This window comes from Brachypodium distachyon, chromosome 1 (genome assembly GCF_000005505.3).
Source record: "Brachypodium distachyon strain Bd21 chromosome 1, Brachypodium_distachyon_v3.0, whole genome shotgun sequence".
NCBI classification, from domain to species: domain Eukaryota; kingdom Viridiplantae; phylum Streptophyta; class Magnoliopsida; order Poales; family Poaceae; genus Brachypodium; species Brachypodium distachyon.
In genome coordinates, this window is record NC_016131.3 from 41,651,579 (window position 1) to 41,707,724 (window position 56,146).

Here is a 56,146-nt window from a genome sequence, read left to right on the forward strand (position 1 = left end):
AAACAAATACACATAAGTGTTGTTGTTATTTGCATGTTTCTACGTTTGCCAGGGGTCGATTTATCGTAATCCTAAGGCACGTGCCCCGGCCCTCAAGTGATGTCGTAATAGTGTTATGCATACAAAAATGATGATATGGAGGAGAAGACTTGCTAATTTGCCAAAGAAAAGAGAAGGCTTGCTTTTTTTTTTAAGCATAACATGTAAATTTATTCAAACGTAAGAACTATTACATGTACTACAATGTTTGGATCATAGACTGTAGAAACTACGAAGTACTCGTACAAAGTAACTCATACAATTAAGAATTACAATGAAATCTATTAAAACCATCTTCCCCGTGATATCATACTTTGCAACATGAAATACTACTGACGCTTCAACGCAGAGACCGCAATCAGACTGGAGCAGCAACATCACCACTGGTACCCTACACGAACTTGACTATTTTTAAAGGTTTCGAAAAGCCCCTTGAGTCGCTCATCCAAAAAGATGAGGAGCCGTGAGCGTTGAACGTACTTGGGCCGGGGATGATCCCCTGAAGGTGCGGGTCATCGAACTGCAAAATCTTCACCAGAATGCTAGAGAAGGATTCCAAAATTACAAAAGATAAACTTAACAAAAGCAGCATGCCATACTAACAAAAACTCAGCAGCTACAAATAAATGAATCTGCGGGTACACAAACCCAAAATCCGCATGATCGCGTACACTAAACCTATGAGAACTAAAAATCTCTGTATCGGCAGCAATGCATGTTGAGGCACCGCCACGAGGAATAACCAGACTACCTTTATTCGCGACGACATTGCAACCTCCATCATTCCGTTGCCGATCTGAACCAAACAATTGATGTAAGCAAACACACTTGTGGATACTCTTAGGAGGAACCAAGATTGCACCACCTCGCAGAGCCAAGATGGCGGGCCGGAGGCGAGTGGAACGGAAAATTCAGCAATGGTGGATAGGGTAGTAAAAGAGAAGACTTGCTAAAAAAATCCTAAGGCTGAATCTGCCTCCTGGGCCGAGCTGCACAGCCTCTCCTAATCCTTACCACTCACCAGGTCCTTTTTCTTTCTGAACTGGATCCTTCTCCACATTCTCATGGGCTTAGGCCCAGGGCCAATTGATGAAAGTGTTGCTATTTCTTTAAAGAAAAAGGCGAAAGAAAAACTCACTCGTGCTCCAAATCTCCATTCGTCTTCCCGGCCGCCAAAGAAAAAAAAAACTTGTCTCCTCCTATAAAAACCCTAGCATAAAACCCCCCAATCCCCCGCCGTTCTTCCCACCAGCCCCCGCCTCTAACCCTCTACCGGCGCGATTCCAGTCAAAACCAAATCGATTCCGGGGAACCAAAAGGCGCTCCATACGGAGGTCCAACCCTAGGCAAAGTGTGCGGCGGCTGCGGTTGGTCGATTGCTTTGCAATGGCGGCGGCTGTTGCGGCGGACGGGGACCAGCGGTGGCTGGTGGAGTGCCTGACGGCCACCCTCGACACCGCCCGCGACGTCCGCGCCTTCGCCGAAGAGTCCCTCCGCCAGGCCTCCCTCCAACCCGGTTCGGCCCCCCTCGCTCAGTTTACTGTCTGCGTGCGTGCCTGTCATGATTGGATCGTGGCGACTTCTGATAGTGGCCACGCTATGTTGACGATTTAGGAGAGCGAAAGTATCTGAATGCAAATGCTTCGGAGTCCTAGTCTGGCGGTGCGGTTTGGGGCTTTGGGCGTGTGGCCCTTCATTCGTCATAAAGTTCAATTTTCATGTGTTCTACATCTACGGGTTACCTGATGTAAATACCTGCAAACACACCATAGAACTGTAAAACAGCCCTCCTGTTACTGCATCAGCTTTGTGCTGTACACCATGGTGGTAGTGGGTCCGGTGTTGATTGCCCTTGTGAGATATTTGAATGCTGTTTTGTTGGCAAACAATGTGAGTGGATGCTTACTTTTTCGGCGCTGACTACTGATGCCTAGCACCTCATTTTTTCTTCCTGTGGATGGGTCATGGGTGCTCTTTAGTTAGATCACGGCCAGAACCAACCATGACAATCTTTGGTCATGACCAAAATTTTGGCTCTTGCTTGGGTAGTAGCCATTATTTTGGCATGCCCATGCTCCCTAGCCAGTGGCAGTTCATTTTTCTTGCCAACATTGGCCAAAACATGGGCAACCAAAACCTTAGCCAAAATATTGGTTAGCCAAATTTTGGTGGCGTTTTCTTGGGCTCAAAAAAAAACACAGGTTAATTCATTCTGTTGTGGTTTCCCATTTCATCACAAATGAAACCCCATTTGCTATTGTGTTGTAACGCACTTCATTTTTCTACCTGTACTATATGCTAGTAGTTGAAAACATCTTTCTTGGGGCATCAACAGCAAAATATTACTGATCATCTGCAAATTGACCCTAGTCCGTGATGTCAATTTTCGCACTCATGCCTTTTAATCACATGAGAAGCGATCGATCTGAGCATGATTTATACCCTGTTCTTCTGCCATTATCCTAGACAATGATATTTCATGTGTTGCAAAACTGAACCAAATTTGTAGCACCCTGACCTACACCCACATGTTCAAATGTTGAGAGTGTTTGAGTTATGGTTTTTGAATTGGTCATTATTCTTTAATAGATGGTGTGCATTTTCACTCCAACAAATCTTCTGTAAGCTGAGCAGTGCTTGGTTTTGCTGTAATGTTTTCTCAGGATATGGAGCTGCCCTCACAAAGGTCACAATCAACAAGGAGGTCCTGTTTGGGCTACGTCAGATATCCTCAGTCATTTATTTGCAGTTGTTTCTATATCTGAACTTTGTTGTGCATACTATATTTTTGTCAGACTTGCCTTTCACATGTTGGCCTATCTTGTTGTTTGTTGGTCCTTTACTTCCTGGCACCTTGCTGCTGTCTTGTTAAAGCAGTTCATCAAGCAGCACTGGGAGGAAGACGAAGACAATTTTGTGCCTCCTGTTGTTTCTGCCTCAGAAAAGGTTAGTAGGTACCTCGGTTTCCATTGAATGACGTGAATTAGGACTCAGGTCAGAACTGCCATGATGTCATTTTCATTATTTCTTTGGCTAGTTGAGACAAACGGATATCATTGCCATTTTGTTCTCATCTCACAAAAACTCATTAAGAACAAGGTATGATATCTGCAGTAGTAAAATAAATAAATACTCAAAACAAGTGTAGTCTGATTCGATCGCCATTTTGTTCTGACATATGGTGGCAAGGTATGCTATTTGCAGTAGTAAAATAAATAAATACTCAAAACATGTGTAGTCTGATCCGATCCCCATTTTGTTCTGACATATGGTGGCACTTGTCTGTGCCTGCTACTCTTGTTAGTAAGACCTAAATTTCTGTTAGCCAAATCACAGGAACCTCATGCTTACTCTATAAATTCTTATAGTTCTATTGTGATTAAGTTCTTATATTACATTGTTATCACTCTTATATCTCATCAGGTTGTTATACGTCAACTCCTTCTTACCTCACTTGATGATTCTCATGGGAAAATTCGTACTGCTATTGGCATGGCTATAGCTGCTATTGGGCAGCATGATTGGCCCGAAGACTGGGCTGAGTTGCTTCCTTTTCTCTTAAAGTTAATTGGTGACCAAAGCAATGGGAATGGAGGTATAGAAGTACATTTTTTTTTTGCTTTCAAGTATTTTCAAATCAGGGTATGCAAGTTTGTGTGCAAGCATTGAACTTAGACTTGGAGCTGTCAATTTCTGACCAGCATTGGCTCCTCCAAATGGGTTGTCTTTATAGCAATATAGCTTCTTTCAATATTATTGTATGAGAAGGTTGCGGACGCTTGTTAATACGAAAAGGGGAACCCTAGGATTCCCGGCAAAGCTCCAGAGGCTGCACCTTTTGGGAGGTCTTGAGCTTCTAATTTTTTTAAACTGAAGTCAAGTTATGGCAAATTGGGACACAGTCATTTGTCTAAAGAAGTTCAAAATACCTCCTATCTGCTTTCTCATGCTAATCCGAAGCCTCTTGAAACATGCCTTACATTCTATATTGTGTGGGTACAGACATCAGTTTTTATATCAACCAAAAGGCATCTACAACATCAGTTTTTAAAGTTACTCCTGTTTTAGGCTTCACTATGTCGGTAATTGTGTGTTTGTCATTGTTCTGTGGGCATGTGTCAATGTTCAACAGTATCTAACATTTGTAATGTTGGTTTGGTGCTACATTGCCTAAATTTGCATTTCTCTGTCCCTGGATATTTACATATCCTAAACATTTTGAATAGAATGATGATGAAAACTATGGTTATTTTAAGTTTGGAATTATCTTTATCCTGAAAGCAATGGCCTACTTTTTGTGGCAGTTCGCGGAGCGTTAAGATGCCTAGCCCTTCTATCAGATGATTTGGATGATACATGTATTCCAAAATTAGTGCCGGAGCTATTCCCATCATTGTACAGAATAATATCATCTCCGCATGTAAGTTTGTACTTGTTACTCCTTCTGTTTTAGCAAATATTTCTGGAGATAATGTTATATCTTCCTACTCATTTTGGAAAAACAGCTGTATGAAAATTCTCTTCGTGCAAAGGCTCTTGGAATTGTCCATTCATGTATTTCCATGCTTGGATCGATGAGTGGTGTTTATAAGGTACTTTTTATTGTTTAATGCTATACTATTTTTTGTCGTTTCTTCACATTATGGAAACCAATTGAGTTGATTTGCTGGTGCAGAGAGAGACAGTCAGTTTGATTACTTCAATGCTTGATCCACTTATGGAGCAATTCTCAATAATTTTAAATTCACCGGTGCTGACCCAAAATCCCGATGACTGGAGCATGCAGATGGAGGTATATATCATATGGTCTGTCTTCTGAGATTTAAGGCATGCATTGTTGATAGTTGTTGAATCCTATGCTTGTCTGGTGATCAGGTGCTGAAATGTTTACTCCAGCTTATCCAGAACTTTCCAAGACTACCTGAAGCCAAAATTTCTGGCAAGAATAATATATTATTTATTATGAATTATGATTTCAATGTCTGAGGCACAGATAATTTTGCTCTTAGTCTTTTGCCTTTCTGATAGGTGGGATAATTTTGTACAGCTGTTCTTGCGCCATTGTGGCAAACCTTTGTTTCATCCTTCAAGGTCTATCACCTGTCAATGATTCAAGCGTCAGAGGATGTAGATTCTGTTGGCTATGATTCTGATGGTAGTGAAAGAAGTCTTGAGTCCTTCGAGATTCAGGTAATTTCTTGCATCTATTCCACTGGTACGTTTTTCTAGTTGTTCTTCTCTTTTATTGTACTGTAGTCCATTTGGTTCCACTGCTTGCGTGTCTTTGGTGTGTTACAATGTTGTCACATCTTCCAGTTATTTGAGCTATGGACAACAATTGTGGGGAATTCTCTGTTAGCAAAGGTATGCATTTTAGCGACTATACATTTTGTGCATCTTTTTTGTGTAATGATTCTCTGTGCTGTTACACTAGGTTATTGCAGGAAACATTAAAGAGCTGGCATACTACACTATCTCCTTTCAACAGATAACTGAAGAACAGGTATATGAAGTTATGTGAACTGGTTGATCCATGGCTAGTCCATATGCTTGTTAGTTCTTTTTTTTTTGCTTGGAAATGCTTATGTATTTATTTGTTTTGTTACTATAGGTGCAAAACTGGTCACGTGATGCTAACCAGTATGTTGCTGATGAGGATGATGTAACTTATAGCTGTCGTGTGTCTGGTATGAGCTACAATTTGGCTTCTTTTGGTAACTTCATTGGTCTATATTAACAGTGAATGTTTCTAACATTTTTTTTTCCTCACATTATACGGCCGAAACTACAATTTAATAGTAGACTAAAATATTATAACCATCTCTAGCATATATTGACAATCAACAATGTAGACTCAAAATGTCTTTGCTTGCCCGCTATACCACCATTCTTATTACTAGGTCATTACAAGAGATTAATTTAAAATCTCTTCTTAAATAGGAATTTGTCAAATGCAACACATTTTCCTGACATCTTCATTGTTTCAGGATCTCTTTTGCTCGAAGAGATAGTCACTGCTTACGAGGATTATGGAATGGACTCTATTTTGGAAGCTTCACAAATGCGTTTTCGTGAATCACATGAATTAAAACAAGCTGGTTCTGCCGACTGGTGGAGAGTGAGCTATTAGCTTTTGAAAAAATTATAAAGGAAATCAGCACTTGAGATCTCACCTCTATCAACAATTCTACTCTGATTATTGTTTCCCTCAATACCTTTTCGGTGATGTACCATGACTTTAGGCTAGTTCACTTCAGAAAATCTTTTCCTGACCTGCAAAAAATTCGAAGTTAGTGTTGCTTTAAGTCTGTCCTGAGCATATTTTAAGCTGTTCTCTACTAATATTTTACTTGACCTGGCAAATTTTGTGCTCATAATGTCTTTATGCAGTTGACTTTATCTAATATACACCATTTGTTTTTGTGCTAGCTGCATGAAGCATCACTTTTTGCTCTAGGTTCACTTTCAGAACATCTGTGTGAAGCACAGGTTGGTTTATAATTTTGTTGTTGTTGTGCTGAGTAGTTTCGTTAACTCTCTGATCTTTTCTGGTTGCAAATTTGTACCATAGATCCCTCTACTTTGCTTATAGGAACAATCTTTTGCTTTCATTTGGATAGGTATTGGTATTACATGCCTCTTTGGTACCTTATATCCATCATGCCTATAACTTAGTATCTTATAGCTGATCCCTTCCATTGGTAGGGTCGTAGGGACGATGTGGCTTGTTTGTATTGCCTGCCACTATGGGTTGCCTGTAGTATTAGGGTGTGGTATCACTCCGGAACTGTACAAAACTAAAAATGAAGAGGAACAACACCTTGAATCAGAGGGAAATACATCAGAATGTTTACTCATGTTGACCCCACATTATACTCACATAGATACTTAACTTCTCATGAGTACTTAATTTAAGAGTGCCTTATTGCTTGAAAGTGCAAAGTGGAGGGCCTCAGAAGCAATTTTGCCTTTTTCCAGTTATTAAAGTCAAAAATAGACTTTAAGAGTTCCTTATTCATTCATCATGTGCTTTCTGATTGTTTAGGATTCTGGTTACAATGTGAGAGATTTACTTGAGCCGATGATTGTTGACATTATGGGGACAGGTACCTTTCCTTCCATTGGAAAATTGTATATCTCCTTGTGCTATTTACTAATATATTGTGGTTTTTAGGGGTGCAGCAGTACCCATTTCTTCATGCCCGTGCATTTTCTGTTGTGGCCAAGTTCTCTTCAGTGGTGAACACCATTGCACTTTATTTTCTTGTTTTTGTTGCTATATGATGAATGAGCTGATTTGGGAAAACCTGTCAGATAAGCAAGGGAATCTGTGAACAATATCTATGCAATGCTGCTCATTCAATTGCCTCAGATGTGTAAGGCCATGAGTTCATTTGTCGTACAATCCCTGACACAATGGAGAATGTTACATTTATCTTAGGTAATTTGGCAGGCCGCCCCCAGTTAAAGTAGGTGCCTGTAGGACACTGGCTCAGCTTTTACCGGAATCTAATCAGAATTCGGTTCAGCCAAACATTATGGGCATACTCTCGTCTCTTGTTGATCTTCTGAGGCAGGTGATTTTGTATGTAAAATTGTAACTTGCTTGCCTTGACTTATTAAAGGAAATGAGTACATGGGAGTTTTATGACAGGCATCTGAAGAAACACTGCATCTTGTTCTAGATACCCTGCAATCAGCCATTAGATCTGGTATGTGAGCTTGTATGGCATATTGATGCTTTTGAGTTTTGGTTTCCCTGATATTTTTCCATTTGGTATGTAGGTGGTGAACAATCAACATCAATTGAACCGGTCATTTCTCCTATCATACTAGATGTTTGGGCCCAGCACATCGCTGACCCGTTCATCAGTATGGATGCTGTAGAAGTTCTAGAGGTAGGTTCTCGTCAGAATTGGGTGGTCCTATCCATGACTTCTTTTGTTTAATTTATTATTTCCTGTATGCATGAAGAGGTGATTATAGTCCATGTCAAAATGATGCACCAATCCAACTTGATGTTTTGTACACATGAACAATTATAGCCGAATAAAAATGGATCATGATACGATCATGAGACTTCACAAATCGAGATTCGCCTATTCTATATATCTAGAATATATAAAGGTATAATAAATAAATACAAATCAAATATAAATACAAATCAAATATACTATTATCATATGATAATAGAATCAAATACACAGTATTTACAGAAAAAAGTCTTCTATAAAAAATATTTATTTTGCAAACTAAAAAATACAATAGTCAATATTCCTCATAATAGATATACTTAATTATATCATAAGAATCTTAAGACATTTTTCGAATAGATAGAAATAGTTAATTTGAATTGAGACACCTATTCTATGACGGATTTAAACTTACCTTCGATTTTCGTGCCTTTAGTAGGCTTAGTATTTCCGGCAATTGCAATGGCTTCTTTATTTCTTTATGTGCAGAAAAATAAGATTGTCTAGTATTTTTTAGTGTAAGTAATAGAATATGGTAGGGTATGTGGCTCTTTCTACACACAAATGAAAAACGGTTATGGATGCGGATATAGGCTACAAGCATAAATGCATGAATATGCGGAGCCGGGTATAGCTATTTTTATTTTAATTGAATCAACGAATATTTTTTGAATAGATGTCCATTGAGAAACTTTAAACTTTTATTATTGCAAATTGACATTGGCCTGACACATATAATGTGTTTCTGGCAATTGAACTATCATGTCCAAATATCTTTAAGATTGGGAATGTGAGTCGACCAAAATGAGATTTGTTGGATGGATTAGTGTGTTCCTTATGTTTGGTTGTTATATTTCTTCTAAATATTGATTAATTTTGACGACCGATGAGCATGCAACTGTTACCTGTCTGTTCTGCACGGTTTTTCTTTATCATTGCTGATCTTGTGTAGTATTTAGGTCAGTCACAACTCACAAGTGCTTTGCCTGTGCATCTTTTATCATTTGCTGGTGGGAATTTTGTACAGGATCCTTTTTGTTGTTGCACTCCTGCAATTTGCAGCCTACTTAACAGGGTCCCTTAGTTTTTAGGCCATCAAGAATGCTCCTGGATGCTTAGAACCACTTGTATGTCGGATTCTTCCAACAATTGGATCCATTTTATCCACAGTAAGATACTAAGATGTTGCATCTTTTCATGTTTTTTCTGCATTTAGCTGTACTGTGCAAATCTTATTTGTGGTTCATTTGCTAGTCGAAGATTCAGCCAGATGGACTTGTCGCAGGTTCACTGGACCTCTTGACTATGATTCTCAAAGTATGTATTCAGATCTCCCGCATTCTATGGAGTTCAAGGCGAATTAGTTTCTTCGAAAAATGCCATATCGCTTGCATTTTCATAAACTTATCAGTGCTAAGCTTAACTTTGCTGTGTAATTTCAGAATGCTCCAGCTGCTGTTGTTAAGGCAGTGTTTGACTCATGCTTTACATCTATCATTCAAATTGTTCTTGAAAGTGATGACCATGCAGAAATGCAGGTAATGCTTAAATTTGATTCAATCATTCAAGTATAGTTGACCAATTTTCTTTGGATTTATAGTGTTAATATGCCAATCTTTTGCCAATTTAGAATGCAACAGAATGTTTGGCGGCATTTATATCAGGTGGCCGGCAGGAGTTGCTTGTTTGGGGTGGTGAAGGAGGAGGTACATTGAAGATGCTACTTAGTGCAGCTTCAAGGTGACTCATATTTTGTATATCTAACCCTCATTGTTCCTAAATAAATTTGCCATCTGTCCATTTCTGAATATGGAAAAATCAGTTACATGTTTCTTTAATTAATTTGGCAAACATCACCAGCAATCAGAAGGAATTTGTAAAAAAGTGAATAATGCACCAGCACCATTAGTCTTTAAGCTAGGGGCTCAGATTTGCTTCATTCTTTAATGTTATTCTCATTTTGACAACCATACATATGATTTTAGCTGCATGCTTACATCATAGTTCTTAATTATCTTGACAGGCTTTTGGATCCAGAGCTAGAAAGTTCAGTATCACTATTCGTTGGGAGTTATATTTTGCAACTTATTTTACATCTGCCTTTGCACCTATCTCCCCACATTCCGGAGCTCATTGCTGCTATAGTGAGACGTATGCAATCAAGCAACATTGTAGTATTGAAGAGCTCTCTTGTTGTTATAATAGCCAGACTAGTGAGTTGCAACTCCTCCCCTCCGTTCTTCCCTTCCCCCCTAATACAGACAAACTTTCTGGTTATGTTAGACAGTTAATTTGAATTGTGATTTGGTTCACTGTTATTATTATACACTTCTTCTTTGACTAGTCTCCATTTAGGTTGTGTATGCAGTAATTTGTTTGGTTCTTGAGCCATCTTATATGGCAACAATTCATGGTATGGCGCATCAGGTCTACATGTTTTTATTTATTAATATTTAGCGCCTGCTGCAGGTACATCTAAGTGCACCAAATGTTGATCAGTTTATCAACCTTTTGCTTGCGATGCCTGCCCAGGGCTATGGGAATTCATTCGCTTATGTTATGTCCGAATGGTCACAACTACAAGGCAAGTGCTTATGCAACACAATACCTTATAGGGAATAATGTCTTTTTTCTTCGTTTCTCTTAAATAAGAGTTTTGCTGGTCAATATCTTTTATAGGTGAAATCCAGGGAGCCTACCAGATAAAGGTAACAACTACTGCATTATCTCTTCTCATATGTACTCGTCATCCTGAGCTATCTAGGATTGAAGTTGATGGACATCTTGTTAAGGTACTACCATTTTAAGAGTCTACTTGGTGTTCAACTGTGCATACCTTGTCTCATGGTCTCATTAGTCTTACCCAGAAAAATTCAGACTAGTGCAGGTATAACCACCCGGTCGAAAGCTCGGGTCGCTCCTGATCACTGGACCAAGATTCCACTCCCAACTAAGGTATCCAATGATTTCACCATCATACGGAGTAGTTAATTACTGTGAAAATTATCAAATCCATAAATGAAATGAATCTGTCACAAAGATCAGTTATTTCATAGCTGTTGTTAAATGTCGGGTGGGACATAAATTTATATTTCTGTTTTGTCATGATATTTACTCTTAGCATCTCCAAATACATATGCAGATCTTCTCACTGCTAGCAGATACTTTAGCTGAAATCCAGGAACAAGTTGGTGCAGATGATGACAATGTTTGTGAAGAGGTTTCTACACTTTGCTCATCAGTTATAATTATAAACTAGGATGATTTTTAGAGTATTTGTCAATCCAGGATAGCGATTGGGAAGAGGTTCAGAATGGGGATGCTATTCCACATGATATGATATATTCAGCATCAGTTCCATCAAATGCTAATCCTTCAGTTGAGCATCTAAATGCAATGGCAAAAGTTTTTGATGAGGTATGGTTGTAGTTAACATTACTACTCTTGAAATATGCAAATATATCATATTATTTCTATTTGTTTTAACCCCATGTGTACAATAGGATGAAGACGATAGTTATGATGATGATCTGGTGAAAACTGACTCTCTTAACCAGGTTTGCTTTTGACCATTTGCTGCAAAATTCCATTATTAGAAGAAAGATGATATCAACTCATTCAGGAAATTGCCTTGATCTTACAGGTGAAGTTGTTAGATTTTCTAATGGACACCTTTATCAACTTGCGGGACAGTGACCGACCACTTTTTGAGCATCTTTGCCAGGTAAGGTGCCGTTATCAATTGAAATATAATGTGTTCCTTTTTCTCTCAACAGTTGCATCTCATATTCGTGAGGATTGTTGAACTGAATTATCATTTGCAGGGCCTAACAAATCCACAGAGGGCTTCTATAGAAAAGGTTTTGAGCCGGTGAATCATTTACATGAGATTGTTTTTTGGGCTTTATATTTCGTCATCTTAGCGATTTGTTGGGTAGGTTTCATTTGATGTGTGGCATAGGTTCATTGGTTAGTTTGTATGTACAATGCTTGTCCAGTACTGAAGGCGGTGTGATGTGTTGTCAGTGTAAGTTTGTCTATCATTGTACCATGGTGTACAACAGTGCAAGATATGGTCATTCGTTTATACATTTGGTGTAACGGGCGTTGTGCGGTTTGTAATTTGTATCCATGTTCCATTCCTGAATGAAAGAGACGCATTCTTTTGATGGGTCCACCACACGCTGACCGCCACTCGTTCTGTACAGCCGTCCGCCGAGTTACATGCTCATGGGAAAATTGAAGTCCTGCTGGGCTCACAACCAAACGACTGTAGCTCTATTGACTACTGTACGAGCACTTTTAACGGTAGCCTATGTGATCTGACAGTCAAACTCATCAAAATAAACTTCTAGGTAGGGCAGCGAGGCAATTTTTAAACAATATGAACAGCTTAAGACTATGAACAGCTGAAGGTTGTGTTCTAACCGGTATTAGTTTTAACATGGACTTATCTTGACTATGATCATGCTACTTAATAAACTACTCCCTCTGATACTAATTTTTTGACTCAAATTTGTCCAAATATGAATGTATTTATTCTTAATGCGTCTAGATACATGTAATATTTCGACCACAATTTAGGATCAGAGGAAGTACTCAGAACAGCTACTGTATTTCTTTCGGAAGGGCGGGAGGGTACAGCTACTGTATTTCTGAGATGCGTACAGCCGTGCTAATAACATTGCATGACGGTCATTGCCACACCCGTTAATTACTACCTCCGATCCATATTAACTGTCAAAATATCACATGTATCTAGACTCCATGTCTGAGAAGAATTTCCTCTGGTTTGTCGAGTTGCTTGCTCACGACGAACCTCAAGTCCTCGGAATAGATAAGACTAGGAGCTCTGACGACCAAGCGAGTCAAGCAACCACTATTGTCGTCTACTGTAAAAAAAAAGACTACTATTATCATCACGCTCCGGTGCACCCATAGGACGACAGTGATGGAATCATTTCGGTAATTAACAGAGCACTCATCAAACATCATGAATCAAGTGAGAGCTCCCAGAACAGCTACTGTATTTCTGAGATGCATACAACCATGCTAATAACCGACAGACACTTTGTTAACGCCGAAGATGTTGGCATAGAATCAAAGCCTGCCATGACCTGCCTGCTTGGCTCAAGAAGAGCTGTCTGCTGCCTTCGGTTCCTCATCGTTCACCTTAGTCGGTGTCATACCGTCAGCACCAATCTCGGCCTTCAGGTCATTGATGCTCATCTCCAATTCATCAATTCTTGTACCCATTTCATCTAGTAAGTGCTTGTTAAGGATAATAATATAAGTGCACATATTTATACAATACATCAAGTTGCTCGAATCAGGAAGCTGTTGCAAAGAGCTATCACTTTGAAGGTAGAGAAATGGTGTGAATGCTGGTAACAACTATGGTTCTGTTCACACTTACTCTTGGTAGTCCCCAGTCCCACTTAAGTAAAAGAAGTTGTCCCAGACATCATTCATACTACATGTGTGCTTGCACAAAGGTTTTGGGAAGTTATGAAACTCCAAAACAAGGAGGCATTTTGCAGAGGTTTGAAAATAGTACTGTACTACATACTATACTACCTCCAGTTCACAAAAAGTGACATTTTGGACATTCCTTCAATCAAACTCTGACCACCAATATTGTTTTAAACATTTAGATCAGAAAACTGGAAAAGTATATGTATAGATTAGTCTTGGAAAGTATCTTTAAAGTATTATATTTTTGTTGGGTATTATAAATATACTACGATATAAACTAGGGGTAAAAGTTAGATCTTGAAGAACATGTCAATGTCAACGCCGAAAATGTCACATGTGTGCGCATGGATAATCCTGCCAATTTAGTTCACAAATCTGCCTTTTTAGGATTTTAAGTTACAACAGATATCAGGGTCAAGGACTTGCACTATAATATGGCATGTGACTAATGGACAAATCAGCAATCTAGTACAACATGAGTATATAGTTGTCAAATGTTCTACTCGTGAAAGAAAAACAGAATGCATGCAACAGAATAAACTGAAAGTGTAATAGTAGTTCAGAAGGATATTCTTTGAAATGATGTTCTCTGACATAGTTTGAAACCTTGTTTGCTGCAAGAGTTCAGATCTTCAGATTCAGTAAAAGAGAAGTAAGTGGACTTGCACATAATGCACTGCAAACAAAAGTAAGAACTCACCATCTGCACTAGAAGGTTTTGCACCTGCAAGGAGTGGACAAAAGCAAAAGATTAACATCTGAATAGCAATTCAAACCAGCAAGACAACTCAAATTTACTACTCCCTCCGTCCAACAAAAGATGTATCAAGTTTGTCAAAATTTGGATGTATCTAGACATGACTTAGTGTACAGATGCATTCAAATTTAGTCAAAGTTGAGACATCCTTTGTTGGACGGAGGAAGTATATATATAAACTCAAAACAAGATCTAATACATACAAAAGCGGTCATATCGGCAGTGCTCTGGGCTGATCCGTCCGAATCCTGTTCTGCCTGTAATTGAAAATGAATGTATTAATTGAAAAAACTTACAAAAACCAGGTTAACCCTATGGCCATGAAATCGGCTAGATGAATACTGCAGATTCACAGGGCACCGATCTCTACAGATTATAACTGTATTGCATGTTCCCATGAACATTACCTTGTTAAGACAGATAACTACTGCAACGGGACATTTCACCTGTTAAACAAAAGGCACCTACTCTATTGTACCAAACGGAAGCTACCCCGTAATCTCTACGAGCGCCCAGGGAGCGGAAGATCCAACAGCACCGGTAAAAATTGCACGCACTAGAGGAACCATGCAGGTATAAGCGCGGAAGAACCGGCGGAAATGGCAGCCCATCGTTTCTTCGAGCTGTTCGCAGGAACCAGGGGCCAGGGGTTGCGCGATTCGGTGTAACTCCTGAAATGGCGTTCGTGGCCTCGAGGATGACAAGACGGGGGTCGTTGGTGGGAGAGGAGGAAGGGAGAGTTGCTAACCTTGATGGGGATGCCGCCGGGATTGGGAGCAGCCATTGCCGGCGGCCGGTGGAGACGTCCGAACAGATCCGCACGTCGTCTTTCGCTGGGATTTTGGGGATTTGTGGATTCTCAATTTCTCAGGTAAGAATAAGAAAGTGGGGATTTGCGGCAGGAGCGAGCCGGTGGACCTGCTCCGTTGATCCAAAATGCTTTTGGCCCGCGTGCAAGTCTACGGATGGGCTTGGCTAAAGTAAAGGTTCGTTTGGCATTTGGGCTTGGCTAAGGTACAGGTCTGTTTCGTTTAGGGTCCAAACGAAACTAACCACGTCAAAACTTTGCTTCTAGGTGTTCGAGCAGGGTGTCAGATTGCAATAATTTTACCGAAGTCTCGGCGTACTTCGTGTTGCGAAGATTGGTACCATGAAAAATATTATTTTGATAGGTTTCAATGTAAATTCTTAGTTATATGAATTACTTTGTAGTTTTTTGGATTTTTTATCCAAATCTTCGTACCTGTAATGGATGTCAATTTTGAATAAAATTACATGTGATTCTAAAAAAGACTTCGGTGCTCATATTTTTAGCCAAATATATTAGTACGAAGAAAAAAATTAAATCGGCTAAAGAGCACAAACAAACTATTTTTTTGGCAATCAAGGAGGAGCTACTTTCTCTGTTTGTAAATGTGTGTATTTGATATTTCACAATCAATGTGCATCTCCGGCCACATAACTTCTTGAACTCGTTTTTTTGTCTAATAAATCATCTTATTAAGTGGTTTAGGTTCTTATTTGGATTTGTTCACCCACCTTTGACCGGTGACGTGGCAAGGCGATCATGCACCTGATTCACTCCTCTTCCTCCATGCAATCGCCTCTAGCTATTTTCGCCCATCCTTCTCTGTTGCAGTTGGCCACGCTTTAGACGTTGCGGTCCGGAGAGTGGGAGCTGCGGGAGGGACGTGCAACGAAGTTGCCTCGACATGGGATGGGCATATGTGTCATCTCTGGTGTCGGACTGGTCTCAACAAGTGAAGAGCTCACGGTGCGGGGTCAAGCTTGAGCTTGCGAGGAGGTGCTGCCCGGTCCCTTCGGCAGTGCTGGACTGGTTCGACGAAGAGAGCGGGCGTGGATGGGTCACAATAGGCTCGGGATTGACCTACCTTTCGACCAACACCGACGCCTCCTCCTCCCGCCGATGACAATGGCATCTCCAGTTCTCCACCACCAATGCGCGCTGCTGATGTCTCTATGGTGCAACCATTCCCATGCTCTTGGACTCGATCGTCGATCTCATTGCTCCTGCTGACTCGCCGTCACAACAGGGACAAGATGTGCATGTGTCCTCTTTGCTGGCCCACGATGACGACATGGTATGCTCGGAGATGGTGGAGGAGTGCAAGAGTGGACGCCTCTGTCACAGACTCGAACAGACGAACAGACTTCGCAAAGGCTGACTCTTATTTAAAATTTGCTTGTGTGGAGGAAAGAGAGATATGAGAGAGAAGAGAACTGACTCTTCACAAAGAGTCAGACTCTTAAGGCAAGAATCGCTAAGAGTCAGCTAAAAGTTAGCTAAGACTTGACCTTTTAACCATTGCACAACCTCTCATCGAATGTTAACAAATCATCTAGAGTCAGTTTAAAGAAAAGTCATTGCACGTATTATTTTACTATTGACTTTAGATGACGTGAAGAGTAAGTACTGACTCTAACATTGTGGATATGCGCTAACCATCCTAAATGGACCTAAAACTGATTTCGGGGTTTTATCCGGTAGTTAGGATTTAAGAGTCCAAATTAGACCAAAATGAAATTGAGGCGGTTATGTGGCTAGAGACATAGATTTGAGGATGAAATATTGACTTGTTTTGACTTTCTATATTATGACCACTACCGGCAAAAATTTATTTGGATTACTCAGGTGAAAATAATATCATCAGATTATGCATGATTTTTTTGCTATAAAACAAAATCTTAAATATACACATGCGTACAAAAAGTACCGGTCAATGATACATGCTATAAGCCTATATATCGTATCGACCAGGCTCTTTTCCGTGACAGAATTTTTTTTTATCATCGTGGCGAATTGTGTCTCCAATACTCCAAGCATTTCTCTTTTCGGTGTACCAATTTTTTCGTCAAAATACAGTTCGAGAAATAAGAAGGTTTTCGTGTTATCCCTATACAAGATAGAAGCACAAAACTGGATATACACACCCTGAACCTGTCCCTGCAGTCTCTAAGTCAAAACAGAAACTGCAGTATCTCAACATACTGATTTTTTCAGTTTTGTTAATTGCCAGCTAGCAGTTTCTCCATTTGCTTGCACTCATTTTTCTGGCGAGCACGTTGATATCAATTTTTGTCCATCTGTTTTTCCTTTCAGTTTTTAATTTTGGTGCAGGTTTTCGGCAGGTGTCGGTGGTGCTGTAGCAAATTGCTTCCGATCCGGGGTGAATGTAAAATATTTTCATCGAATTTCCAGGCTAGAAGTCTTTATGAAAAGAGAGGAAGAAAGAAGAGCACTTCATATCAACAATGTAAAGTCTCCAAGCACCAGTTTTATTTGGCCAGATGCACTGAGTATACTATCTTGGCCTCAATCAAACTCGGTGTTTTCAGTATCATCATTGTTCTATGGAGCCACTGCAGGTGTAAGGAAGGCGGCTTGATCTTTCATATTTAGATATTTGAGAAATATATTAACTTGTTATTGTTGTTGTGTTAGTAAACTAAATGAACCCACCATTAGATGCTAAGTATCAAGGAACAAGGATCTGTATTATAAGATATACCATGGAACTTCCAAAAACAATTTTTTTTTGGAAAACTAGCAGGAGAGATGCTAAGATTCGATTAAGAAGAAGGGCCGATGACCAAGTACAAAGTTATAGGAAACAAAAAGAGAAAACACGCCCCCATCACATGTAGAAAAACTCAGCCGGGGTAAAAAGGGATCAGGCCACCCGCCAATTTCCATAGGGAAGCTTCCTCTCGGATGCGTGAGAACAAACCACAGGGGGACAGCTTAGCGTCTTCAAAAGTACGTTATAGCGTATGTTATGCTCTTTACGAGCAGGGGCTGAGGCACGAACAACTTATATGGGGACCATAGCAGAAAAGATGATTATTTAAGGGGCCAAAGAACAAAATTGCAGGGACTTAAATGGATTTATGAATCTTAGGGGGCTCAAGAACAGAACTTACAAAACTGCAGGAACTTACGCTGCTAGTTCCCCTACCTCCGATAGTGTTTACGAGGATGCCAATGAACTTATCTTGTTAAGTTGATGTTTGTTTCCAATTTTCAGTAGTTTTTATCATTTATCATTCTTTTTAATCATGTCATTATCAATTACTCTTAGTAGTGTCTTTATGCATCTTCAGTAGTTTTGGATAGAACTGAAGGGGTAGAGATCGAAATGAAAAGAGCAAAGACTGTTGTAGGTACGTTCAAGCCGAGCTCGGCGAGCTGGACCGAGCCGGACCGAGCTGAGCCTACAAAAACGGCACGACAAATCTTCAGGCCGAGCCGAGCTCAGCTCGGTCCAGCTCGACGAGCTCGTGGGTTTGGTCCACGGGCGGCCTGGCGCCGCCCTTCTCGAATCGCTCGGCCCAGCGGCCCAGCCCAACAGTTGTTAGGTTTTTATCTCTGCTCGCGCACTCTACACTGTTTTTTTCCTGTTACGCCAGGTAATTTGATAACATGACTATAGATCAACCATACACTTTTCTAATGCACATTTGTCCATTTACCACTGCATAAATCAACATTATGCACATACATCACGCACAAATTTTGTACCACTAGCAATTCTTAAGTTGCCATAAAGATATATAGCTAGGATTTGTCTACGGACCCCTAGTCCTTTAAGAAAGTCTGTTAGTAGTACTAAAATTGCTAGCGCAGATGACTAGTGATATGAAGGAGCTAGTCCATTTCCAAGCACAAAACGCGCCGGCCGGGTCCCAAAGACATCCACGAGCAGAGAGCCAGAGGCAGCATGCACGGCAGTCTCCAGGCGATATACATGTAGCCGCTGTCAGCTTTTGTTCGCTTCTCTGTCGCCTTTGTCTCACGGGATCTGCTCTATCCTCCTTCTCTCGCTCTCCGTGAGTTCGTTCGTAATGGCCGGAAACATACCAATAATACTAACAATAGGGAAATATGCTTCCTCTAAAAAAGCCTCACCCACACACTGGCCTCAATAATTCGCGGAAGCGACCAAGCTGCACTTGCGCTCGCGGACAAGGCCACCCATGGAACGAATCGGGCAAATCTTCGCGAGCTTGTGGCCTCCGTGCGTCCTCCCCTGGCCCAACCTCCCCTTAATTATACTCCCCGGCCGGGCAAACATACTTGCCTTCTTAGCGGATATATACAACTCCTACTCAAAATAGCAACATTGAATCATCAGTTTAGAAGCAGAAGCCCGGTGGTGTGACCTAACATACCATTGCTTGCTCCCTTTACATTGTAGTATTTGTGATTGTTGAGATGCTCGCCGTGTCGACGCCGAGGTGCGGCGCCGATGCGGAGGATCAGCGCGCTGTGGAGCTGGAGACGGCTGGGGCTCACTTTGACATGGATCAGTTGGACTTCACGGTCGATGACATAGATTTTGGGGACTTCTTCCTAAGGCTAGAGCACGGCGATGCGCTGCCGGACCTCGAGGTCGACGACGACCCGGCCGCAGATATCTTCTCTGATTTCGAGGCGGCGGTAGCCACCGGCGGCGCCGTCGAGGAGTTGCAGGACCAGGAGGTGCCCTGTGACGAGCTGCTGCCGGGTTCTCTTCTTCATGACGACGTCGGTTCTGTCAGCCCAACCGGCGGCGGTGTCATCGGCGCCGTCGAAAACATGGCGTTTGCTGAGGCAGCTGACGATGGAGAGAAGGAAGGGTGCAATCAGGCCATGGAGGATGGGAATGTGAATTGCAACGTCGGTGGCAATGGAGCCGCCATGGAAGACGCAAAATCGCCGTGTTCAACAGCGTCGTCGTCCCAGGAGGCTGAGAGCCGGCATAAGTCGTCGAGGAAGAAGAACTCTCACGGAAAGAAGAAGGCCAAGGTACAAAACCTTTACATATATTGGCCATATGTGGATTTTGGAAGCTTAAAATGCTATATATAGGAAGTACGGAGTATCATGTTTAAGCCTAGTGGCCGGTATTAAATAAAGATGTCCTGCAGGTGGACTGGACGCCGGAGCTTCACCGGAGGTTTGTGCAGGCGGTAGAGCAGCTCGGAATCGACAAGGCAGTGCCATCAAGGATACTAGAGATCATGGGAATCGACTCCCTCACTCGGCACAACATAGCAAGCCATTTGCAGGTGCGTGCAAGGCATGGAACTTGAAAGTTGAAACCATTTAATAATACTTCTGTGCCTCTAAGCTAGTATCACACTATTTTCACTGTATTAATTTATAATGAAACATCATTAAAATTGTACCACAGTTTATTAGATGGACGGTTGGAAGTTTAGAATTTGGAGTAGTAGCACCTTCGGTTATGTAAAATATTTACAGTTTCTCTCTTTCTCCTGTTTTTTCTTATAATTCCAGTAGATTTGTTGACTCTAAATTGTACTTAAAGTTTTGTATCTTTATTTTTCTTATATTTTTTTTTGTTCGGTTAGGCACGTACTTAGGCTAAATTGAAGACTAGCCCAAAGTTTAAAAAAAAAGAATCATACGTGCAAGATATCAACAAACTAACGAAAAGCCTCTGCAGTGAAAACTAAATACTCATACGGATGTATGATAAAAAAACAATACCAAAAAAATTTAGCAACGACTGGATGAAAATCAAGGATAAAGAAGAAGTGATTTCGATTTACAAATTTTTCTACGAAATTTAGAAATTAATAGACAACGCCTAAGCCTAACTAAGTGTTGTGTACTATGTATCTTGTTGCAGAAGTACCGGTCTCACCGGAAGCACATGCTTGCCCGGGAGGCGGAGGCGGCAAGCTGGACGCAACGACGGCATGCCTACGCCGCCGGAGGACCTGCAGGAGCTGCGAAGAAGCAGGAGACGAGCATGTGGACAGTGCCAACCATCGGCTTTTCGCCGTCGCCAGCTCCTCTTCCTCCGCCGCCGCCGCCGCCGCACCCTGCGATGCAGCATTTTGCACGGCCGCTGCACGTTTGGGGCCACCCATCGACAGACCCGCACTCTCCCCGTGTGGCAGTGTGGCCGCCGAGGCACCCGGCCACGCCGCGCGGTCCTGTGCCGCCGCCGCCGCCGTCGTGGGCTGCCCCGCCCCCTACTTTCTGGCATCACCCATACATGAGGGTAAGTACACTATATGACTGCCTGGATTGGAGGCTACAAAAGTTTATGGCACTAGCTTGCTTCTTCTTACATTACGTGCTGTTTTGCTTCCTCAGGGGCCAGCACATGCATATATGCCGGCAACTCATGGGACTCCTTGCGTGGCAATGCCGATGGCACCGGCGGTGAGCGATTTTACTTTGGCATGATTATTAATCAGCTCAAGTGATATATATCAGTGGTGTGAATTTCATTATTATTCTACAACTATTAATTGGTGAGATGACTAATTTTGCCGTTCCAGAAATTTCCTGCTCCACCGGTCGCCGGTGTTATGCCGTGCCCAGTCTACACGCCCCTCTCAGCACCAGCGAGCAAGAAACAACAAGATTCCCAGCTCCAACTACAGGCACAACCGGTAAGTATATATGTCGTATATACACTTGAGCATTGCCATTTATCGCAGGAAAATCGAGCTTACATATCTAAGACAAGGGAAAAGATTAAGCTGTTGGGGATATAAGTTGACCAAGTCTTAACTAATAACTGAACCTTTTGGGGAATTTTTTTTCAGTCAAATGAGAGCATAGACGCGGCTATTGGTGATGTTTTAACCAAACCGTGGCTGCCACTGCCCCTTGGGCTGAAGCCTCCTTCTCTGGGTAGTGTCATGGGCGAGCTTCAAAGGCAAGGCGTATCCAATGTCCCTCAAGCTTGCGGGTAAATGCTGGAAAGATGCATCCGCAATCCATGACTGCGCCGTTCGATTCACTATAACGAGAAAAAAATCGCCGACATGTCCTTGTTTTTTGGGAGGTTCCGTAGGCCTCTCTCTCTTAATTAGCTACGTTTTGTGAACCCCTCTCTCTCTCCGTTTGCTTGTGCATAATTCTGTCTGAAATATCGGGTAAAGGACCGTATAATAATTCCTGGACGAATCTGGTCGATGGCTGGAACTCTCATTCCAGAGATAAATAATAAGCCAAGGGGCGAAAGTGATCCCTATTCGGTTCTGTTAAATTTAAGTCGCCTGATATTTAGTTAGAGATACTTGATTTTTAGCCATCAGATGTTATTTAGTTTTAAAATTTGGAACGAACGATGGGAAGAGGAGAATGAAATTGGGCATCCAGATACTATACATCAACTGATATTTAAGCATTTTGTTTAAAAATAGGCACCTAAAATATATCCGCACCCACGGGTAACCGTAAAGTACATTGTGTGTCCCATTCTGATTCTGATTTGTACATCTCGAATAACTTCAATATCGACGCACACATGTCACGTTTATACACCTTCACTTAATGTTGGCATTTAACATATGTCGTGCTGAGACATCTTGTACCGTTTGCTTTCCACATGCTGTGTATCCATTGATGCAGAGGCCGAGGCTTTCCCCCTTTCAAAAAAAAAACTGCTACGCGCCTACGCGTATATTCAGGGAAATGCTCATGACCCAAATAGAAATATTATGGTACCTGCCCTGGGCTCGGGTCCAACCAACCTTGATCTTGTGTGGCTGTGGAATCTTCATAAGCGCAGTGGTTTTGATGGAGGCTCAGCAAGGCTGCGTTTGGCATTGTGGTGGATTATCATAATTCCGTTTGTTTCACCCGCTTATTGCTATTTGCGTGTTTGGCTAACCAACTTTTCGCTACTTTAGTGTGTATTTTTTTCACAACTATAACATCCCAAATTTTCAAAACCTTTCATAATGCATTGCATTCCATTAGCATCATGTCACCTTTGCGTTTCACCACATTTAAAACCATGAAAATTAACTCAGGAAAATCCAATAACCAAGTTTCTTTTTATTGAATCTTGCCTTTTACTTCTCTTTTGCCAATTGGATTTTTTGACCCATTAGGGTGATGTTAATAAAGGCGGTTTAATGCATGATTATGCTACCCCATATTTTGGTATTTCATTTTGGATTCGAAACACTACAAATGTTATTAGTTATAAAGCCCTAAAGGCAATTTCATAGGAAAAAGTATTTTTATATATTTTATTTGGAGAGAATTCTTATCCCAAAAGTTGAATCATATGAAGATATGATTTTACAAATTTTCTTGCATTTTATTTGACTCAATTTGGAGTTTTGAATCAAAAGTTTAGTTCAAAACCAGTAAATCCTAGCCGCCATCTTCTGGTGCTTCCTTCTCCTCTCTAAATTGCTCGCCGGAAAGTTTCGGACACCGCCGCGTTTTGAAGTCGCTGCCGACTAACCGGTGAATCCTAGCCGCCATCTTCTGGTGTTTCCTTCTCCTCTCTTCTTTGCGCACGCCGTGACGTGCTCGCTTTTGTTTCTTGTGCACTGTAGCGCCCGACCCGACCTGACCGAAGCTCCACGCCGCCGCCGCCGGGAACCCGAGTTCCACCGCCCGTCTCCGGCCACCCTGAGGAGGAACCCGCCGCCAGGAGGACCGCCACGACACGCCGCTTCTTCCCCGCCGTTTCCCGAGCTCCGAGGATCGCCAGAACACCCGCGCCGCCGTTTCCCGCACCACCGCCGCCGCCGGAAACCTAGCACCACCGCCGGAGGTAAGGCCGACGCACCCTGACCGTCCAATCTTCTTCTACGGTTGAGATTAGATCACTTAAGTGCAGGGGTACCCGTAGATCTGAGCCGTCCATTTTATGTGGATCCGACGGCTGCCTTTTATTCCATTCCCGAACCGGTACCAACCAATTAGGAGCTGCCACGTGTCACCTTTTTAATTAAATGTTTATTCCCCGGCCGAATTAAAAAGGAAAACTTGCAGAAACACCCCTGGTTATTCAAATGTTCATAACTTTTAAACCGTTTGGCCAAAATTTATGTTCTGCACCTTTCTGGAATCCTCATGGCATGTAGATTCTTTTGGCACTGTTCAATTTTGAATTTGAATAACTGTAACAGAACCAAATTGCAGAATGGTTAACTATGGTTTATAATTCTTATGAAATGTTTTAAAACTATTTTGAACCTGTTATCATTTCGAAAAATGTCTAAAATATAATCCCTGTCCAGTAGGATCAGAGAGAGAATTATTTTGTAAATAATCTTGCAGTACCAAACTATTTTGTTCCATGCCTTCTAAAAACCCAATAAGCTATTATTAAATCTTATTTTGATTCTTGCACATTGAGTACCTTCTTAATGTTTTATAATCTGTCCAATCCTTTGAAAAGTTCTTTAAAACAGAAACTAAAATTGTTAATACTAAAATCAAGCTAGGTGTGCATCATTGTAGCTATTGCATCATGGCATACTCTTTGCATTGAATCGCATGTTTATGTGTATTTGTGCTTGTTTGTTTTAGATTGTTCGGAGTGTGAACCTTGTTGTTGCGAAGAGTGCGGAAACTACCACAGCTTTGAACAAGGCAAGTCACTTTGATCATTTCCCTAATATGTTTACTATGCACTAGATGTTTTATTAGTTGCATGATGAATATTATTTGTATCTCTTGCTAGCTATGAATCCCAGGTAGTGTAGTTTTTATCCGTGCCATTACCTTGCTACCAAATTGCTACAGTTTGTAGTTGAATGCTATGCTATGGTAGTATCGTGGGGAAAATTACTACATCATGATAATATTGTGTTATGGAGAAAAGCTGAGTTTTACTTAGAGTATGGCAAAACAACTTAATTGTTAATGAACTATCCTGGGTGGACGGCTTTGAGATTTTGGATGTTATGCGGCGTCAGGTCCATGTCTATAGGTCCATTTCTATGAGTCGTCTCGCCATGTCTATGGGAGCGCCTGCGTCGCAAAATGTGGAATGCTACCCGGGGTAAATAGAGACTGGACTAGTTTCCTGTTTAGTAGCTTCCAGTACAACCACATGGTAATATGGGCTCTGCCAACATTGAGTAAGTTGTTTCAACCTAGGCTCGAGGTGATCGTGATGATGTAGCCGTGTAGGTGGGAGCGGGTCCCTCGGTATGGGTCTGGCGGATTACTTCTGAAAGTCCTGTAATCGATGCCGTTGCTAGTCTACCCTGAGGACAGTAAGGGATTAACACGTCGATTTCTTGTGGGTAAAGTGTACAACCTCTCGAGAGTGTCAAACTAAGTACTTAGCCGTGTCCTCGGTCATGGACATTTATGAGCAGCTAGATTAGGGAGCTGCAAGGAAAGTCTCGCTCACTCTAATTTCTTAATTAAAATGAATGGTTTGAACTTGGGTTTATGAGCATTGATGTGTCTACTCAATGTCCATAGTTTAATAGGAGCATTGGTGTGTCTACCCAATGTCCAATAGTGATAAAATTATTTGGTTAAAATGAAGCTTTTATGCAAATAGCCTGAACTCCACCTTGCCATAAATATGCATGTACTTGATAGGTGCTGTTATATCAAATTGTGACCTTGCCAATGCATTCCATGTATTGACCCTAGTGGCTGCATCGTTTAATGATGCAGGAAGTTCTGACGAAGAGTAAGGGTACGTTATGGTCTTTGGGTTTCGAGCCTACATTCCAACACGCTACCACTGTGGTGTTGATGTGACTCTTGTATCTTCGTTTTCCGCTATAGTACTTTTCGTTTATTTTCAGCTAACACATGGGGTTATGCGAGTTTGTAAGCACTCTTAAATTCTGGATACCGCGTTGTAATATTTTGAGACCTTTGTTTTATGATATTACATCTTAAAATTGTGTGTGCTAGTGAGTCGATCCAGGGACTAGCACTTAAGCACAGAGATCGAATCCTTTTATGAGCGCGGTCGCTTCAGATGGTATCAGAGCATTGTGTTGCCTGTAGGAACGTGACCCTAGTATGGACAAAACCAAAAGAGACCTTAGGATTATTCTATGCATTTCATACGCCTTTGAGTTTGCATATTAAATTTTATTCATATTCATCCACACTTGCAGATCATATCATTGTATAGTACATGCATACTACATGTGTTCCTTCATACTACACTTGCAATATTATCCCTCCATATGCATCTTCAGATTATTATTCTTTGTACTTGCATGATTATTTTCAGACCATTGTTAGCATCGACTTAGAATTAGTTATTTTTTAGTCACCTTAGAAATAGCAAAACCAGTTAAAATAACATTATGAGGTAGTACCTTCTAGCATATCGGTGGTGCAGATGCTAGGAGAGAAATATAATTCTTCTTTGAGAAAGTAGGGACAATAGTTGATCGAATGGTTCAGATGACATACTGAATGGTTTCTCGACCAAACTAGGAACGCCAGGGGAGGCGCTAGTGATTTCAAGGGACCACAACTTTTCAGACAGATATTCTCAGAAAACATTCATCTAGCAAATTAAGCCATTTGACATGATCTTTGACAGCTGTGGCCCACTGTCACGTTACACATATCAATCCCTGACCCGTTTTATTTGCCACATGGGCTTTCGATCTAGCGGGCCAGGTTGGGTGGGAAGCTTACTTGACAAATATAACGGGCCAGGGTTGACATGCGGCAGTCAAAAATCGTGTTAATTGCTTAATCTGTCAAATTATAGTTTCCTGAAAAGGTTTGTCCCAAAAGTTGTAATTCCTCGAGACAGTCATAGTGGTGATTCTATGAAAAGCTTAAGCTTGACGAAAAAAGGTTTTCTGAAATTTACTACTAAATCTTTGTCCCGTGACAATCGAGTGGTCTGGCATTAGGTGACTGGCAGATGGTATTTGAACAAAGCCATCTGGGTTTCAAGTCTGAACTTAATAACAACCATTTGCTGCTCATGTTCCCTCTCTAAGTGTACAACAGCAGGACAGATGATAGAATCCGTTTTGCTATTTCTCGTGCGACTATTTCTAAGCTTGGAAAATATGCTTTAAAACCTATGTCGTATGGTGAAGAACAGAGGACCCCAGGATGTGTGCCTAACCGTCCAAGATCTGAAGCAGCAGCTCGTTCCACACATCGATCGGCCCCGGTAAGCACCAGTGCAGGCAATCGACGTCGAACCCATCGTGCTGGCCAGGGCCATGGCCGTACCGCCCTGGATGCCCGTCCGGCCGGCGCAGCATCATCCCCGTCACATCCATCAGCCTGAGCCGCACGGCACCGCCGCTCCTTCTCGCCTCCTTCGCCGCCGCTCTGAACTCCTCCACCTGAGCCCTGTAAAACCCAGCCTCTGGTTCCACCATCTCCGCCGTCCGGTCCCGGCCCAGCGGCCGCGTGCTCGGGCACTCGCCCCCGTCGAACCACCCGCCCTTCTCGTAGTGCGTCGGCGCCACCGTCCGCAGCACCGCCGTCCCCTCGAACCCGTGCTCCCCACGCGCCAGCGCCCGCAGCACGGTCCGGAACGCCACGCGCTGCGCGTGCTCCGGAGAGAGCTCGGTGCCGGTGACGTTGTCGGCATCCTTGGCGCTGCAGCCGTGGCAGCCGACGACGTGGCCGCCGCGGTAGTACACGGCCGGGCGCCGGAACCAGTGCGACGCGGAGAGGACCACGTAGTCGTGCTCCTTGGCGGCCGACATCCACCGCTCGTCGGGCTCGTCGAGGTGGAGGTCGCTCGGGCCGGCGAACACCTCCCCTTGCCGGGCCGGGCCCGGCGCCGTCGATTCCGGGCCGTCTGATGTCAGACGCCAGCGGATCTGGAACGGCGTCCAGAAGAAGGAGACGGCGAAGTCGTGCGCTTCGAACCACCACTGCTCGAATCCCGTGCTATGCCGTTTCGTCGGGGTCTCCAGCTCCGAGAGGGTGCACACGAGGGAGAGCACGTGGCTGCTGGCCAGCGAGTCCCCGACGAAGAGGATCGACCTCCCCCGCACGGCCCGGAAGAACCGCGCCGCGTCGAAACGCTCCATGAGCTCGCCGCAGCCGGCGTCGGCGGCGTCGGGTCGCCATTTCCACTGGAGGAACTCGAGGCTGGGCTTGCCGTGCTTCATGCAGTTCTGGTAGTCCTGGATGAAGCCGCACGTCGCGTTCGTGTAGTGCGGCCGCAAGCTTGGGTCGTGGACCCACTCGCCCCGCGTGGCGTCGCATGCCGTGGCGGCGGCCTTGCCGGATGATGAGGTGGTGGTGGGTGTGGGTGGTGATCGGAGGGGGCCGAGGAAAACGAAACAGAGTGTGCCGGTGGCGAAGAAGACGATGGCAACGGCAGCGCCGGGGACGGGCGCGGTCTTGTGAATGGCATGGCGCCTACGGCGGCCTTCGGTACCCCTAGTGAGTAGACCGCGGAGCATGCCGCGGAGGGAAGGAATCATCGGAACTTCGGAAGGTTCTTCGACTCTTTGAGTTATGGAATGTGGATCACAACCGATCTAGTGTATCTCTGCGCGCTGCTGCAAATCAGGAAAGTGCGTTTATAATCGGAACGAATCAGCCAGCAAGCAAGTTACGGAAGGTCGATCGCCATCTCCATTGACATCAACAAGTCAACCCAAGATATACTCCAGATTGGGAGTATTACTCGATCCCAACGTGGTGACCATGTGGGCGCCCGATATAGAAGTGCCACAAGTACGCTCGTTGTTTATGTTTCTTGACAGATTTATACACGTTGACGTTTTTGTTCAGAAACAAATAAACAGTCTGTCCCCACATGGCCGGAAGGTCGGAAGGGATTAAGCTTTGGTTTGCACGAACTTTTCAAACCGAAAAGTGACAGCCTCTATCATCTCCTTCCAATCTTCTAGGCATGTCTTCCGGTCTTCCCTGCTGCCATTCAGACCGGATACTCTAGCGGATACTCCCTTCTCGAGACACTAGAGATGGCCACTGAATTTTGGCAAATGCTAAAAAAATTAAGGTCACCAAATTTTTGGAAATCATTTCGGTATGATCTCTATGGGAATTGACTGAATTTAGATGAATTTTACCAAACTTAAATTTTCTTTGAATCCTGATGGAGTGGCTCTGCATGTCAGATCTATCCACTTAGTGCGCTCGGCCGCGAACTGGTGTCGCGTAGCCAACTTGAGCACAGACGACCCCCGTTCAAAATTTCAACACAAATTTCAAGTTTTTTGGTTATTCAAACCAAAAAAATTCATCACATTTAAGTTGCTCAAAACCTGTCTAATTTCAATGAAATTTGGTCAAGCTAATACCAGAATGATTTTTAAATTTTCATAATTTTTTGTAACCTCTATAATTTTAGGGTTGCCGAAATTTTAAACCCATGTCAAAAGAGTACCTATAATATGAAGATTCACGTAGGCTGACACGTGACCCCACTCTACCAAAATGACAAAAATCTGTGACCTGGGTCTAACTCGAGTAGTCTGGTTTTTTATGGGGAAACCAACCCACACAAGTTCAAGTATTAGACTTGACATGGGTGTCGCATTTTCCTGAATTATTTCAGAATTTAACCGACGCTGTTCTTTCAGTGGTAGGTGACGTACTCGTCAATAGTGAGGCGCATGCTGTGACTTCGTCAATCTCTCAAAATCAGCCGGTCCAGTCTCTCGGAGGTGCTCATAGGGGTAGGTGTGCGTGTGTGCGTTTATAGGGGTGAGCGTGCGCGTGTGTTGTGAGCACCTGCGTTTGTATTTGTTTCTAAAAAATTACAAAAATCTATAAAATAGTAAAATCGCGTCAAAAATAAAATAACATGAACATTTTTTTACTAAATAGAATAAAATATGTTACAGACTTTCTTTTAAGTGGGTAAAAAGTGACCGTGTATTAAAAATGACTTCAGTCACCGTTGGTGGAAATAGGCCTACAACAAAAATTCTACACATATTATTTCAAATTGGTTAACTTAATTAGCCCTACTCGTGCCAGTCAAGCGGGCGATAGTGAACAGAACCGTGTTGTTCCTGCAGAGAACACACTCACATTCTTGGAACACCCGTCGGAGGTGCAGAATTCAGACCAGTAGAAATGAAGCACGCCACCGTGTACACGGCATTTACAAAACAAACATGAACCAAATCAAAAGAAGAAATAATTACTCCAGTAGAAGTCAGGTTCATTTCTGTGTCTGTCCATATTTAAATCGAGGGCTTAATTCGATAAATGCCACTACAAATCTTATGTATTGGAAAAATGTAGTTTTTTCTCTTTGAAAATATTCGTTGGTAATGAACACAACATCCAGCATTCCAAAAATTATGTTTTTTCTCTTTGAAAATATTTGTTGGTAATGAACACAACATCCAGCATTCCAAAAATTACAAAATGTGCTCAGCATGCAACTTTGACAATTGTGTTTCACATGAATATATTATAGAATGATATTATTTTCACATACAAGATAATGAAAAAAAGATCATAACAAATTTAATGATATTATTTTCACTAACTAGAATTAGTACTTTGTATACGATTGTGAGCCAAACTTCGTTACGTTTGACTGCACATTTACGAATGGAAGCAATACTTCTCAAATACATGGCAGACAATAGTTTTAGTTCATCATCCAAACTTTTTTCTCCAGTAGCTCTCAATACAGCCATAAGATTTATTTTTTCTCATATTGTGCCGTATGTCTTGAGTTTTGCGTGTGGTGCATCTTAATTAAGTAGAATGTAAGGCGGTACCTTAGAGCACCTGGATAGTCTTTAACATCAGGTTATTTGTCTTTCATGACCAGAGGCATCCAATCTCGTCCATTGAAATTTTCAGCGAAAATAATGCAACTTGGAAACTTAATACGAAAAATAATGTAAATAGAGGAACACATCACACATGTAGAAAGAATCTAGGACCACACCAATGTAGAATGATTCTGGTGCATCCTAATGACAGTTTTGTATCCCTAGAGTCGACATCACCATGTAAAATGCATGTTACCTTTGAATGATAAATGTAAAATTTAACGTACCCAGAAATCATAATGTACAGACAAAAGGTAATAGATTTCCGATAAATTTTATTGTTCGAAACACGTTGTTGTCTGCAGCAACGTGACTAAACAAAAAGGACCAATGAAAATCAAAGTCACCGACCCTAGAATATTCTCTCAGTCACACGCGAGGCACTGCTATTACATATAGTACATTAATATTCAACTTGATAACTATTTAAAACAACTACCAAAGTAAACTGCAATCTTCTCCGGTGATACCCTGGTCATTTCAGCCAGAGGCTGTACCACTACATAGCTTCATGACTTTGCCATATGGCCCATATCTCGTGTGCAGGCAGGTCAAACACCCTTGCAAAAAAAAATCAGAAAACCTGAAGCTTGGTAGAACCTCAAGTAAATGCCAACACCAAGATGAAGATTTTTTTTTTTGAAGTTTTGCAGTCTTAATATGTTATACAATCTGTAAATACATTTATTTGGCATATAATGCAACTAAAACGTATTTAACTACACACAATACAAACATGGAGTGACCAAGTGATGAAGATATGTATTCTTATTTTGGAAAAAGATATCTCAAGACAAATACAAGCGATGATTTATGAATGCTTAGAAAATAGCCATTCTAGAAAGTTTCCCTGGAAAATGACACAAGACCGAGGATCGATCCGGTATGGACATCACTGCTAATGGACGATCCTCTGGCGCATCTGGGATGCTAGAAAAACACGTGTGTTCCGGCAGGATCTCGTGGCTCCTTATGCGGTTAGCGACAGACAAAGCGGCCGTTAATCTGTGGCGGAATTGCTTATCCGCATGTAATTCGGGCTCCCCGCGAGTCCGAAACTCTCTCGGACTCGTTGAGTTAGTCTTTGGGTTAATATATTCAGGTGGGGAGACTCCCCCCCGTTGATTACTTAAAAACTTTTGTAGCAATTTTTCAGATTCACATCTTGAGATATGCAGGGGAAATAAATGTAAGTAATGTGTTAGTGCCCCCAATTCCAATGACTATTTCTATAAAAAACCAAATGACTGCAAATGCGGAAGATAAGTAAAAGGAGTGGCTAAAATGCTAAAGCTATAAACTGGCTACCACAAAATTAGTAACTCTATTGTAGAGTGCATCACTTCGCACCGGTAAGCCATGCTCAAATGTTTTGGACAATGCATCAAAGCAATATAAAGCATTTTATAAATTGAATGGTTAATATGCACGTACCTTGAGAGATCAGTAAGAAGGAAAATCCCTTTCTCCTTGGTTACATTATTCTAAAAAGATGCATACCAAGAAAGAATAAAGTGAGTGTGGCATCATCAGCCCAACAAAAAGAATAATACATCATAGAGGAACATCCATGACTACCATGTAATCAATTGTTGGCAGAAATTCATCTAATCAACCACAAAATAAAAAAGTAAGAACCATCTCAACAAGGAGTGGTAATGGAAATTATTTAGAAGTACCAAATAATTCTCTAGTGAATAGGAATAACATGTGGATGAATAGCTAAACGCCTAAACCCATCAGGTAGAAGTATAAAAATAGCAGAGTAAGAGCTCTAACACATAGAGGTGAACTGAAAAATATGGCTATAGCCATACTAATATATCAATGAAGAAATTAAACAATTAATGACCAGATTACTCAGTTATTTGGTATAAAAGATGATGGTAAGGGCATTAATTGATGTATAAATACTTTATCAAATGGAAAATAATAATGCAGAGAGTAGTAAATGTAAATAAAGAAAATGGCAACAATATAGGTTAGGAATAGAGATGATAAGTACGTCGCTGGATAATCATCAGCACCAGCAGGTTCAAACGGGCCAGATCTTCTCACTTTAATGGAATATATCCCACATTAAAGACGAATTCCGAAAGTACTTCTCCATTAAAGTATAGTCAGGGAAATAATTGAATTTACCTCTGTTGCATGTCAAGGAACTGAATAAAATGTAAAGCTAGCTGAGCAGGGCCGAACTGAAGCAAATTGGTTGGTTCTTCCATTTTCTGATGAAGATTCTTGTTATTCCCCAAATTGTGTGCTGAATAATGTCGGCTCACTCCTGACAAATAGGGTTTCATGCTTACGTGAATGAGTGATCACACTTGTTCTATCAGGCCCACCTCCATTAAATCAATGTACTTAGCCTTACAATTTCTAGTATGATAATACTATCTACCTCTGAACCTACCCAAAAATACAACTCTCAGACCAGAAATAATTTTTCCTTTGATGACTTTAAATTAACAGATTGGTATACAGGCATATCTATAAGACGGTAACTTCAGTTCTACTTTTACTGTAAAAACAATGGACAGTGTATTGTGTGGGGTACTGGGGTCGGATATGCGAAAGATTCTTCCATCTAGCTTTTAGTGCTATAAATATCCTAATTATGTGCAGGCCCAAAAGATACCAATTAAACCAAACATGTATGATCAATAAGATCGGATGCATCATGCATGATTGTTGTATTTCGTATGGTAACCATAAATCCATGATATGTTGAATCCCAATAAAATCAGGAAGTACTCGATGGTTTGCACAACTAAGGGGAAGATAACCGAGAGCATATAGCTTAGCAATTAGCAATTAAACTTCAACCAAGTACACTTAGGCCCTGTTTGGTTGGGCTTAAAACTGCCTTTTGACTTTTGGTTTATAAGCCACAAAAGCACCTAAATAGTTGCTTTTGACTTTGGCTTTTTGTTTATACCATCATCTAACAATATCAAGTCAAATGTCAAAAGCCAAAGCCGAAAGCACCTAATTTGGTGCTTTTGTGGCTTATAAGCCAAAAGTCAGAAAGTAGTTTTAAGCCCAACTAAACAGGGACTTAGTGAACATTTTGTGAAAGAAATCACGAAATAAATCACCATGGTAGGACAGGTAATGAATTCAGGAATAATCAACATTGCAATGTTCATCTTCAACAACGCCAGAGCATGCAGCCAATAACCTATATCAGAAGAGTAGCCTTTGAAAATTAATTAGGGGGCACCATCAAGGATTCAAAGACTTCACTATACCAGCAATCGTGGGAGGCGTCTTGTCGTAACACAGGAAAAAGGAAGAGCACGAATAAGAGGGGCAAAATTAAGGACAAAGCCTCACCGACGGGAGGGACTGCAGGGCCCCTTGGCGATGTTACTCCTGGAGCTCGCGCGCGTGGGAGATGGAACGGGACGGAGGGTGGCACGCAGGAGATGGAACGGGACAGTTGGGTGACGCGCGCGACCGGCGGAGGGGTGGCACTGTGGCAGTGGACGGCAGCAGCCAGAAGGGCGCGGGAGGAGTCGATCTGGAGACGATGTTGGGCGGCGGCGGCGCTGTACACTTGCGAGGCACACGGCAGGGGCAAGAGGAGAGAATAGGCTAGGAGAAACTAATGGCATACGTGGGTAATTCTTTCGATGATCTAACGGCTGCGGTTATCTGCATCAAATTGATGGTCAGATTTTTTTGTTTTTTTTTAGATTTTCTATCATTTCTATTTTTTTTTCTCCGTCATGTACTTTTAATATATAACTGGGGTGACCGGCGCAAGACTTGTATAATGAAACGATAGTTTTTATGTGTTCTTATATTCAGATGTATTGTATTTGCAATTTTTCAATTATAATTTGCATCACTTGCAACTGTTGATGTGATTTCGGCGTGGAGCCGAACGCTATGTCTGTAAGTATTTTGCCCATATAGTCTCCAATGATCACCTGTTAAATCGATTCTTCCCCTAATCATGTCACCTGGCACCTTGCAGCGCCAGCCTCCGCGTCCGTCTCTGCGGTTCTGACAGCATTGCCGCGCCGTTCGCCTACCAGCGCTTTCTCTGCCGCTCGCCGGCCTCCTTCCAGCGCTTTGCCGCCCCGGGGTTCCTCTGCAGCCGGCTAACAGGCGTCACGATTCGAGCACCACCGCGTGACGCCGCTCGTAGGTCCCCTGCCTGGTTGCCAGCGCTTTGGCCATCGCCGAGCCTCTCCCGCCTCCCGGCAGCTCTCGCCTCTTAGTTTGTCACGACGTCTCCTCGGTCCTGCCCTAGCCGGCGGCCGCCGCCGACCGGTAGCACCCTCCCGGCTCCCACGTCACCGCGTCGCCTGTGAGCCGCCAAGAATCCTGACGTTGTAGATTGAATTCTGGCGACGTGGATTGAATTCCGTCGAGAAATTCCGGCGGTGTGTTCGAAGTTTGGAGTGGATTGGATTGCGGCAAAAATCCAGCGAGTTGCTCGTGCTGATATGCTATGCTCGGATTGGATTTGTTCTTATTTCCCTTTCCAATTGGATAGGCCTAAATTAGCCTTACCGAATTAGTTTCCAATCAGCAGGTACCAAGATATCACAGCCGTGTGCTTAGCAGTCGAGCTCGATCTGCCTCACGTGACATCTCCTGAGAATTACCAATTGGTGTCTCCGTACTGGATAGCTACGCGGATTCAAGGCTTTCCGTATCCATAGCGATCAAGTCTCCTGATTGTTTTTCTTTATCTTAGATCAAACAAATATAGACCGTATCATAACTTTCGCAAAATCTAGATATAGAATTTCTGCTACTTTAATTAAACATTAGATAGATGCAGTTATTGCATTGACATATATCCCAATTAACCCAAAACGGAATGCCAAAGTGCTTCTTCAGATCGGATCAATACCGGCCTGTCCTTGGTCCATCATTATTGCCAGGGGCGAAGACGACGGTGTGGGGGGTGCTTCCCTTTACGTGACATTTTCATGGCAAGGGGCTGTAGAATCTGCACACAGCACGCACGCCGGCCACCACCTGCGGCTCCCTCCCCCATCATATTGTCCGTGCGTGCGCGTTCTGCAACACCATTTGGATTGTCCTGTGCTCTCGCAGGAAACTGAGCATGGATTGCTCCGGTCGATGCTGTTGCCCAAGTGCTTAGCAAATTTAAGTGGAGCGGCACTGACATGACAGTATATCATCCACTCGACAGGCTTCACGTGATCGGCGACCTATTTGCACGCAGAGCAGGACCAGTACGAAGTTCGAAATAAAGCGCAGAGCAGCCGGGCCGTCCTTTTGCCTTAAACCAAACTGCCAAATCCATCACATGCGCGGCACAGGCAGACCATCGTCGTCTCGTCTCCACGTGATGCCATCTCATCTCTCACACACGACAGTAGCAGTAGCTACTTTTACCGTCGTTAGCTGCAGGCGCTAGCGCTAGCTTGACACTCCCTCAGTCACACTCCTGCAACTGCAAACGCAAACAAGCTCGCACCATTGCTAGCTAGCTGCTGCATCTGAAACATCGTAGCAGAGCAGATCTCCCTGAATCAGCTGCCCCCCGATGCAGAAGCTTCAGCTCGTCAACCCATCCGCGGTGTCCCTCCCGGTGCTGGTCATCGTCCTCTTCCTCGTCAACGCGCGCCACCACCCTTCTTTCCTTGACACCACTACCTACGGCTCCGGCTTCGTCTCGATCTCGTCAGATCCTTGGCGTCCAGCCGTGGTGGCGCCCACACGCGCCGTCGCCCGGGTGCCCGAGGAATGCGACATGTTCCGGGGCGAGTGGGTGCCCGACGATGAGGCGCCCTACTACACGAACCAGAGCTGCGCGCTGATCCAGGAACACCAGAACTGCATCAAGTACGGCCGGCCGGACCTCGGGTTCCTCCGGTGGCGGTGGCGGCCGGCGGAATGCGAGCTCCCGCGGTTCGACGCGGCGGGGTTCCTAGACGTCGTCAGGGGCCGCTCGTTGGCCTTCGTCGGGGACTCGCTCGCCAGGAACCACATGCAGTCCCTCATGTGCCTCCTGTCCAAGGTAATTCTTCAGTTCAATTACCCGAAATCAGTGTCAAAATCTGAACTGATTAGTACTAGTTAGTTAGAGAGGGAATTGATTTTGTTGTTGTTTTTTTGCAGGTGGAGTACCCGAAAGACATCTCCAAGACGAAGGATCAGCAGTTCAGAACGATGCGCTACGAGTCGTACAACTTCACCGTCTCCGTCTTCTGGTCCCCGTTCCTCGTGAAGGCGAACCAGTCGTCGCACGACGGCGGCGGCGGGCGGCTGTGGAACCTGTACCTGGACGAGCCGGACGACGCGTGGGTGTCCGGCGTGTGGAGCTCCACGGACTACGTGGTCATCTCGGCGGCCAACTGGTTCACGCGGCCGTCCATGTTCTACGAGTCCGGCCGCCTGGTTGCCTGCCACTACTGCCTCGTCCCGGGCGTCCCGGACCTCACGCTGCGCTACTCGCTGCGTATGGCCTTCCGCACCGCGCTGCGGGCGCTCACCGGCGGCGGATTCAACGGGACGGCGATCGTGCGGACGGTGTCGCCGACGTCGCACTTCGAGGGCGGGGAGTGGGACAAGGGCGGCGACTGCACGAGGACCCGGCCGTACGTTAACGGGACGGGCTCGTCGCGCTTGGCCGGGCTGGACCTCGACTTCCACACGGCGCAGGTGGAGGAGTTCGCGGAAGCGGCGGAGAAGAGGAAGGGGAGGCTGATGCTGATGGACACGACGGAGGCGATGCTGCTGCGGCCGGACGGGCACCCGAGCCGGTACGGCCACTGGGCGCACGAGAACGTGACGCTGTACAAGGACTGCGTGCACTGGTGCCTGCCCGGCCCGATCGACGTGTGGAACGAGATGCTGCTCCAGATGATACTGCGTTCATCAGTTGTTCGATGACACTATCTGTCGTTGGTCCTTTTCTGGTTTATGCGCTGTGGTTCTCAAATTGTTACGGGAATGTAGGCGTGGAAATTAAATGGCTGCACGTTTTTGGGACGAGTTACGCTAACGCCCGCCGCACGGGTGTTGAATTACGAGGGACATAACTAGGCGTACGACTCTACGAGATTGCAAAAGAAAAAAAAGAGTGTATATTACGACTCTATGAGTTTCTGGTCCGATCTCCACTAATGCATGCCCTTTTTTTTGTATTCGTGTGGCATCTCGCTGGTCTACGCAATGCAAGACAGGTTTACACATGTGTTTCAGTCACAATTCATCAAACTAGCATGGTGACCCGCGTGGGAAACATCTTTATATGTCGTATCTGTTAAAAAAAACCCATTCGGTGCAAACTCCATAAAAAACATGTATAAAATTTTGCAAAAATTATTATAAAAATGACATATTGTGGAGGTGTGGTGCTCTACAAATGTGCAAAAATTCAAGCTGAAAATCAAATGCATTTGAAAAAATTAAAAAAAGAATACAAATGAATAGTGTCAAAACTGAAGCCCCACTATTCATGCTGAATTTGTTTTTTTCCGCTCCTATCAAACGCAATTGAATTTGGACTTGAAATTTTACGCGTACATAAAACATCATTTCTCTAACATATGAACTTTTTTTAGAATTTCTTGAACTTTTTTTGATGAAGTTTTCACAGTTTGCACCGTAGAGGTGCTTTTCATTGGATATTTTTCCTAATTACTTTGGCTCACATATATACTACTCTCTCCGATCCATAATAAGTGTTAGCTTCAGTACAACTTTCTGCTAAGTTAGTAGAAAATTTAAGACGCTTATTATGGATCGGAGGAAGTATTACTATATTATTAAAAAAAACACCAACTCAGTAATAGAAAGAGAAGATACGGTCTTTGTGAGACGGTGTGCACATGCATGTTCTGCTCCATCTTATATAGCTTCATCACCCTATGTTTTCATGCGCGTGTTGCCATACATAGACATAAAATCCACGCAAATTTTCGATTGGTGGATTGCAGTATTGATCGGTAAGAACATCCAATCTAGTGGCCGTGCTGTTATATACGAATGGTGCCTAAATAAAATGTGAGGGCATGCATCCTAGCTGGCCCGTACAAACATATAAACAGCCTAGTAAATCAATGGCCCAATTATAGCACCTACAATTACGTAAATCAATAAGTTATGTATTGGATTTAGGTGGGCCTTAAACCAATCGGTAGCCCAGCAAAGATATCAGTCTCATTAAGTCTTAACCGTTAAATACCAGATCCGATGGATAGAATAATTTTCTAGCTCACATGGATAGATACTAAGTCGAAAACCGAATTGCTGATTTTCTAATTTATGATGCCAGTTTTATATTTGCAACAAAGTTATATTCTAATGAAGTTGTTATATTTTTCTCTCTCTCTCTCTCTCGCAATTCATTTATTCTCTTCGTCCGTATTACTTGTTACGGTTTTGTCTTAGATATGTATGTACCTACATAATGAAACGCGTCTAAATACAAGTATATCTAGATAAAGTTGCGACAGTAATACGGCTGGATGTTGCTCACGGAAGCGTCCAGCCCACCGTATGCGAATTTGCAGAGGCTGCAAGGAACACTGAAACAGAGTATACTCTGGACAGTTTTAGAAAAAAGAGTATACTCTGGACGAACATGGTAGGTTCCTCTTGATCCAGATGCATGGCGAACCCAAATCTGCCCCAAAATGGAATTTCCTGGCTCGTGATTCGTGACTAAGCCTGGACCCTGGGTTAAGGGGCGAAGGGAAAATAATCCCAAGAGACGTGGTCTCTCCTCCAGCCTGAAAGGGAGCTGTGATCTGATTATATTGAGCAGATTTAAGTAGCCTACGATAGGCCTAGATTGAGACAGTGTCACTAACAACGTGGCAGATTTTGATGGAAAAGAAATGCTCATTCGAGAATATCGTGAAGGCATTACACGTTAATTTAGAGATGTAGAATGCTGGGTGAACCCGAGTTCATTGATCTTGACATGCCAGTCAAGAAACATGGAGGAGTGGCAAAAAGGAGGAGCTACAACTAGCTGAATTTACAGGTAGCAATTCCTGATGGCCTCGAACAAGCGCACCTGTTTAGCACTCGAGGCCCTTTCCATTTCGCGTTCATTCAGAACACTCTTCTGACGACCCAAACGTCCCAGAAAACACACAGATAAACACACGCGTGGATTCCACCATCGCAGCTGTAAGATGAATAGTGACTACCATTTCCGGCAGGATCTTGCATATAAAGATTGCTCGAAACAGCACATAGATGCGCGTACAAATACCAATTAGTACTAGTAATATCTTAAGGTTCGTTACCGGCTCATTATTAGCCTAGGATGTTAACCCCAGTGAAGTTTCATGGGATTATTAAGCTCCCGTCCATTGCAGAATACAGCCACCACTGGCACTGGCTTTACTATGCGTTCCCCGCCGCCGTCCTCACGACGTGCCTCGTGGTCCTCGCGACCGTGAGCCTCCCTGGCCGCGTGCCGCCGCTAATGCTGCTGCCGGCGGTGACGAGCCGGACGGAACACCGTGGCGGCGGCATTATTATTAGCAACTACTCTTGCAACATATTCAAGGGCAAGTGGGTGCCGGACACGGACGCCCCCCCGCGGTACACCAACGAGACGTGCCCCGTGCTCCACGGCCACTACGACTGCATGAAGTACGGCAAGCCGGACCTCGGGTTCATCCGCTGGCGATGGCGTCCGGAGGAATGCGAGCTGCCGCGCTTCGACGCGTCCCGGTTCCTCGGCGCGATGAGGGGCAAATCCGTGGCCTTCATCGGGGACTCACTCGCTCGGAACCAGATGCAGTCGCTGGTGTGCCTCCTGGCGCGGGCCGAGCGGCCCGTGCCGTGGGCCAACGGGAGCTACATCTACCGCTACGAGCGGCACGGGTTCAGCGTGCACGACTTCTGGTCGCCGTTCCTCGTCAGCGCCGTGGAGACGGACCCGGACGGGGCTGGGCTTGGTGGGCGCAGCGGGGCGGGCCTGTGGAGCCTTTACCTGGACGAGCCGGACCCCGGGTGGGCGGCCCACGCCGGCGGGTTCGACTACCTTGTAATCTCCGCCGGCAGCTGGTTCCACCGCCCGTCCGTCTTCTACGAGCGCGGCCGCCTCGTCGGCTGCAACGGCTGTCTCGCGCCGGACGTGGCTGACCTCTCGCTCCGGCACTCGCTGCGGCTGGCGTTCCGGAGCGCGCTCCGGGCGGCCGTGGGCGCGCCCGGATGCCGGTCCAGGACGGTGGTCGTGCGCACGATCTCGCCGTCCCACTACGAGAACGGGACTTGGGACGGAGACGGCGACTGCGTCCGGACCCGGCCGTTCCGGCGAAGTGATGCGTGGGAGATGGATGCGGTGCAGAAGGAGATGTATCGGATACAAGTGGAGGAGTTCGCGGCGGCGGAGACGGCGGCGAGGGCGAAAGGGGTGAGGATGATGCTCATGGACGCGACGGAGGCCATGGCGCTGCGGCCGGACGCGCACCCGGGCAAGTACCGGCTTTGGCAGCCGGAGAAGTTCAAGGTGTCCCGGGATTGCGTGCACTGGTGCCTGCCTGGCGCCATGGACGCGTGCAACGACATGCTGCTTCACATGCTCATCGGTTGACTGACCGACGCTGCTTGTTGGCGCTACTACTGTAGTTTCTAACAATTTTCCTACGATGACACGTCATACTTTTGCGATCCTACATGTCGTACGTACATAATTTTGAATTGTTCCTATGCTTCAGCGGACTCAAGTTACTAGGATGTGAGGCGTACTACCAGAGGTTCAAGGATTAGTTGGCATGGCCGATTAATTAAGCTGATTTTATCCCCTGTCATTATCAAATGTGAGCCCCGATCGACAGGAACCTCTTATGCTTCGCTCCTGGTACTGTCGACCAGCTGAAGATAATAATAAAAGTTTCCGCCTTTGCTTGTCGTTGGTACCTTGCCGTTCGTTTGCGTCTCATCTAATTTGTCTGGCTGCAAATCTGATGAGGTATAATTTCGCACTGTAACAGACCACCATGAAGCTAGCTGTTGAAGCGGACAGCCTATAATGCAGACGAAATTAATGTGGCCGCATCAGCTTACGTATAGCTCACTTTTTGTATAATTTTGACCTCGCGCGGTCAGTCAATCTCCAAGCTACTCCAGAAACCTCCAATGGGGGCAAGACACAAGTACTGAAACAATACACATCTACACATCATGTCGCTTTTCAACTCACCACCTCCCGTCTCTTCTTCATGCCTTCCAGTCAGTTTCAACGTGACAACTAAGCATATGCCTCACAAAACAAGACGAAGCTACACAAGCATCATGACAGGCATGCATGAAAGTAACTAGTGATCTACGCAGGTTTAAAATAGGATTACTGGCCGGCCGGCCATAGTTTTGTCACTTGCACCATTAATTCACTCGTAAATCTGTTGTTACATTAGCCCACCGTACCGTACCGTACGCACGGATACAAGAAGCACGCATTGAATCTGGAAAGAATTTTATACTTCTTCGGTTCCAAATATAGCATATAACTTTTGTTGATCGTAGTTTGACCAACCTTGTTGCGCAAAAATATAGCGTAGAACTTTTGTTGATCGTAGTTTGACCAACCTTGTTGCGCAAAATATTTAAAAAGTTAAATAAAGATGATAACTTATGCTATGAAATTTAAAAAGTTTGACAGACAACAAAAGCGTATAACTTTTCTTGATCTCAAATTTGACCAATGTTTAAACTAAGAATATCGATATCTACGCTGCCAAATGAAAATCATTAGATCCTTTTTCAAATATATTTTCATAGTATCTTGGTTTGACGTTGTAAATGTTTACTAACACATTTTGCTATAAAACTTTTAAAAGGTTTGTCAGTCAATTACACTCTACATTTTGAAACGGACGGAGTCTAAGATAACCTTAAATACTCAGTAACATACAACCAATAACCACCACCACCGAGTACTTTATTCATATAGTACTTACATATCAGCATTTCTACCAATGCGCTTAGTTGTTTACATAGCTAGTGATGATCTGGCCGGTGATATAAGGTCGTCGACGTCGTCTCCTCTTTGGTTTCTCCTAACACCTCAGCATTATATATCTCCATATCCAAAGCCAAACAACAGAAGGAACAAGAACCATGCATATGGTCGAACGCTCGATCGTCTGGAAACCGAACACATGAAAGCCTTCGACCACTCGTTCAGTGCCTCGCCTAGTCGCTCAAGTTGCATATAGGATATGGTCTCCCCTTCCGCGGCGCTCTCCATAGCCGCCCTCGCGGCCGGGGTCACGCTGATGTTCCTCGTCCACGTCCTCGTCATCTTCTGGGCTCTGCGGCGTGACCGCGACATGGACGACGCCGAGGAGCGTGGCGCGGCAGAGAACGGCAGCGGCGCCGGGGAAGTCAACAAGGTCCTCACCGCCGACGAGCTCGACACGCTGCCGTGCTACGACTTCGATGCCAGCGGCGGGGATTGCGCGGTGTGCCTGGAGGCGTTCGAGGCCGGCGACCGCTGCAGGCGGCTGCCGAGGTGCCAGCACAGCTTCCACGCGCCGTGCGTGGACTCGTGGCTGAAGAAGAGCCGCTGTTGCCCCGTTTGCCGCGCCGACGTGGTTGGCGGGCCGGGCGAGCTGAAGGTGAAGGTGGTGGCTGAGGAGGGAGAGATGCCTCGGCCTTTGCCGTTGGAGATGGCGGAGAGGAGTGGTGGTAGCCCTGTCGCGTTGGAGGTCGTTTCAGAAAGAATGCAAGAGCATAGCAGGGGAAGTATTCCTGACGGGGGCTGAAGGTCCCAAGATCTCGTCCGTGTAACACTACGTAATTTTTCTCTCCATATATACACAGTGACCGTGCTCTTAATTTTTTTTTCCGCTTTCACATGTAAACATAATACACACAAAAATTCACATCTATCTATTATATACTAAAAGTACATGACGGAGCAATCACAAAAAAGATAGGCCGCTAGAAAATCCCACCAAAAAGCAAAACCGTTTTGCTAGCCAGTAGGCGACTGTTTTTTTCTTAGAAAACAGTCGATGCCCGAGAAATAAGTTCCATAGGTAGTGGCCGAGTCGCGTCAAGACTGGCGCAGCGGCAACGAATGATGCGACGGCGTTGGCTGAGGCAGTCGGTGGCGTCCGTGTTGGGGATGGGAGAGCCAGCGACGGTGTTGGGGATGGGGAAAGGCCTTCGAGCCGACGGCCTTGCTGGTGGCAGCGGTGGTCGATTTTAAGCATCGAGTGAGCCTCAGCCTGTATGGTGGAAAGGAATAGAGAGAGAGTGAGAAAAGGGGAACAACCGATGCTGCTTGTGGATAGTACGCTTTTGTAGAATATTTTGTAAAAAGACACACAACTAATTAAAAACTCTGTAAATTAAATTGTAAGCATTATGATACTCCGCATTATATAGTTAATTACAGTGCTATAAATAAAATGAATTGATTTGAATAATATGAATTTAAATTATATGAAGAAGTCGTTTGAAACACGAAAGCTTAGAAAATCGGTTGAATAAAAATACTAGAATAGTGAAATATGGGGAGTGAGACAGGGAGTCTGCGGGAGAAAACACAAATTTAGAGGAAGAATATTTTATAAGGGATCCCCATATAGGAATTTGGGAGCTTAAATTTAGGAAATATGTTGGAGTTGCTTTTAGGTATACAAATTTCATGTCTTCAATTTTAAAATTACAAATACGACGAATAGATACGTATAGACAGAATCCAATACCAGTGAATTATACTCCTCCATACGGATTTATAAGGTCCGCGTTGAATTTTCTAACGAACTTTGATGAACAATAATAATAATAATAATGTGTGTATATAAATGCGTTATACTATTGGTAGAGTTTTCAATATGAGTACAACAATATATTTTTGTGTCACAATAGTCGTATTACCAAAGTAATGTTTCGAGAAAGTTCCGCATAAAATTCCATGCAGGCTTTTTAAACGTGAACAGAGGGAGTATAACAGTATGTCAGAGAATCAAAAGAGGTACGTCATCAGCACACATGTACAAAAAAATAATACAACAATGATCATCAGGTCTAGCCCGCGCATTTAGCGCGGGCCATCGTGCTAGTTTATAGAAAAGACAACATAATTTTGACATTCAATCAATTTTTTTTTCTCGAATGCACCAAAGTTGTACCGCGACAGTTACATGCCCGTGGGCTAGTACAAAACAAATACTCTAAAACAGTCATTCCTTTAAACAACGCCACACAGCACCATGCCTTGCCTTCTCTCTCGATGACCCGCGGCACCTGATCGATTCTCGGCGAGGCTCCATTGAACACAATTGCATTCCGGTGCTTCCAAAGACACCAACACACAAGTGTGATACTCGTGTTCAAGTTCTTCCGCTCTTTCTTGGAATCAACCTGAAGTCTCGACGACCACTCAGCAAGCAAGTCATCCGCCGATGGGAGCCAATGCAATCGGTCCCATCTTCCCAAGAAAGCGGCCCAGATCTGCCTGACAAACACACATCCAATTAGAAGGTGGTCAATGGACTCCTGCTACTGATCGCAGAAGGGACATCTCGTCAGATGCGGAAGACCTCTCCTACTCAACCTATCTGCTGTCCAACAACGATTTCTTATGGCCAACCATAGGAAGAATTTGCATTTGGACGGAGCCCTCGAGTACCAAACGTCCGGGACGCCCAGTGTCAGCTTACGTCCATTGAAAAGCGTCGTGTATGCATGCCGAGGCCGCCGTGAACACCCCTGTGCCGCTCCACTTCCAGGGGAAAGCATCGTTATGGTCCGTTAATTCCTCCCCGTGCAACAGATTGCAGATATGGAGAAGGTCGACTAAAGTTCGATGCGACAATTCAGGCCTAAATTATGGCCCTCAGCCATCCATGATCATGGAGAGTAGCCGCCAACGAGATCCGGGTCGCCTTGAGCGATATCTCATCCAAGAGCACCGGCACCACCGGATTGAGGCCACGATCCAAGAGCCATGGGTCAGTCTAGAATTTGGTAGCCTGCCCATTTCCAACAACCACCGCCATAGCTGCATCACAAAGCTCTCTGGACGTGTCAGGTATGCTTATTTAAAATTCAGTCCAAGGCCTTTCCAGCTCCGTTCGCTGTAGCCATCCCCAACATTTTAAGATTCGGAAGATCAAGTCCACCAAACTCTCGTGGAGAGCAAACACTCCTCCAAGCCACTAGACAGTGTCCTCCCCGAACATCCTTGCGACCCTTCCACAAGAAACCTCTTCAAATCTTCTCCACCGCAACAATGGTCCATGGGTAGGTCTAAAGACATCATAGAGTACACCAGCATAGCACAAAGAGTTGACCGAACGAGAGTCAATCGACCACCTGAAGAAAGCATGGGGGCCGACCACGTTTGCAGCTTGTTGGCGACCCTATCCACCAACCCTTGTAACTGAGTGGTAGATGGCTTACGCCCCGAGAGGAAGGCCCAAGTAAGTGCAAGGAAAGCCCCAACCTCGCAGCCCAGCACCTGCCCCACCAAGTCACCTTGGTCACCTTGGTCCACTGAGCATCTGAGGAGATGGGCCGACGTCTTTTGGAAGTTAACATGCAATCCCGAGGCCTCTCCGAAATCTTGGAGCAAAGCAACCATGGCGAACAACTCATGCTCGACCGGTCCGAAGAAGATGACCGCATCATCTGCAAAGAAGGAGGCGCGTTGTTCTAGCCCTCGAGCCGAAAGCCTCTCCAACAGCCCGAAAGACTCGGCTTTCTGCAGCAAGCAATTGAGCACATCCATCGCCAAGATAAGAGCAGTGGCGATAGGGGATCGCCCTAACGAAGGCCTTGCCCATGGGAAATACTCTCGCCGGGCATGCCATTAATGAGCACAGGTGTGGAAGCGGAGCCTAGGAGAGCACCCACCCAGCCCAACCACTTGTTGCCAAAGCACATAACTCGCAGCACATCGAAAAGGAAGGCCCAGTGTAGCGAATCAAAAGCTTTAGTAATATGAAGCTTCAGCAAGACGAACGGCTTGAGCAACTTACTGAGCTTTCGAGCAATGCCCTGAACCAAGTGGAAGTTGTCATGAAGACACCGGCATGAACGAAAGTAACCTGGTGACCGCCAACAAGTCTGGGCAACTCGGGACTCAAGCGATTAGCCAGGACTTTGGACACATGCTTCCCAATCCCATGGATAAGGCTAATGGGCCTGAAGTCCCGAATAGAGCTCACCCCTTGTTTTTTTGGAAGCAGACATATGTACGCCTAATTCACAACATCAAAACCAGGACAGTCAAGATCGTGGAACGCCTTTAAAACAATCCATGATATCATCATTGATGATGCTCCAACAAGAGGTGAAAAAACGTCATGTGAAACAATCTGGGCTCGAGCATTTATTGGGAGGGAGCTCTTTCACCACCCGCCACACCTCATCCACACATAATTCCTCATCCTGGCCCATCTGCGAAAAATGATCGAAGCCCAGGAAATTGTCAAGCCCAAAGGCCCGATCCACACCCGAACTTGGCAGGTCGCGAAAGAAATCATCTGCCATTGCCGAAACATCCTTGTGATCTGTTCCCCTCACCCCTCGCTGTCATGAGAGGCAATGAATTTTTTTTCTTCTCCTATGACTCGAGCTGAGATGAATGAACCGGGTGTTAGCATCGCCCTCCTTGTGCCACAAAAGCCTTGATTTCTAACGCGCAATGGTTCTCTCTAGCGAAGAAAGACCAAGAAGCTTTCTCTTCAAAACAGCTCGCAAACCTCTTTCTTGCGGCGACAGCAAGTGAGACTCCATCGCCACATCAAGCCAGAAAATAATCTCCATGGCCACTAAGATTTGAAGCTTAATGTTCCCAATGAATTTATCACTCCAACTCCTCAACTTTCTAGCCACAAAATGATTCCAAGGATTGAGGGGCTTAATTGACTGCAGTTAATAGGGTTGGGGGTCCGAAAATGAGGAATTCAAAGGTTGAGGTCTGATTTGGACCATGTCTACAAGATCAGGGTTGAGTAAGACTTGTCTCGAAAGAATTTGGCGTTGTGATTGTTGTGTGGAAATGATTTTGACGGTGAGAGAGGAAGTAAAAAATAATGATTGATTCAGAATTAAGATAGGTTTTTAAGAGGGACTCAGCTGTAAATTGTGAGGATCTTGTGCTTCTCAAGGTTTAAGTTTGAACAACAATGTAACATCCCAAATTTTCAATTTCGGATCTTCACACCTTTTCATTTCTCATGCATATCACCTTGATCATATCTTAAAATTTTGGTGTTTCCTTATGATGCTTTATTGAAAGTGTTTAAATTGGTGTTTTAGAATGTGTTAGTTTGGTAGAATTTGATTTGGGATTTTTCTAGAATTTAAAAATGCATTCTAGGATTTTATTGGATTTATTTAAAGCTTAAAGGCATTAAAACTATTTTTATTATTTTATTTTTGAGCGGGAATAATTTTCCTGGACTCTAAATGAAATATATTATTTTACAGAATTTTTGGGAATTTTTCTGAACCCATTTGATATTTTAAATGATTTAAAAGGATTTTCAGGTGAATTATAGATCCTGAAAAGTATTTTTCTTTTATTCTTTTCCTTTTTCTCTGAAAGTACGCTTTCCCCGTAGGAAAGCGTACTCTCAGCGAAATACGCTTTCACTTAAAACCCCGAAGGGGTATCTTCTAATCCTAGCCATCCATCTCAGATCCGACGGACCCATTTTTTTCTCCCTTCTCTCTCACTGCCAGGTGGGCCCCACCTGTCATCTTCCTCCTCAGGCCATTCCCGAACCTCCATGAATGCCCACGATCCCCACCTCACCCCTGCGCCATCCCGCGCCTGCCCACGCGCACGCCCTCGCCAACCGCCACCCGCGCTCGCCCGGGCGAAGACCGTCCCGCGCCCACGACCCCACGACCCAGCGGCAACCGCCGGCCACGTCGCCCGTGCTCTCATGCCGGAGCCGACCCCGACTCCTTTAAGGTTCCCCCGCACTCCCTCTCTCGCGCGCCTTCACCCTCTCCCCTCACCACCCGCTCACTCCCTCTCCCTGCGCCCAATCCGCCGCCGCCGCCGCCCAACTCCGGCGAGCAATCGCCGGAGAATCGGCGCCTTATTCGCGAAACTGCCGCCGCCTTCTTGATCCCCGCGCCGCCGCGAAGCTCGGACGCCACCGCAGCTAAGCCGAAGCACGCCGGAGGACCCCCGACGTCGACGACCGAGGACGCCGTCGCCGGAACCACGACACGCCGCCGCTGGAGACCACCCCGGAGCTCGCCGCTCGCACCGTTGGACTCCCCGCGACGCCGTGATCCTTCTCCAACTCTTCTTCGACCTTCCCGAGCCTTCCTTCTTCGTTTTCGTTCATCTTGAGTGAGGCTGGGAGTATGAACATGTCATCTTCCCTCTGCACCGAATGTTCTTCAGGTAGCCCTATTTAGGCTTCTATTGTTAGCAGAACGATGACCATGATGTGCTCTAGTTTTCACCATTTTGTAGTGTATGTTTCTCTATGATTGTTCTGTAGTGCTTAGCCGTAGATGGTTCATCTCGTGCACTGCATCGTCGTCGCAAAACTGTATTCATAGCAGCCTCTCCGCCGCGGCAGGAAGTTGTAGCACCATTCTTACCGAGTAGACTAGTTCACGATAGTTCTTCTTGTTGTCCGTAGCATCATTTTAGTTTATTCTTCCTGTAGTTAGAACCTTAGGTACACTCTTGCACAATAGTTACCTGGTTGGGCCAATTCAAATTCATCTTCACTAGTAGCACGACAGCAGTTCGTATCCTATACTGTTCTGTTTTAGTGTAGCCACATTCATATGTTCATAGCTACTGCCTCATATCTCCTTAGTTCGTAAAACCAATTATGTTTGGAAGAGTAGATCATATTCCTGGATTCGTATGTTTAGTTCTCTGTCATTGGAATAGTTTAGCACCAGTAGCTTTTCAGTAGAAGTTAGTATCCTATATCTGTCAGAATCTGACTAGCCACCTTTGCAAGCCAGTAACTTTTGATCTGTTTATCCAATTGACCTGAAACCTATTGCGTTAGTTAGTACAACTTAGTAATGTACTTTAGCATACAAAAAATTGCATGCCATGTTCTATAATTTAGCACCTTTTACCTATCAAGCTTAGTTGCAACCTGTTAACAGTAGCAGATTACTGTATTTCAGACTTAGCCACTCTAGGGTTGGCTGTAGGTTTTAGAACCTTGTTTGTTGGTACTATAGTATTATTTGTATGAAGTTGAGGCTCTGTTTTTGATTGCTTGTGATACATTCTTTTATTCGAAATTCTTTTGGAGTTATATTTGGATTTGGATATATGTTTGAAACTATGCATTTATTGTTGCTTCGTTCTTCGCGTTAGATTATTCGGACTGTGATTGCGACGAGTGCCTGGGAGTTGACGACCGCACCAACTTTTCTGATCCAGGCAAGTTACACTTATTGATCATGTAGTACCTATATTTTTGCTTATGCTATTTTGTTTACAATGTCATAGGGATGCATGTTAGATTTATTTCTTTATGAAGTATTTATCAAATGTGTTTTCAACATGTTTAGTTATTCCTAGTAGATTGCTTATAGGATTTATTGCCATGCCACCAAATACTAAAGGTTATGTATTTACATTTTTCCAAAGCATGCTATACTATTATAACGGGCCGGGACCCAAACTATATTGAAAAGTATTAAGTGCTCTTTATGAGCGAGTATGTTTTTGGAAAAATGTTTTCGAAATAAAACCAAAATGTTTTATCTGGATGGAGTGGTATGATGGAGGCCAGTTGGTTGTTGGCAAGTGTTGTAACCCCGTAACGGGTACACGCTCAGGAGAAGGTGGGGACCGTCCAGAAATCCAAGAGTTCAAATCTTCTCTTGTACCCAAAGGCTTCTTGTGCAACCACTTGCTATTATGGGCTCTGGCTTGGTCGATTAACTAGCGGGAAACCCTTACCTGGGTATCGCCATCCGGAGAGGGGCCAATGTGCTCATATGGGGCGGGCGGTGCCAGAATTAGGTATCAGGGGGCTTCTAGTGAAAGATTTCGTCACAGTCTTTACCTGTTGCGCACGCTTGTCGTTAGGCAACACTTTGGACTAATTGTGTCAAGTGGGTAAAGTGTACAAACCTCTCGAGAGTGTCAATCTAATCGATTAGCCATGCCCCTGGTTACGGACGACTTTGAGTCATTAAGTCAGGAGAAGTGGAGATCTTCAAGTTTTGTTTTCAAAAACCCCAAAATTGTTTTGACTCGATGGAAGATTCCACAGGATGAGTCAGGGAAAAGGGATGCTATGTGAGTGTCAGTTGACCCAGAGCGCATAGCTAGGTCGTGGAGTGAACATCCAGAGAATGACCATACTATTGATCAAACCCTGTTTTTATCAAAACTCCAGGATTAGAGATTTTTAAAGGAAAGTACTATGAGTAATTCTAAACCCCAAAAGCAGCGTTTTGCAAAAACAACCCTAGTAGCCAAACTAGTAAATCCTTCATCATTTCCATGCAGTCCTCCTAACCACATAGGTGTGACTTGCAAGTACATTCAATGTACTGACCTACACCTATCATGTGTAGAGAGTGACGCTTAAGAAGAAGACGCAGAGTCGCGAGTCTACACTCAACTTGCCTGTGGCGTTGATGGGACTCCCTCTTTATCAGTTTGTTTTATTTGGACTTCCGCTTGGCTTGTATTAAGTACTCTGGATTTGTATTTCGAACCGATGTAATAGACATGTGTATGGTATTTCATCAATGGAACTGTGTGTGCTAGCTTTTGATCCAGGGACTAGCACAGATTACACAGAGGTCCGGATCCTTACGGGTCTGGGTCGCCACAGATGGTATCAGAGCGCATGTTGCCTGTAGGACGTGACCCTAGTACTGGAAAAGCCATAAGGACTTATTTGCAAAACTATATATCTATGAAAGCTCTCATATTCTCTACTCATCTATTCTTTCATGGTCTTACCCCACTTTGAAATCTTTTCAAAAGAATTAGAGTTACCCCATCAGTTGAGAATGACAAATTGATGACTAAAAGTTCAACAAGGTTTGCTGACGATTCCAACTAATGAAGTTATGAAGAAATGGAGGAATCCAAGATGACCTTGATAGGATAAAACCCTCTATAGTACTTCGGTTTGACGTCGTGATTTTTTTTTATCACTTTGCGTTATCATGAATGAAGTTTTATTTGGAGTTATATGGTTATTTTCATGCTGCTAGCATATATGGGAAGTATGTTATTCTGATAGATCCATCTATCTCGACTCTCACCTTTTCCAGCAAGATGGCTGCCCGCAACACCCGTCGTAACACTGGCAATACTGGAGGCAACAACAATGACAACAACAACAATGGGGGATTTCCCGGATTTGCTGACTTTATCCAAGCTCAAACCCAATTGGTCAACCTACTGACTCAGACTCTGCAGAACAACCAACAGAACAATCCACCCCCACCACCATGGCTCCGTAGCTTGAGACGTCGCACCCTGGGCTTCTTCCTCGTTAGCTGCTCCTCCAAGGAGCAGTTGCTCCTCGGCTCCTTCAAGGAACAACTGCTCCTCAGCTCCTTCTTCGCCATGCTCGAAGCCATCGCTCATGGCAATTTCCGAGCCCGAGGAAGATGCCCCCGCTTCTTCTTCGACTTCTCCCTCCACAACCGGTGGTTGCTCAGGCACCTCTTCAATGCGAGCCAGAGGTTCCTATCCAACACTTATAAAAGTAATTTAAAAAAAACGGAAAATTTCGGCATGACCATTGCTGTAAAACAACAAATCAGTCTACCCGAATTTTATACCTGCATAAAAAAAACTCCCACCCACATATACCCCCTCGGCACGATGGCCGAACCCTTCTCAACGACTCGGCACGATGGCCGGGCCCACATTCCTCATATCAACTGACACGATGGTCGGGATCACATTCAATCATATTTCATCAAACAAATCCATAACTAGCAGCAAATTAATCAAATTAAACCATAATTTGACACTAAGCAGCGGCAATTTGATCAAATTGAACCCATTTAGCAGCAAATTAATCAAATTGAACCATATTTTACCACTAAACATCATCAAATTGATCTAATTGAACCAATTTAACACCAAATTCTTCAAACTGAACTATAATTTGACACTAAACAACAGCAAATTCATGACATTGAACCCATTTAACAGAATATTGAACCCTAACCCTAACCCTCACCTGGGCAGGGGCGGTGACGGCGGCGGGGGGGGGGGGGGGGGCCGCGGTGGTGGTATCGGCGGCGGGGACGGCCGCGGTGGGGGCGGCGTCGGCGGTGGAGGAGGTCGCGGGGGTCGCGGTGGCCATGTTGGTGGCGTCTGCGGCGGGCGTGGTGGTGGAGGCGAGGTCGTCGGTGGGGGCCGCGGTGGGGGTGGCGGCCGCGGGGTTGGCAGGGGACGCTGGGTCGGCGGCCCAGTCCGACCGCGCCCCCTGCGATGGGGGCCGCCAGATCCCGATCCGGCCGCCGTGGCGTCCAGCCGCTTCCCGCTCCACGTCAAGCGTCCGGAGCCGCCGGCGGAGCTACTCAGAGCGGCTAGGGTTTGGGAGAAGGGAGGCGGCAGCGCGCGAAGGGCGGCGGCGAGAAGGGCGGCGCGCGGAGGGCGAGCGGCGGGAGCGGAAGGATGGCGGCCGGCGGCTCGGGCAGGGCTTCGCCTGCGTCGGGAGAGATGGTCGCCGCTGCTGGTCGGTTAGGACGCGCGGGACTGGAAATGCGAAATTTCGCTAAGTCCCGCATGTCAAATATATACCCCAAGGGTCACCAGTAGCGGGTGGTATATGGAAATTCCCGCCACTAGTGACCCTCCTAGGGTTTCTGGTACACGAGACCACCGGTGGCGGGGATTTTGGTATACCCGCAATTGGTGACCCACCAGTGGCGGGGTTTTTGTATATGAAAACCCCGCCACTGGTAATGTCGCACCAGTGGCACCCGGGGTACCACCGTTGCACCACGCGTGGGCCTCGTCACCGGGTTCCCGGGAGGGTCTCATCCCGGGCAGCAGCCACAAGCAGCCCGGCAAGCTACCAGCCTGGAAGAGCCCTCGCGAGTGCAGCAATCACAGCTGCCTCCCCTGCCTCCTTGGCTGTCAGCCGACAACCGGCTCAAGGGGCCGGCGGCCCCCAGCGATGGGGCCAGCCGCGCGAGCGGGCATGGTGCTGCCCGCACCGGCCAGCGAGTTGAGTCGCGGGCCGAGGACACGCAGCGCCAGCTACGCTATGAGCATACCGCGTCGCGAGCGACGCCCGGGGGCTCGCACCCCGCACACCCGGATGCGTCCGGAGGTAGAGCGGATAGCAGCCGCTCGGGAAACCGGCTGCCTCCCGCACGAACCCCGGCGGAAGCCATCATCGCTGCGCGGGTCATGGTGCGGTATGAACCGCAGCAGGGCATGCCGGCGCACGAGACATGGGGCGAGGATTTGGACGCGCTCCTCGTGCTCGCCGCCCAACAGCCGCAAGGCGAGGGCGTCCCGGCAGGCTCCGGCCGCGGGCAGAACCTGGAGCGCGGAGACGCGCCCCGCGCCTCACGACAAGGGGGGAACCCTCCCCCGCAGGGAGGCCAGGGAGACGGGGACCCAGAGGGGTCCTCGGATATGTCACCCACGGTTGCACGGGGTGACGCGCGCGGCATCTTGAATGCCCGCCAGCAGGAAGATCTCCGCCAGCGCTTGGAGCACCAGCGCCGGCGCGAGGTAGAGCGCCAATGCCCACAGGAGAAGGAAGATGCTCCCATGGGCCTCGAGGACGGCTGCACCGCGTTCACGCGCGAGTTGCGCCGGGTGACATGGCCCCGCAAGTTCCTAGCGCCAGCGCTCGGCACGTACGGCGGGACCGTGAATCCCAAGGATTTCCTCTTGACCTACACGTTGGGGATGCATGCCATCGGCGCCGACAACAAGGTCAGAGCCAATTGGTTCTCGATGGTCCTGAAAGGCTCAGCGAGAACCTGGCTGCTTAACCTGCCCGCCGGGTCCATCGCCACATGGGCTGACCTGTGCGAGCAGTTTGTGAGCGCGTTCCAGGGCGGCTATAAGCGCTCGGGAACCATGGCGGAGCTGCACACCATCGTGCAGAAACCGGGAGAGAAGTTGCGGAGTTTCGTCAACCGCTTCTCCAACCTCTCCTACTCTATTCCGGAGGCAGAGGCGGCTGCCATCGTCAACACCTTCGCCATCAACGTCCGCGACCCCAAGATGTGCGAGAAGCTGAGCACGCACCGGGTCCGGACGACACAGGATCTGTACGCCCTGGCGCACAAGTGCACCATGGCCGAGGAAGGGCGCTTAGCGCCAAAGCTAGCAGCCAAAGCTGCCGCGAGCCCTGGCGAGGGTTCGCAGAAGAAGGGTTCCTGCAAGCGCAGCGGTAAATAGGTTCTCGCTGCGGATTCGGGGGCTGTTGCCGCGAGGCCTGCGAAGAAGGCCTCGCCGGGTGGCGGGGCCTAGTGGCTAGCAGGGCGACGCGCCCCGCTGCCCCATCCACAGCAACTCCACCCACGACGCGCAGGACTGCCGCATCCTGCAGGGGATCAAGCAGCGGCGCGAGTAGCGCCGCGCTGCTGGCGCCTGCTTCAATTGCGGCGACATCGGGCATCTCTCCCGAGATTGTCCAAACCACCCCAGAGCAGGGCCGAGGCCTGCCGGCGGCGGCGCCGGCAGGGACAAACCCCGGGGGGGGGGGGGGGGACGCGGCCAGGCCCGCGCGGGCAGGGAGCGCCCTCCCCGGGGACGCGACAGGGCTCGCGCTGAGGAGCAGCGCGAATCCGACTGCACCGGCGGTGACGAGCCGGGCTTCTAGGAGCCTCCCGGCGTCGCCTGTATTCATGGGGGAGCCTATGCTCTCCCATCCCATGCCGCGGTGAAGCGCCTCACCCGGGATGTGTGCGCGCTGTTGCCGGACGCGGAGCCGCAGCAGCCGCTGAGGTGGTCGCACGTGCCGATCACCTTCAGTGTTGACGATCACCCAGCGCGGCAGCTGGGTTCAGGGGTAATACCCTTTGTCGTTTCACCGATCATCAGCAACATGACGGTGACCAAGGTACTGGTGGACAACGGAGCAGGGCTCAACCTCCTGTCCACCAGGTTGGTGGAGATGCTCTAGTTGCCGGTGGAGCAGCTGAAGCCCACCGACCTGTTCCGGGGGGTGAACCCCAGCATCGTGCGCCCCCTAGGGCGCATCACGCTGCCGGTGACCTTCGGGTCCCGGAAGGCGTTCAGGACCGAACACATCGTGTTCGACGTGGTGCACACCCTGTTACCCTACAACGGGATCCTTGGTCGGCCGGCGCTGATCAGGTTCATGGCGGCTACACATTGCGCCTACGGCGTGATGAAGATGCCGTCCGTGTACGGGGTTCTCTCCATCAGGTGCGACCTCAAGGACGCGGCCTGGTGCGTGGGCGAGGTCGTCAGGGCCGCCGT

General features: G+C 45.4%; 7 protein-coding genes and 1 long non-coding RNA gene across 11 annotated transcripts; 5 read left to right on the forward strand and 3 right to left on the reverse strand.

Moving 5' to 3' along the window:
* Positions 1-1,205: 1,205 nt before the first annotated feature.
* On the forward strand, positions 1,206-12,187 carry LOC100834065 (importin-9). Of its 2 annotated transcripts, none has more exons than XM_010229465.3 (33): positions 1,206-1,555; positions 2,703-2,764; positions 2,893-2,985; positions 3,463-3,634; positions 4,344-4,459; positions 4,545-4,631; positions 4,715-4,831; positions 4,915-4,978; positions 5,087-5,229; positions 5,356-5,403; positions 5,474-5,542; positions 5,651-5,726; positions 6,027-6,157; positions 6,469-6,528; positions 7,085-7,145; positions 7,214-7,278; positions 7,354-7,415; positions 7,493-7,616; positions 7,694-7,751; positions 7,825-7,937; positions 9,104-9,181; positions 9,267-9,329; positions 9,455-9,550; positions 9,643-9,752; positions 10,036-10,225; positions 10,482-10,596; positions 10,692-10,804; positions 10,890-10,967; positions 11,155-11,220; positions 11,301-11,429; positions 11,516-11,569; positions 11,656-11,736; positions 11,837-12,134. In XM_010229465.3, exons 1-33 carry the CDS (start codon positions 1,426-1,428, stop codon positions 11,885-11,887), a joined length of 3,075 nt encoding a protein of 1,024 aa, XP_010227767.1. In that variant the 5' UTR covers positions 1,206-1,425; the 3' UTR covers positions 11,888-12,134. The 2 variants fall into 2 exon arrangements, with proteins under 2 accessions (XP_010227767.1, XP_003560819.1); XM_003560771.4 differs by having other exon boundaries at positions 1,207-1,555; positions 11,155-11,232; positions 11,837-12,187.
* Positions 12,188-12,902: 715 nt separating this feature from the next.
* Positions 12,903-15,151, reverse strand: LOC100832022 (heat shock factor-binding protein 1). Its single transcript, XM_003563916.4, has 5 exons — positions 14,993-15,151; positions 14,448-14,501; positions 14,188-14,211; positions 14,059-14,101; positions 12,903-13,276 (listed from the first exon to the last, which is right to left on the reverse strand). The coding sequence occupies exons 1-5, from the start codon at positions 15,026-15,028 to the stop codon at positions 13,143-13,145; spliced, it is 291 nt and encodes a 96-aa protein (XP_003563964.1). The 5' UTR covers positions 15,029-15,151; the 3' UTR covers positions 12,903-13,142.
* A 4,101-nt stretch (positions 15,152-19,252) lies between these two features.
* LOC100831717 (probable transcription factor GLK1) lies at positions 19,253-25,910 on the forward strand. 3 transcript variants are annotated; one of them, XM_024457389.1, is made up of 9 exons: positions 19,253-20,050; positions 20,173-20,313; positions 20,901-21,278; positions 21,374-21,442; positions 21,562-21,675; positions 21,832-21,977; positions 23,584-23,804; positions 24,566-24,628; positions 25,673-25,910. In XM_024457389.1, the coding sequence occupies exons 1-9, from the start codon at positions 19,478-19,480 to the stop codon at positions 25,690-25,692; spliced, it is 1,725 nt and encodes a 574-aa protein (XP_024313157.1). In that variant the 5' UTR covers positions 19,253-19,477; the 3' UTR covers positions 25,693-25,910. The 3 variants fall into 3 exon arrangements, with proteins under 3 accessions (XP_024313157.1, XP_014752396.1, XP_024313158.1); XM_024457390.1 differs by lacking the exon at positions 23,584-23,804 and having other exon boundaries at positions 19,263-20,050; positions 25,673-25,903; XM_014896910.2 differs by lacking the exons at positions 21,832-21,977; positions 23,584-23,804 and having other exon boundaries at positions 19,255-20,050; positions 25,673-25,907.
* A 1,192-nt stretch (positions 25,911-27,102) lies between these two features.
* Positions 27,103-28,431, reverse strand: LOC100834370 (protein trichome birefringence-like 19). The gene has a single exon (XM_003560772.4). It carries the CDS (start codon positions 28,429-28,431, stop codon positions 27,103-27,105), a length of 1,329 nt encoding a protein of 442 aa, XP_003560820.1.
* A 2,583-nt stretch (positions 28,432-31,014) lies between these two features.
* On the reverse strand, positions 31,015-34,377 carry LOC100832315. Its single transcript, XR_137939.4, has 4 exons — positions 34,111-34,377; positions 32,917-33,058; positions 32,209-32,258; positions 31,015-31,334 (listed from the first exon to the last, which is right to left on the reverse strand). It is a non-coding gene; the product is annotated as an uncharacterized LOC100832315 (long non-coding RNA).
* Positions 34,378-36,048: 1,671 nt separating this feature from the next.
* Positions 36,049-37,910, forward strand: LOC100832533 (protein trichome birefringence-like 21). The gene is made up of 2 exons (XM_024459580.1): positions 36,049-36,781; positions 36,883-37,910. The coding sequence occupies exons 1-2, from the start codon at positions 36,308-36,310 to the stop codon at positions 37,654-37,656; spliced, it is 1,248 nt and encodes a 415-aa protein (XP_024315348.1). The 5' UTR covers positions 36,049-36,307; the 3' UTR covers positions 37,657-37,910.
* Positions 37,911-39,688: 1,778 nt separating this feature from the next.
* Positions 39,689-41,640, forward strand: LOC112269907 (protein trichome birefringence-like 19). The gene has a single exon (XM_024457409.1). The coding sequence runs from the start codon at positions 40,046-40,048 to the stop codon at positions 41,321-41,323; it is 1,278 nt and encodes a 425-aa protein (XP_024313177.1). The 5' UTR covers positions 39,689-40,045; the 3' UTR covers positions 41,324-41,640.
* A 1,214-nt stretch (positions 41,641-42,854) lies between these two features.
* LOC100834671 (E3 ubiquitin-protein ligase ATL23) lies at positions 42,855-43,639 on the forward strand. The gene has a single exon (XM_003560773.4). It carries the CDS (start codon positions 42,951-42,953, stop codon positions 43,494-43,496), a length of 546 nt encoding a protein of 181 aa, XP_003560821.1. The 5' UTR covers positions 42,855-42,950; the 3' UTR covers positions 43,497-43,639.
* Positions 43,640-56,146: the final 12,507 nt, after the last annotated feature.

What these genes read in the sequence shown, in the direction of transcription:
- LOC100832533 (XM_024459580.1), top strand. Translation starts at nt 36,308, where the DNA reads ATGCAGAAGCTTCAGCTCGTCAACCCATCCGCGGTGTCCCTCCCGGTG. An exon ending in TCATGTGCCTCCTGTCCAAG is followed by an intron (nt 36,782 to 36,882) that starts GTAATTCTTCAG and finishes GTTTTTTTGCAG; the next exon opens with GTGGAGTACCCGAAAGACAT.
- LOC112269907 (XM_024457409.1), top strand. Translation starts at nt 40,046, where the DNA reads ATGTTAACCCCAGTGAAGTTTCATGGGATTATTAAGCTCCCGTCCATT.
- LOC100834671 (XM_003560773.4), top strand. Translation starts at nt 42,951, where the DNA reads ATGGTCTCCCCTTCCGCGGCGCTCTCCATAGCCGCCCTCGCGGCCGGG.
- LOC100831717 (XM_024457389.1), top strand. Translation starts at nt 19,478, where the DNA reads ATGCTCGCCGTGTCGACGCCGAGGTGCGGCGCCGATGCGGAGGATCAG. An exon ending in AATGTCCCTCAAGCTTGCGG is followed by an intron (nt 21,978 to 23,583) that starts GTAAATGCTGGA and finishes TGTGCACTGTAG; the next exon opens with CGCCCGACCCGACCTGACCG. An exon ending in ACCTAGCACCACCGCCGGAG is followed by an intron (nt 23,805 to 24,565) that starts GTAAGGCCGACG and finishes TGTTTGTTTTAG; the next exon opens with ATTGTTCGGAGTGTGAACCT.
- LOC100834065 (XM_003560771.4), top strand. Translation starts at nt 1,426, where the DNA reads ATGGCGGCGGCTGTTGCGGCGGACGGGGACCAGCGGTGGCTGGTGGAG. An exon ending in TCCTGTTTGGGCTACGTCAG is followed by an intron (nt 2,765 to 2,892) that starts ATATCCTCAGTC and finishes ACTTCCTGGCAC; the next exon opens with CTTGCTGCTGTCTTGTTAAA. An exon ending in AGATTCCACTCCCAACTAAG is followed by an intron (nt 10,968 to 11,154) that starts GTATCCAATGAT and finishes ATACATATGCAG; the next exon opens with ATCTTCTCACTGCTAGCAGA.
- LOC100832022 (XM_003563916.4), bottom strand. Translation starts at nt 15,028, where the DNA reads ATGGCTGCTCCCAATCCCGGCGGCATCCCCATCAAG. An exon ending in CTGCCGATATGACCGCTTTT is followed by an intron (nt 14,212 to 14,447) that starts GTATGTATTAGA and finishes CACTCCTTGCAG; the next exon opens with GTGCAAAACCTTCTAGTGCA. An exon ending in AGAGAACATCATTTCAAAGA is followed by an intron (nt 13,277 to 14,058) that starts ATATCCTTCTGA and finishes ACAAGCACTTAC; the next exon opens with TAGATGAAATGGGTACAAGA.
- LOC100834370 (XM_003560772.4), bottom strand. Translation starts at nt 28,431, where the DNA reads ATGATTCCTTCCCTCCGCGGCATGCTCCGCGGTCTACTCACTAGGGGT.